The 67139-nt window shown below is 45.2% G+C and overlaps 2 protein-coding genes across 2 annotated transcripts in view; both read right to left on the bottom strand.

The window, feature by feature from the left end:
- The window catches only part of LOC146207085 (protein BTG2-like), a 3223-nt gene extending 707 nt beyond the window's left edge, over nucleotides 1-2516 (bottom strand). The window contains exon 1 of the mRNA XM_084597819.1: nucleotides 1-2516. This exon is cut by the window's left edge and continues 707 nt beyond it. Within this exon, the coding sequence (XP_084453945.1) occupies nucleotides 1577-2125 (549 nt within the window). The 5' untranslated portion in view covers nucleotides 2126-2516 and the 3' untranslated portion in view covers nucleotides 1-1576.
- Nucleotides 2517-37364: 34848 nt separating this feature from the next.
- Nucleotides 37365-60421, bottom strand: LOC146207086 (zinc finger C4H2 domain-containing protein). The gene is made up of 5 exons (XM_084597720.1): nucleotides 60134-60421; nucleotides 59648-59819; nucleotides 59337-59509; nucleotides 58141-58309; nucleotides 37365-38804 (listed from the first exon to the last, which is right to left on the bottom strand). The coding sequence occupies exons 1-5, from the start codon at nucleotides 60184-60186 to the stop codon at nucleotides 38691-38693; spliced, it is 681 nt and encodes a 226-aa protein (XP_084453846.1). The 5' UTR covers nucleotides 60187-60421; the 3' UTR covers nucleotides 37365-38690.
- Nucleotides 60422-67139: the final 6718 nt, after the last annotated feature.

A 67139-nucleotide genomic window follows, 5' to 3' on the forward strand; every position in this document is an offset into this window, starting at 1 on the left:
CAGTAATACTTGAACGCCCCTTCTTTTTTTTCTCGAAAGACATTCTAACCCTTACAAATACTCTGTAGAACAGGGGAAGAATGCAAAAGAACAGAGCAATCTGTTCACAGACAGGATGCACTCCGTAGACAGAATGTAGCGGTGTGTATGTATGTGTGTCGTATTCTTGCGGTGAAAAGACGCAATGATGGCTGCAGCGGCAGCGATCACAGTTGGTGGTAACAGCAGTGGTGTGTTGGCGAACAGTTACTCGCGACAGAAAATTTACTCCAGGCCAAAAAAGAAAAAAAAAACGTACAAAAGCAATGCAGGAAACTCTCTAGCCCAAACCAAAAGCCTAGCGGCAGAATTAAACTGCTACCACTCCGCGAAACGGAAAAGGGTTTGACCATCGCAATAACATCGGAGGGTTGATACTGGTTCGTACATCTCGTCTCCCTTGCGGCCGCGAAAAAGTCGGTTACAAAAGAGACACTCGAAAGACCTTGACTGACCGGCTAGACATGTGTATGAAACCATCGGTTTTAATTGAAATTTACACCTTTCTCGACTTGTCTGCATAAACAATTTTGTTCTCACATCTCCGTTCCTGAAAAGCCAGTAATGCGTAACCTCTTTTTCAACTTTTTTTTTTTCTGCTTGTGCACTCTCATTAATGTCTCGAAAAAAGGTGGGCGTTTTGGGGTCAATGGTCCCTGAAAAAACTTGTACTCGCAGGTTGTGTACACACACGAACACACAAAAACGTGATTGCTCTTTGACTTTGAGAGAGATACACATCCAACAGCAGTCTGTCGTTGCCTTTCAAAGACGTCACTTTTGCCTCAGACTCTCGTGTCTTATCGTGGGTATAGTGGCATTTTCTTTGCTTTTTGTACAGTCCCTACACAGGTTTTGAAGCCGCTGTACAATTCCCTTTGTGTAGTGGCTCGTCTTACTATACACATATACATAATTATATAAAAATTGGGGAGCAGAGAAAGAGCACTTCGAGTGTCCATTAAATAATAATAAAAAAAAAAAATCAGGGGTTCCTCGCACCGCCGTAGTTGTTGCCTATTTCATCAGCCAGTGTTTTTCTCTTGCTTTTTTTTTTCTGCTGCTGAAGCATGCATCAACTACCACGATGGGGGGAGCAAGTCTCGATAAACAAAAAAAAGTCAAGGGGGGGTGGGGGGGTAAAGGGGCCTTTCTAAAAAAAATAAAAAAAAATGTCTGCTTCTTTTTAACGAGATCACATTGTACCTTACCTCCCGCCAAGCGAAGAGGCGCTAGGTTGGGAGGCGGGTTGACCACCACTGCGCAGGCGCCCGCCCAGAGCGGTATTGGGGGCGCACTCAGACCGATCCGACGACGATCGCGGCCGCTGTCCCCGGACCCAGCCGCCGCCGCCCAGCGCCCACACTCGCTGCCTGGCGAGAGCGACGCATCGTCCGGCGCCGACGGCAGGGTCCGGGAGGCCGCGTCATCAACCATCGGCGCGCAGAGCGGGTGGCTGTCACCGGCCCCAACCCTCAAACGCACTGAAGCGCGGACATTTTGGCAGTCTGTCTCTTGTCACATAGGAGAGGCGCTCTTAGCTCGACACGTACGTGGCCATGGGCTCGAAGGTGATGTTGCGCGGGTCGGCGTCCCACGAGCCCTTGCAGCCCGCGGGCCGAGCGGCGGCCGCGTAGTGGTTGTTCAGGTGACTGTTGTGCTGGTGGTGGTAGGACAGTGCGCCCTGCGGCGAGTTGGTCAGCACCGAGGAGAAGTGGCTGACCGACGCGTGGCCGCCGTCGTAGAGCACACAAATAGAGCCGTTCTCGCCGATCCGGTACGAGACCTCGCGCGGATCCACCCACAGCGTGAGCTCGTTCGGGAGGAGCTCCCGCAGACTAGCTTCTTGCAAGCCGCATGCGCGGCCGGCCTTGGCCAGAATGGGGTCCATCTTGTGGTTGATGCGGATACAGCGGTATCCAGAGCCCTTGGACGGCTTCTCGGGAAACCAGTGGTGCTGGTAATGGTGCCGCAATAAGTCCTCTAAGGTTCCTCGGAACACGTCGAGCAGTCGGGAATCTAAGTTCCGACCGAGCCGAAGAATATTCATGAGGAAGTCGGACGCACTTCGGATCTCCAGTCTCATGATGAGCTTCGAGTCCAGCAGCGGCGAAGCCAGCAGCGAGGCGGGGAGCACACTTTGACCGATAACCGAGCACGAGCCACTTTGGATTCCACCACGGACCTCTTCGGCCGTCGGGGAGACTCGCTTGGCGTAGTAGGCCTAGCGCTGACTATCCAATATGGCGATCGCTGCGGCGCAGGGACCAGCTGACGACGCTCACACTCGGAGATCACAGGGTGCGAAACAATCACACAACGACAACGACGAGGAGGTGCACACAGACACACTTGGACGGCTCCACTCAGATTTCTTTTTCACTATTTTTGGCAGGTGGGTTACAACGCGAAAGACGGCAGGGCCGCCACCTTTGGTGTCCTGTTCCAGGCGTACGACTGAGGGCGGCGTACAGCGTCGCGCGTATATATGCGACCGCCGCTGCCATGCATCCTTCTCTCATGGACGTCACCGATGACGCAGCGGTCGCACCAATGGCGAGCTCTGCGCTTAAAAAAAACAACCTGGCCATCCATGGGATTGGCTGCTCCTTCCGGATGCTGACGTCAGGGCCGGTGGGGCGACGCGTCCCGCGGAGAGAAAGGCCTTTGTCGTCTGCTCCCTTCTGTAGCAGATGCGCGACCGCTGTGAGCTGTTTCTCTGTATCTCTACTACGTGCGGACTCTACCAAGTTGCTCGCCGAATGACCGCAGTAAGGAAAGCCGGTCCTGAACCGACGTTATTTTGTCCTGGATTGCTCCTATTTCAGTGCTCTCGAGTGATAATAAATACCTAACGCGTGCTTACTGTCTTTCTTTTTAATCGGCTCTAGCATCCGGCAGCGCGCGTGAAAGCCGGTTCTCAAGCTGTTTACGTGCACGGTATTGTTAAGTTTTAAGGCGCCGTGATGTGTAGTGACTTTTCTTGCTGACAAAAAAAAAAAGACATCTGCTTCGTTTAGCTCGACATTAATCTCACTTCTAGATGTGTTTCTCCCGAAAGAGGCTTCATGACCACAATACCGCCTTGTTGCTATGCTGGGCCGCCATCTTGGACGCTTGATAAGTTTGCCTCCATCTGGAACTCTGTTAGCCTTATATCAGCGAACCAATTTCGTTGTGTCGTTCGAAAACAGTACCCGGTTGCCATCTTCAGTGCGTCATAGCGAGTTCTGATTATGGAAACACACCCTGCAGTCAAAAATATAGGTATTTTAGGCCTAGAACGTCTGGGCGTCGGTTCTTTGTTTACATCGTCAATCGCCAGGTCTGATAACCTGCATTTCAGTGGTAACGCGACCAACATTTGCACTTTGTGTCGTAACACCTGGCTATTTAATTATTCACTTTCGACTCTGCGCGCCCCTTGTGTTGGTGACTTCACGAGATTCACGAATGACCTTGATGTGTTGACTTCCACGCTCAGCTGTGTACGTGACGTCGCTCGTGTTCTTTGTTAGGATAGTGCGGTCGGAGTGAAAAATGTCCTGAAGTGCTGCAAGCGTAGCTGGTAACTTATTTTTCCCACCATACTATTTTTTGTCTTTCCTCGGGAACACTGTTCGAGGTTACGGCCACTTTGATAACAAGCAGTGATGAGCCCTGATTTTATGACTTGTTTACAAACAAAGCATGCATTTTTCTGAGCGGTCGCGAGATTACGATAGCTTCCTCGCTTTAACTGATGTACATCCTGAGCATTTTTGAAGATTTGTTTAGCTCTCTGATTGTTGTTTCTTTTTATTTTTTATTACTTTTTTGCTTTTCCCTTTGCCTAAACTAGGAGTAGGTAAAGGAAGCTCGGCAGGAATACCTCCGCCTTATTTTTAAAACTTTTTTGTCGTCAGCGGACCACACATTTTTCTTATCCTACATGTAGGATATCTGGCACATATCTTTCGGTGAATAAACCGTGTTTAATTTTCTGCTTTATTTGTTGATGTTGCGATCGGGCAGTCTAGAAATGGCTAAACTATTGAGAGCCTTGCTAACTATCTTTGTTTTTTCAACGGCGGTTTTAAGGAAATAGAACAGTACGAACGTATCCTCCTCGAAGACGTGCTTGTTTTCAAAGCTCGTGGCAAGAAAAGGTGGCTTGATCGAATGTGAACAATTAATTATTTCATTTGTCATCTGTGATCAAACACAAAAGATTTAATAATCGACATAATCAACAGCCAGGCTTTGGGTATGGCATAATAGGCAAAACATGTCCTCCTCCGGGGTGTCTTCAAGCTTCCCCTCAGGGTAAACAATAAAAGACGCAATTTAAGCTGTTTGCCAAATTCGATTCCTACGGCCGAGGCCATGTGGGTGCCTTGGGAGACTGACATTTTTTATATATAGGCTTTATCACATGACTTTAGATGGCTTATCCGACATTAAAACGAAGTAAATTAAACCACTGCTTGCTTATGTGCTGGTTTCACTGTTGCGTTGTGTAGAAAGTGACTTGTGCGCATGTATGAGAGAGAGAACGTTAATGGCCCCCCTTGTGGTTACACGTTCTTTCTAACCAGCTGTCTGCATTATTACTTCACATTGATGAAAAGAATCCCCTGTGCTTTCCTTTTTGTCAATGGCTTCTTGTGTATTTCGTAACGAAGCCGTTCGTTTTCCCTGCTTTATTTGCTGGCACATTCTTGTTAGTCATTTGCGACATGGCTTTAACCAAGCCTTACGAAAGTGCCTGCGTGGAGTAAGCCATATGCCTGACCCGGCGTCCAAAAGCCCTGGAACGATGATTCCTATACCACCCTAAATGTTTAGTTGGCCGCTATTCCCAACTTTGTGACAGCGTATGTTAGCGTTACCTCACACAACCCATATCGACGAATCGATGCTTGGCCATGTCCTGATTTTCTGCTCACTACGGCGACAGTTCTCTGCAGAACGGGGCTTGTTGTCGCGTTAATATTTGCATTGGAGTGCGCAGTTATAACGCGAGATTTTTCTTGAAGTGGTGCTTAGAACTAGCTGATTTCTCCGTGATGATCGATCTTCTCGTTATTCCGGGGTAGAAGCCAACGTTCTTAACGCCGATGTTTTTTCCCTTTTTTGTTCCAGTAGACAACAGAACGTAATTTTCTGATCGCTGCATCCAAACTAGTGATATTGTGCGTGCGTGAGAATAAATGTTCTCTAAGAATCAAACCATCGGCCTTATCTGTACTTTTATGCAGATATTGCACTGAACGAAACAGCTAACCCTTTGACTTGAAAAACTGAAAAAGCTATCAATTCTTACTTTTTTGTTTACCGGCACTGTATAACACTTTCCAAAAATTATTTCTTGCTACGCCACTTACTGTTAGCAGTATAATACTGCTGCTTATTCTGCCGTATTTATCTGCTGTTGATTTCAGCTTCATAATGAAATATATTTCGTTGCTATGGCTTCATGACAGTCTGTAGTAGACGTTACACCGCTTCGGTCTAGACTGAGCGGCGACACGGCTGATAGTTTTCTTTTGGTGTGGAACGAGGACAGTGCAGTGCTTGTTTGTTTTTTAATTCCCGCTTCTTTCGTTGCAATTGAACACAGTTCTTTCATTTCGAAGTACAGTGCCTGTGTTCTGTTGTTTGGGCATATCTATTTTTACGGCTCGTTTCATAATTTGGAGCTTTCGGTGCAGTTATGCAACATCCACTGCTCCGCTCTCTGGAGTTGGAGCAGCTTCAAGAAGAGACGGCAGCGCATACCTTTGTGTTCGTCGTCAGAAAATCCCTGCCGGGGTTATTTGTTCTTTGGCTTCCAAGTGGAGAAAAACCACTTGTGTCGACTGTTTTTTCTCGGAACCGCATTGAAATGTCAACAAATGCGAACCTCGGCAGCTGGCCGTATTCCAAGCCAATAACAATGCGTCCAGTCCGTCGGAGCGAAAATGCATCGCCAAATTTTATGCTCATTGTTCGGAGATGCCTCAAATGACACTGCCATCTGCCGGCGGCCATGCTGTACTGGCATAAAAACACTGACAGTAGGCGCTTATGCTAAGCTTAGATGCATGACGGAGGCCATGAAATGGCGGTCTTCGTTGCGTAGCCCAAGCTCTGCCATACAGAAGTGTGCTGAGAATGACTTTCGTAGTTTCGTATTGCACGCGATCACTTCAACTGGGCCCCACCGGGGTGGCGCAGTGGTTACGGCGCTCGACTACTGTTCCCAAGGACGCGGGATCGAATCCCGGCCTCGGCGGCCGCTTTTCGATGGAGGCGAAAAGCAAGGTGCCCGTGTGCTGTGCGATGTCAGTGCACGTTAAAGAACCCCAGGTGGTCGAAATTTCCGGAGTCCTCCACTACGGCGTCTCTCATAGCCTGAGTCGCTTTGGGACGTTAAACCCCCCCAAACCACTTCAACTGGCCATCCACACACGTGCTGAGTCCACCTTACCTCAAGAAATGCGGAATTCTATTAGGCGCATTGTATTACCTCAGGCAGACTTCCAACAACAGCGGCACCGAGTGCGGTGAACCAATAAGAGCCGTGAACGCAATCACGCTCTTGGCATTCGACAGAAACTCCGGTGCGAGGACTCATGCACGCTGCGCGAGAGTGTGGCCTAGTTGTTACACAGAAGGAGCCGCTGAGCGAGGGCTACACTTCTTCTTCTACCTCTGATATCACAATTCTCCTTTAGCATCATTCTGCTAAAATGACCTCTGGTTCAACGTTTTCGGCCTATGCAGTCCAGTCATGACACACGGTTCTTGATTTTGTAACTTGTAACACGGATCTTGTAACTCAAGATACAACCCTCTGGAGCCAGATAGGTATTAACTGGTACCGTCACCTTTTTTTCCCGCCCGTTTAGTTATGTTTCCTAGTGGAATGCAGTCTATATATCTGAGTGTTTGTGAATAATTCTGCCAGGTGTAAAAACTGACTGACGGTCACGATGCTCAATAATGTCAAGGGTGAGAGCAGCTTTCCTCGTCGCTAAGCTGAGGCAAACAATTTGTCATGTATGTATATTTGTATATACAAATATGTATATATTTGTCATGTATTTGTCATAGGTACGTCTGTAAACGTACGTACCTATGTACGTACGTTTACAGAGCAGATGCTCGTTCCGCAATTGTTACACTCCTTTCCCGGTCATTCAGTGGCTTATTATTAATCAAAAGAGTGTTGCCGGCCGCGGCAACTGCTATCTAAAATCTGAAGCACCTGAGCGGCAACCGGCGAGAAAGAAAGGGGGAGAGGATAGCGAGGGGAAGAAAGGACAGGGGAAAGAGGTCTATTGGTCGGAAAAATGGGGGAGATGGGTTGTATACCAATGGTTAGCTCAGAGAGACGATACGTGCAAGCATTTCGCCAGCTTTTCACACCAGTGGGAGTTTTTGCCATTAGTGCTATAATGATATATTTTGTTTGTCTAGACTCAAGTCCTCCATTGCTTGTTGTGAATCTATGTGCGGCACAGATGTGTACTATATGTCTTTGCTGCGCGCGGTAGGCGAGAAGGAGGAGGTGAAGCACGTGCAGCGGGGATCACGGCACTCTGAATACTCCAGTCCTTGAACATAAATATTTACAATCTACAATGCACCCTGGCCAATCCCCCGCCGTGGGTATGTGCCATTTTGTGTCAGGTCATCATCATCATCATCAACTCTTCAGTTTAAAAGGGCAGTATAGTTAGGGTCTCATATGAAAGATTAAAAAAGAATAGCGAACATTCACTGTTTACGGCCAAGAGAAGCTGCAATTTGGCACAAGCAGTAGATAAGATCTTGTGCTCGCTGCGGGATAGAGGAAAGACTTAACTATTGCGAAAGCAAAGCAGAAGAAAAAAAATCCCTTTTGTTGCTAACAAACGGGGTGTCATCCATGCCGCTTTAGGGGTTTCTGTATGTTATCATCCAGGCCGTTTCTTAAAAAGCGTGTCTGTAGCGCGGTGGGTAACGCTCGGGAAGCACACAACAGGCAAGCCGAAACGCTTAATCCCTTTCTCATTATTGCTCACAACCTGACTCCCTTAAACGGTGCAGTCTGGGCGCTATTGACAACGCACTGAAAAACCCAGACAGTCTCAAGCGTGCACTGGACAAAATACAACCCGCAGGCACGGGCGTAGCCGGAATTCTTTTGTGCTGTCCTAATGCATTCCTAAATTTGCTGAGTAAATATCCTTTTAGTCTGACATGGTTTTGAATAATTGTGAAAAGAATCGACAGGCATAAAAAAGCACCAACTTATTTCACGTCAGCAGGTGTTGAATGAGCAGGACGCCAGAGATAGACATTTACGCGGCGCGCAAGGAACACATGGTCGTAGATAGCTCCACTCATTTACATTTCTCTGAAGAAGCTTCGCCCGGGAGGGGCATCTTATCACAAAGTGGTGGTCGTGTTCGGGCTTTATGTACGGGGCTGTAACAGCAGGCAGTCTGGGCCACGCGGTGGGTGTTTCTTGAGCTAATTAACTATTATGTGGTCAGTCATTCCTGCTGGTAACACGCTGTACGACTCATTCCACTCGACATTGACTGAAACAGTGGCTGCGATTTGGTATCTCTATAATTGGCTTATAAAGTCTGCCATAAACAGTACGCGAAAAAAAAAAAAAAAAAACGATAGGCTAATGCTTAGCAGCAGAGCACAATGCGCGCGTAACAGCTCAACTTGTTGTTCAGCCCTTAGACAAGGGTGATTGTCATGTATCCACAGAAGTAAGCGTTATGCTGTAGATGAAATTAAAACATGACCAGACAAAGCGCCAACTGCAGCCTCTTCTTTGCTTGAGAATCGAGACAGAGCTTTCAGAGCGAGATGAACTCCTGCAGGTGCAGGCAAATGATGTTTTTTTTTTTTTTTTTCGAAGTCGACATGAGTTGCTCTGCGTCGAGCAGATATTTCACTGGATTCTTTCTGTTTGTCTATTTGTTTTATATTCGGGTGTGATTTGTTTGTTTTTTATTTCTATCTTCTTTATGTATTTTTGGTTTTGTGAAGTTCCTTCCTTCTTAGACTAAAGAAGTTGTTGCCAGCGCTTGTGTCTTTTCTTTTTCTGGTCCTTCGCTCAAATTGCGCTTTTACGTCCGTTCGTAATACTCTCCATTTATGCATTGAAACCAAAGAAGTTATATATAACCTCCTTGATTGAAACTGAATAAAGGCACTGGGGCATCGCTGAGGCACAGAAAACATGGCGTCGGCGTTCTGTGGCAGCTGACACGGCCGCTTGGTCGACGTCGCTGCCAACCTCAACAAGTGAGACCTTCAGGCGCTCCAGGCGCGAAGCGCTTCGATTCTGGATAAAGCGCCCCGGAATTTTTTTCTCCCCACATCCGCGTGTGGTCTCGCAGCTGCATCTGTGTGCAAGAGCAACGCATCGGGCGTGATGGGGCAGGCGCTTCGTGCCGAAACAGGCCCGACTCGCCACCCCCTTTTGGCCCCCGGCGTGCCTGTCTCCTCCTCTCTCCCTGGAAGTCCTCCGCGCCGCTTCCGCTCGGTGTCTCCTGGGGCGAGACAGCATTGTGACAGCAAAAAAGGAGGTCTACCGCTTGCCGTGTAAAAAAGAAAAAAAAGGAAGAAGAACAATATTACTCCATTCCCTGCTGATCCCAACGCAAGACTGCGACTTGAGAGGGAAACCAGGAAATAGAGGAGAGAAGAAGCCGCCGGCTGGCTGTTACCAGCTCTGGACAGTACCCCCTAGCAAGGGGAACCGAATTCGAGAGAAGAAATGCCCAGCCTAGACGGCGTGTGATGCGAGCCGCTGGATGTGCGACGCGCGACCGTGCTATCGCCGTGCCTCGAGACTTCCCTGACTTCCCCACAGACCGCATCTTGCCCCGAATCAATTAAATGTGCTTTATTTGTGCGTGTATTCAATCGCTGGCGCACGGCCGCGCCACGAAGCCCGTCGTGGCTCCCGGACGCAGGTTTGCGTTACATAACACCTACATGCAAATCGGCTCCGGGATGCCATCTTTACCAGTTATGAGGGGACGCACGCCTTGTATTTGAGTGTGATCCCCACCAAGGAACGATTATATTACTTAAGCCTTCTGGAGAAGAAAAGGCCCGTTTAAAAAAAAAAAAAAAAAAAGATGCAAACCGTTCACGGGTGTACTTCAACCTTAAAAGCTCATACATTACTTTTCTGAGTGCATCTTCAGATGCCTTCCGCCGTGTATACAGTCGAGAATGCTTTGTGTTGTGGCTGTAGGAAGCAGGAAAAGAGGCTGAGGCTGATAAAACTTTATTCACAATTAGTGGGAGGAATAGGGGAAGTCAGCTAGCGTGCCGCAGGCCGTGGAGACTTTTGGCAACGCCGGCCCATTCGACGGCCTTGAACTGAATGCCAGGGTCATCGCTGGACCTTAGCTTATCCCAATTGCTTCTTTAGAGGGATCAGGCAAGAGAAAAGAAAATGCACGGGCCTGCTACTGGCTCTGTAGCTGAGCCACATCCGCTGCCTCGTGCGGACAGAAGAGAGGAAGTAGGGAAGAAAGAAAAAGAAGAGGGAAAGACGCGCGCCGCAACAGCCGTCGTCCACCACCTAAGCTATGACGGGTGCAATGACGGCCTACAACAGACAAAAATTCGATGACTGGCTAGCCCTCGCCGCAAGCGGCGTTGACCTACCGTCCCAGCCCTTAAGGCCAGGAACAGCCGAGAATGCTTTGTGCATGTCGCAAGGCGACAATGAAATGAGAGGAAACTTTAATTGGGTAACGGAATAGTGTGGGGGGTTTCCTCAGTCCAGGATACAATTGGCTTGGGCTGCCTCCTGGGCCCTGCCTCCCCCTCCGCTTGGCTGAGTGCTCGAGCTTTATATTTCTCTAATTGCTCTTTGCAGTTCCATATCATGTGAAGGATGTCCGAGATTTCACCGCATGCAGTGCATGTGTTATTTTTGAATTTTTCGGATTTTATGGTACTTTGCTAGGTTTGGGAATATGTCCTAGCCTGTATGCTCCTCCATGTTACTGCCTCCTGTCTGCTGATCTTTATGTGGTTCTGCGTATCGTTTTCTTTCTAATTTGAAGTATTGTATTAGTTCCCTTTACGTGAGAGGAGTTGAAGGCTCTGGGGCAGCTGGTCCAGGCGCCCGGAAGGTATGCCCTCGGGCTATCCTGTCGGCAGCCTCGTTGCCGTCGATTCCCTCGTGTGCCGGTATCCACAGGATTGTGTGCTTCATGTTGCCCATCTTTTTTTCCTGCTCCATTATTCGGTGTGCCTGTTTACACACGCGTCCCAGGAGGAAGGCACGACAAGCCTTTTGGGAATCGCTGAGTATTATGTGTTTTCTACCTTGGCTGGTGACGTGTTTAACTATAAGGGCAATTGCAACTTCCTCTGCATCTTCTATGTAATGAAAGCGCGGAGTTTAAAACTCTCGGCTGCTTTCGGGATGACAGGTTTTGATCTATGAGGAATTTGGACAGTAATGTTATGCGGCTTCCGCAAGTTTTCAATCGAGTTCGGACCACTTGTTGGAATTCTAAATGAAGCATCTGTGATTGACGTTTGAATATATGCAAAACAAGAAGTTCGTCCACTTTCGTGAGTGACATGCACGCCTTCTTTATTTGATCTTGGCAACCAATCCAAAGCTTGGAGATTAATGTCCACAGAATGCGGGCCAAATCATCAAACCTCTTGAAGTGACCTGTGGCTTTAACAGATGTTGCGGCTATTTCAAGACTAATACAGTGTGAAAAATTGCTGTTTGGGTATGCTTGCTGGATACTTTTCCAGCAAATTACACCAATGTGGCACTTTTAAAAGCAACCTTGTTTGCGTCTTTTCTTAGCTTTCACTTCACTTCACTTCACTTTAATAATTAAAGACCCTCATTAGAGGGTATTATATAAGGGGTGGGGCACACAGAAATTAAAAACAGAGTAGGTAACATATATGTGTAAGTAAGTTATACAAATACAAGATTTTCACTGAGCAAGTACACGCACAATTCTTTCAAGAAATAAAGATGAGCATGTGATAGCAGCAAGTTCTCGGAGAAGGCCGTTCCAGTCGGTGGCAGTCCGGGGGAAGAATGATGAAGAAAATGTAGTGGTACTGGTGCGGGCGCGAGGTCGTGACACTTGCTGCTGATGACCGGTGCAGTGGGAGATACGTGGTGAGAGTGCGCAGATGTAAGGTTCCTGTCGTAGCTCGGAGTAAAAACACTTGTGAAACAAACATAAACTAGCAATGTAGCAACAATGAGCAAGGGTAGGTAGGTTGGATTGTGATTTTAAGGTATGCTGATATCAAAGGAATACGATGAATTAATTAATCTAGTCGCTCGGTTTTGAACTGCTTCAATTGGATTAGAGATATGCTTGTTCCGGAGACAAGATGGGAGATGCATATTCTAATTTTGATCTAACTAGTGATTTGTATGCGAGGAGCTTGACATGCTGAGGTGCAGAGCGAAGGTGACGCTTTAAAAATCCTAGTGTTCTGTTAGAGGATGATATGTTTGCAGAGTAGCAGATAGCAGTGAAAGGGTGGGCGCAATGTCTTGACAATATCAAGACTGTGGCAGTGAGGTACCATATTCTTCTGATAAGGAACAAGTGATTAGAACGACGGGGGAGACGAAGCTACCAAAAATTCAACCTTCAGCATGTCATACACCCAAAAATGGCAATATAGCATCAACAAAACTTGCAGATGTTGCACAATTATCTCGTCACTTAATCAACCATTTTTTTTCTAGAGGTTTACTTTCAGATTAAATCAAGCATTTATTGAATGTCCATGCCCAGGCAGAGGTTGCCATCATCATCTCCTGCCTCTGACCACTTTCTTCAATTCCTTCTGTTTCGTCAGTTTGGTCAGGAAACAGAGTTTTGTTGTTCTTCTGAAAGCAACATACTATATAGTGTCTATATGAGATGTCATAGCGGAAAGCTCTGGATTAATGCCATTTGAGGTTTTTTAGATGCATACATATGAGTGTCTTGCATTTCACTTTTATATGTATATGCGACAACCACTGTGGCTGGAACTGAACCCAGGTCCTTGGCCTAGCTTCTCTCTTAATAAGAATGCTATCATTTTCTTTTGCAGGTGCAATCCTTAGAAATGTAGTTTGTTGATTGCAGATGGCAGCAGAAATAAGGCCCAGCACACAGATTGGAAATCATTCTTTTCACTGGTACACTGACTATGTTACCTTATCCGTGTCAATGTGATATAGGCATCAACAAAAGCAGCCTTCCAGGTTACACACATTTACAAACATGTTTTTTTTCTTTGCAAACTAAGCAAGTAGTAATCGTTTAAAAATAATTTATTGCTGTAATATATTAATACATTTATCTGGTCAAATATTTAGGAGAATCCTCCAAGGTAGAGTAGATTTGTAATAAGGGAGTAATTACTCATTAACATCCACCCATGTGCAGCCATACGGCTACAAACGAAAGCTATGCAGCATTCTCAGAAACTAAGGTAGTTGAAGAAAATTCGTTCTGGTCCGAGGATTTATTCATCTGCACCACCAGCCCGAAGTGCAGTCTGGTAAAGGTATGTACCCACTAGCTAATACTGATACTGATCTGACCAGTTAAGCTAAGCAAAATACATGAAACAAAGTCAAAGACTTTTTATATAGAGAATCTGTCACTTAGAGAAGCCACACCTTAGAGAAACAAGCGAAACACAGTTTGGAAGAAGGTCCCAGATGTCTTGATGGATGAACAAGTATATGTGACAGGTTGAGTTTACTTAAATTGTAATTGCTGTAATATATTAATACACTCATCTGCAACACCAGCCCAAAGTGCAATGTCTGATGAAGGTATGTACCCACCAGCCTATACTGGTACTGATCTAAACTAATAATCAGTTAAGCTAGGCAAAATGCATGAAACAAAGTCAATAAATGTTTTTACACAGATAATCTGTTACTAAGAGAAGCTACACCTTAGAAAAAGAAGCAAAACACCTCGTGGAAGAAGGTCTCAGACGTTGTCTTGATGAATGAACAAGTATGTGACAGGTTGAGTTTACTTCACCAAAATGTGCAGTTACCACTGCATCTTTTTTAAAATTGCTGGCTGCTGAATTAGTCTGAAGTAATTAATTTGTAGCCAGTGTGCATGAAGCAAGAAAGGTACTAACTTTCGCATGTTTTAACTTTGATAATGTATCCCCTTGCGGCATACTTGCGCTCTTGCTGCCCATGAAACCATAAGGTAGATGCACTAGTTGCTACTGTTACCATGTGGACAAACTGTCCTGATGAACTAGGATGCTGGCAGTTGTTGTTGCATGTGCCATGGTTCCACAATCACTATAACATTTGGCTGCTGCTCTTCCTTGCGGGTGTACTGCAAGGAAGCTTCCTCAGGCATTTGCTCTTCTTAATTTATATTAACGACTAACTGAATAACATTTAATCTAAAATGCGAATATTTGCTGATGACTGCATTATGTACCAAGTAATAAAAAGTACTGGCGACACTTCAATGCGACTTCGATATTATTAACAATTGGTGTAACTCACGGCTAGTGACCTTGAATGTCTCCAAGTGTAACATAATCCCTTTTACTCGAAAGCCAGCTACTTCTCACTTTCCTTACACCATTAGTAACAACATATTAGCATGGAAAAATGAATATAAATACTTAGGCGTTCACCTAACACCAAATCTATCGTGGGTGGATCCCATAACAACCATTTCAGCTAATGCTCCCCGGTCATATAGGCTTCCTGTGCCGCAACTTGCATAGTGCTGCTTCTAATGTGCATAAACAAGCCTATTTATTATTTGTTAGATCTCAACTAGAATACGCTTCTTCTATTTGGCCTCCCCATTAGAAATACTTAGTCCATATGCTAGAATTAATCCAAAATAGGGCCAGTCGTTTCATTACACGAAATTATAGTTATCATTCATGCGTAACACAAATAAAGCTGGAACTTTCGCTCCCTCCGTTAAGGCTGTGTCGAGATATTGCCCTTCTATTTCGATTTCACAAATTAATCCATGCTACCCACTCACCGTTATCACGCCTGCAACAACCCTCTTATTCGTCAACCAGATCCCACACTAACTTCAGTTTTATACGCATTTATGGCAGTACTTATGCCTTTAACTTTTCTGTGCTCCCACGAGCTATACGCCTGTGGAATGATCTTCCAAACCACATCGCCTCTCAGCGCAATCATGAAATTTTTCATGATCACCTTGTCAAACATTTTATCAGGGTGTTCCCATGTGTATCAGGAAGTCATGACTCTTGTTTCACTTTATTTTTCCCTGTCGTATCACATGCAGCTGCTATTTGTTACTATTTCCATATCTGTAAGATATGCTACTTTTTATGCATGCTTTCTTATTGTAATTACTTTGTTTCCTGTTGTGTTGTTTCTTTGTTATATGTTTACAATGATTGCTTGACATATTTTTGTATTTAACACAGTTCGTTGCTACGGATTTTGTTGCTTTTCCAGGCACTGTTATGTGTGTGTATATCTGTTCTGCACCCCCTTACACAATGCCTCCCTGGAGGCCTGTAAGGTATTGTAAATAAAATAAAAGCAGCTCTTGATAATTGCACCTTCTGAATGCAGTTTCAGTGATTTCACAGAAATTTGCAAATTCTCTGCAGTATACCTTTAATAATGGCTTTGCCTAGAGCCCTTTGGTGCTCCCAGAGGAGCAAGAAAAAGGTTCTCGTATAGGTGCTGCTCTCACCACTAATTCGCATTCCAAGTGGCACTTGTGGTATTAGACCTATTGCCGCTTTGGTTGGGGGTGATGCTTGTGAGCAATTTCAATGTTCGGCTATGCACAACAACAATAAGAAAGTATCTCCATATGCTTTGATTTCAATCACTTCTGGCTTTTTTTCATATGCATGTTGTCATGAGCCACTCTTTTTCCTACCCTTGTCTGTGCACAAAAGGAGTGAAGTTGTTACAAAACTGCTGCATGGAAAACACAACAAAGAATTGGAACAAATAGATTAGGGCAAAGCTGCATGCATATTTGTGATAATGAGCCAACTAGTTCAGCTATCTCACTCGATTAAAATAACCATGAAAAGGTATTTACTGAGACTAGAAAAAGTGCATCAATGATTAGTATTTCATCGCTCATTTCCACAAAAATTTTTAATCTGATTTCATTAACATAGATGGAGATAGAAAATAACGCCCCTACTCTCCCTCAAACTCAACATGCGCCGACAAGAAAAATAAAGAAAATGCTGCGACTGCTCCCCACTGTAGCCTATTCCACTTGCGTCATTTAGTTCCAGATGGCCCATTTTGGCAGTGGGAAGGGGGCAGCTAAGCGCAGGCAGTGAGGTGTTGTCTAAATAGGTTGCGAAAAGCAATTTTGAAAAATTTGTAAATTATAAGGTGTATGCAGACAGACGTTTCAAATTTAACTTTAATACCAACAAAGAAACCCCTAGAAATGTACCACATTACAATATGACCATAATTACCTTAACAGGATCCCTTTAACATATTTCATAAAAAAAAAATAATAAAAAAAAAAAAACGTGCCAGAAATGAGAAAAGTCCTTAATGGTACAATGCGATAGTTTCAGTGGCTTCCTCTGCTCATTACTTTACAACTTGCTGAATCACAGATTCCTGAATTTGTGCCTCTATTATCTCACCTAATGCTACCACACTATGTGAAACACTAACAGGCATAGCAACAGGCCCAACTTTTCCTTCTGTTACAGCTACAAAGGCCTGCTTTAACCAAGAATGTGCCTACATGGCATAGGAGTAATGTGCTTGACTCGGTATCTGTTTCATGCCTGTTTAGTATGGCTGAATGACCCAAGGACTTCTTTTGAGTGGGATAACATAGTTTGCTAGATAGGCGTGGTTACTAGGAATACAGATATTGGTCTGCTGTGTTGCAGCTAGAGAGGAGACGCCATGTAGAGTTGTCTGCTCCGTGTGAGGAGGAAAGCTGCCGTCCAGTCCGCTTAGTGCACTACTCTCGAGGCTCCTGGCTGGCTGCTGATGAGGATACGATGCATCGCTGTTGTAGCTAGCCCCATCAATGGGATCTTTTTGTAACAATATCCAAGGGTTCCAGTGGGTCCAATTCCCATCTCGCTCTCCATCTCAAAGGAGCTACTAGTGTCAGCAGCTCCTCCCATGTTGGCCGTGTCACATGGCTTCGTGGCGACAGACAACTTGCCGACCAGTCAGTGCGCGGCCTTCTCACCTGCTAAGTACTACCTGCCAGTGGGATACCCATGATTTTTTGCTCACAGCATCAATAATGCTGCTGACGCCGGATTTTCTGGGAAGTGAAGTCTTTAATGCTATCGGAATAAAACAGTGCCTCAGAAGCTAAATGCTACTTAAGCTTGAGGCATGGCTGGCATTATGCAAAAAGGAACAAGGGCCAAATTCATTGTAGACCGAAAACCTCAGGAGCGAAGGAAGAGGTAGCTGACACGGATCTAGGCCAGAATAAAACAGCCAGTCGTGGCTTCCCGTGCCACCGCCAGCCGCTGTCTGTTTTTCTTTGTCCAGCAGCAGTGCGTTGGCCACGCTTTTAGCGCAGTCAGAGGAAGGTGCTAAACCATGAAACAGTTTTCTTCAGTTTTCTTTGGCTCACTTTGCAGCAATGTCATGTTGACATTCGCATGGGTAAGAAAACATTTTGGTAGGACGAGAAGGCAACAGCAGCCCATCGGCCATCAAGTGAGCTTTACGCACTAATGAGAAAGTTCCACTCAATTGAATCAGTGCGGGAAGCCCATAGTTTGCGATGTTTTGCAGAAAATCTGGCTTAGCGTTACAGAAGTGTGTTGGCATTGTGAGCAAAACATCACAGGCAATGTATGTCAGAAAGCAGATGGCGCTTACTGGGCATCAGGCTGTCATTATGTCAGCAGACTACATGGCATGGCCACTCAAGTGCTGCAAACTCAGGCTTTGCCTTTGAGATGAAAGGATGAGATTGGAATGCAGCACTCCGGTATCCTTGGATCTTGAGTCATACATGCTGCCTTTAGGCCCACTGCAGGACAAATGTATTCCTCCAATTAACCAGGTCCTGTGCTAGCTGCATTCACGTGACCCCTGAAAATGTAGCCTCATCTGCCCACCTTAGGTCTATGCTTTTAATCCCTTAGAAAAAAACAATTGTTATCCTTGCAAGTGGAAAGAACTATTCCAGTTTGTGCAAGAAGAAAATGGCCCCGAAATAAACTTTGTCTCTGCCATGTCAGGCCCACAATAATGTTAATACTGTGTGGAAGTGGTGCTGTTGAACACAAACAACTGACTGTGACGAGAATGGTGCCCTAGGAAACCTAGCACATCATTGAAAAAGGGGTGCATGTGCATCAATGCTTGAGAAAATTGGTCTTGACGTGTGGCAAATGCACCAACGATCAGAAAAATTTATGAAGTCTTCTACACAGCCTATGAAGCATTTTCGAAGGGCCTTTATGGCTATAATTCAGTGCAAAAGAATGTTCAGTGCATGTTCATTGCAGGCACAGTCCAGCAAAAGAATGAAGAATCGTACCCCTTACAAAGCTTCAAGAATTGCGTGACTAAGCTAGTGCAGTCACAGTCCGTAAAGATGCTGAGCTGGTGAGTAATTCGGGTCTCTGAAACGGTACCTGCGGTAAAATTGTAACGCAAGAAGTCCACAAAATTTGACTCTATGAGTATTCAAGTCAAATAAAGCTTTAAGTGGAGCCTATAATTTACACATAACGTTTAAAACGTACTCCTAGAGACCGCTCACAACAAATTAAAGCGACACCTCACCATGAGCTCACTCTTTGATATGTTATTGGGGCTTGCTGGGTGCACCCAATCATTTGACTCTTCCAGGTAATGCAGGCAGGCAGGCAGGCAGGCGGGACGACACAGTGGTGTGCACTAAGTTGATGGGGAGAGGAGTCATTTTTTGTTACTGATACGATATCGGTGCTATTGAAGGTAGCTTAAGAATTTTTGCATTGTGGAGAGAACTGATGGGATACAGATTGCTCGTGCACATTTTCTAGTTTTAGTAAATAGCTCTTTGGGGGCTCTTTCAGTAACGATTCAACAGCAACTATGTTTGAGATGATACAGTTATTTAACACAGTTCCACAGTAAAGATATCAAAATGTGGCCTACACCATGTTCTGTCATAACTCACTAGGCATTTTAAAGTGTTGAAATTTTCTGCATGAAACGTCAACCACGATATTGCACATGAAAGCGCTGAACAATTCACTACTACAAACTCGGCTTGAAACTGCATTAAATCTAAGTTTTGTTTTGTCATATTTCTCGTTTTTCATCAAAATTTATAACAGGAAACGTTTTATGGAGCAGCTTGAGTCTAGAACTAATGTGTACATGGTGAGGTATGACTAATTGCACTGGTGCTAAAAAAATGTTTTGTAAACAATAATGGCCACACAGTGTACACTCATAACTGAGAGATGAAAGAAGGGCACTTGTGAGGACTTTGTATGTGAAACCTGTGCAAAACAGGAGCGCTCGTTGCATTTGTGTAGCTGTGGAAGATACGGACTAATTTCTTTCTTGTTCCTACATTTCATGCAATTACCTTTGAATCAATGTTTAACCAAGTTGGAATTATATACTCTCAGAATATTTTTTTCTAGTAGCCATATCATAGTGAAACAAGAGCTATATGTAATAGGGTCAGAAAGTGCATATGGTAGCCAAAATTATGCCACCCTGCATTTTGGTTTCGTATACAATGCTACAGCACTGAGAATCAGTACTGCATAAAACTGCACACATTACAAAATTGTCTTTAACATATGCAGACTCTTCTTTTGCCTTCTTTTTTGTGAAAAACTCGAGAGTTGGAAAAAGAGAACCTGAAGACATGTGAGAAAAAAAAAACATTCTTATTTTATTCTGTTTTTAAGTTGCTGCATGGTCAAAATGCACCAAAGATTTGCAGGCAGGCGTTATCTGGCAAGGCCCAAGAAACTGTTCAGAAAAAAAAAAAAAAGAAGAAATCGACAAGTGTTCAACAGCGCGCAGAGAATGCTGAACACCTGTGGGAAATATTAGGTGACTGAAACTGTCAGATAACGGAAACATTAAAAACGTTGGGTGGATGGGATAGGTTTAGGCTCACAGTGGCCCTTTGCTAAATTCCCAATTCGCCGACTAGTGTTTTAAATATATGCTGAAGTATTAATCGTTCTCTCAATGCTAGATGTTACTTTCAACATTTACGAAGCTCAGGTGGGGGAGATTACAGAATAATTGAGTTATAATTCAATTTGCAGCATAAAACTCATACTTACCTAGAGAGCATGGTATGACAGTTGCACTTCCAGTTCTCTTACGTCATGCGTTTTGAAACACAGTTTTTGAAGGTTCGCTCAAAGCCATGGCAGCACTCGCGCGTCACCATCGCCAAAATATCACTAACGAAACAGCTGCAGGCATCTGAAAAATGCAGCAGTACCCTCCCACCACAAAGATTAGGTTGTTTACAGCCTTGCCACAGATGTCTGCTTTGGAATAAGCACTGAGCTGGGCTTATTCCCATTGCATTCATGCTATTGCATTCATCAGTCCCATTTCATTCATGCTAAAGCGGTATTTCCACAAGATGTCAACATAAAATCTGATAGATGACAAAAAATATTGTTTACATCGATGATAAAAAAAAGGCTGTGGCTAAAGGTACGTCGGACGGACCCGATCGATGGTCTTAAAGGCAAGTCCGACGGACCCGGTGCGTTTTTCTTCGGGATACGACGGACGGATCCGGGAAATATTTTTCAGAGGTACGGCGGACGGACCCGATCAGTAGGGTTCTTCCGACGGACCCAACGCATTTTTCTCTGATATGGGCCTTGGGATCCGTCGGGAAAGCCGGACGGACCCGAGATCCCCAGATGTGGTTGTAGCAACTAGTAACGTTGGTAGCAACAACATGGTAGCCATATGTAGCCAAATCGAAGTTGGTATGAGGTGTACGTGCGAGGTACTAACTGCAAGTCTACAACTAATTTTATTTTTCATCTAAGCCAATGTCAATAAATGCTGCTATCACCATCATCATCATGATGGTTATGCATTTATCAACTATCGAAAAGTTTGGAATTTAGGCGCAGTTTCCTTTAAAGGGACACTGCAGCACTTTTTGCAAACATTGGACATTCAGCAGAAACCCACAGGTGTTCATGCTGCAAACTCGAATATCAGATTGAAATTAGACAGAAGAAAGCTGAAATAGCCATTTTCTGCAGAAATACGCAGCCCGCGCGATGTAATCGCGGTGTTGACGGCCAGCCCGCGGCCCGCACGCCCGCTCATTTGGTCCTCGTTATCATGTGATCTGTGATGAGATGCGTAACGTAACGCATCGCTTTCTGCTCGCATTGAGGTTTGGTGCTGCAAGTTCTACGTAATACATATACAAGCGGCGCTGAAAAAGCTGGGTGCCGCCGGCGTGTCTCTAGCCCAAGCATCGCGTGATTCTTGTTTGTTGGAGGTGTGGTTTGTGCTTACCGTGAGATGCTGTGATGTACGGATTACGTCCTACTAGAGTGCTGTGTGAGACTACGAAGAGTGCTGCGATGAGTGCGCCGATGTCCGGACGGACATCAGTGTGCCCGTTTATGATCGGCGATGTTGCACGTGCATGTCAGTGTTTATTAGGTGCAGTGGTAATTTATTTACACGCACTGTGCAACAATCAGACGAAAATAAGTCATCGACAATTTGTTAGTCTGCACTACAGAGCTCAAAACTCGGAAAATGGGAATGCACATGATGCAGTTTTCGCATGTTGGAGTGGACCGAAAAATAAGTGCCCAGCCCACACCGCCGGGATGCGCATTACTACAGGTGGAATGGTTCAGGTTTCTGTAAAATAGCTGCCTGGCACAGCACCTTTCTAAATGTTCAGACTTTGTACTATTGTTGAAGGCCACTTTATCATTAATAATGGAACGAATATGCTTTGTTTTAATGACTAGTGCTTTTTCAACATATTATGTTCATTTTTTTTTTCGTTTTTCCTTAGTTTCCTTTGTTTTTCATGCTAGACAAACACAAATAGTACACTTTTAAACTTGTCAGTCCAAAGCTGAACATGAATATCTGCCATGCATGTGACAGCTTTAATGCTAGAAAGGTTGACGTGTGTAGCATGTACGTACACGCTGCTGCATCTTAGTGGCACGTTCGGCTACTTGCCCCAAGGTCGTGATGTTTAATGCCAGTGATGGCAGTCGCACTTTGGTGCAGGTGAAATGCAAATGCTTCTGTTTCCTGCAAGATGTCAATGCAAAGTACAAAGCCTGGGCAGTCAAATTAGTCTGGAGCTATCCACTACGGTATTCTTTATAGCTACATATGCCACTTTAGGATATGAAACCCTACATGCCACAGGTAGGCTGCATTGTTTTTTAGATTTTGTAACCTCTCATCTATGTTTTGCAACATTTGGCTAATTTTAGTTCTCAAACAGTTGTTAAAGATGAAACCGAAGCAGTTCTTGGCATGGTTTCCTGCTTGGATTAATTTGCTAATTGCAGTTCTTTGAGACTTGCATCAATACTGGACAGTTCAAATAGCAGGCAGTTGAATTACAGAAATGATGTGGATCATGCATTTCAGTTCTGACAAGTGGAAAGTAACGGTCCCCTACTTGCATGCATAGGTGCCCTTAGACAAATACATACTCGGGTGTGTGATTGTGATGCATATCAAGGGTCAACAGAAGGCCATGTGGAGCCAGTGTGATATTCTTCATGAAGGCTAAAGTAAAATTGTACAACAGCTACTGTATCAATACACTATAGCGCAGCAAAAGACGAGGACACAAGAGCGAGAGACGAACACCACGAGCGCTAACTTCCAACAAATTTTTTTTCTCCTGAAGCATCATATATAAACGCCAGAAAAACATGAATCACATGTGCCAACAGTATCAATTCCTTAGAAAGACAAGCTCTTTATCTGAGAGGAGAATCTTTATCTGTTGGCACATGTGATTCATGTTTTTCTGGCGTTTGTATATGATGCTTCAGGAGAAAAAATATTTGTTGGAAGTTAGCGCTCGTGGTGTTCGTCTCTCGCTCTTGTGTCCTCGTCTTTTGCTGCGCTATAGTGTATTGGAATCATGTACCAACAAGCCCAAAAAACCACGCTACTGAGCTACTGTACCATGCAGAAAAAAAATTGATCATTTAGTGTACGATTAACTGACCATGAATAGGATCTTACTCATATATCTGGTTTAGCATCCCAAAATAACTACGGCTATGAGGAACACAATAGTTGAGGGCTCCGGTATAATTTCGACCCCCTGGGGTTCTTTTACATGCACTGACACCGCACAGTGCATGACGGCCTCGCCTCTATTGAAATGCCCCTGCTGTGGCTGGAACCAAATCTGCATCTTTGGGTTCAGCAGCCAAGCACTCTAACTACTGAGCCAGCACAACGGGGCCAAGTATCAAAATGCATGCCATTACATTTCCTCCTGGCCTGTGGTTTTCTTCACAGAACTAATGTATACAAGGAAAAGTAAAAAGCAAGAAAACACTTGTTTTATTGCACATTATATTCACATTTCAGCAAACATTCTCTAGGAAAAAATTTCTCATAATGTTTGCATGGAAACCATGAACATCTTACAAAAACAAAACAATGCACTTACTCCACTCCAATTATTAATGGGCAAGGTTGCATCTATGCTAATACACTGCAAAGCCCCATCTGCTTTGGCCAACCACTTGATGAAACTAACGGAGACAGATGTCGCGCACCACAGACTGGTCGTCTCGCAACATACCTCTGCAAATGTTGCATTTCAATTTCATGCCTTTCCACTTAGCTTCAGCTGTTGCCAGCATTACTAGTCACCCATCTTTTCTGAAATTCCTTTTTACGTTGTTGGGATCAGCATCCTTGTTAACGACGGTCTCTGGCATTTTCGAAGCTATCATTTTCACATCTTCCTCATCTGGAACAACGAAGGAAATGACAAGCTTTGAGCAGACAAAAAATTAGGGAGACTCCTAATCTCCACCTGTAAGGGTATGGTGTGCCAGCGTTAATGGTTCTTGTCTGCAGATCCCACTGTGGATTCCTGTTTATTTACATGCCCTTTGCTACAAACATAATCACTAATTCCTTACTTCATGTCTCTGTTATCTCAGATATACTCATTAGCATACGGTCGTAGGCTGCGCTGTTAGGTGATAGACAACCTGGCATAGACCTCTGTAAGCCTCAACCTTTCTTAATTGGAGCTGAAACGTCCCAGAACATATTTCAAATATAACTTTGTAAGCTTGACTTAACAGCTCCTGCCATGTCGCGTGGCCTCGTGACATTTGGCTCGTGGCACTTTTGGCTTGTGCACAGGGGTCATCTGTAAAATACTGGCTAACATGCATGAAAAATACATTTTCACACAAACTAGTGGCAAATGGTCAAGTGGTGCATTGCAGATTCTGAAATGTATACCTATATGCATGCAAGGATCGCATCATCACATAACATGATCAAGAGTTCTATCAGTACCTGTAGTTACATAGCATTTCAATGCCCATTAAAGGACCACCTCAGACAATGGTTGTTGTTACCACAAGACCTGTTCCAACAGCATACTGACACCATTCCACTGAGCGATGGACATGTATATGCATACCCTAGATAGCTCATGATTGTGGATCTCATTTATTTCTATGACTTCCAAGGAGTTCCTGTCGTCAGAAACCCTACACTTTATGAAATCGGGACAGTTGTCTTCAAAGGTGATGAAAAGAAATAACCAGGTTACCTTGACGCAATGCTAAACTACAGAGGGTGAATATGCTGCATGAAGATACCAAGAAGCTTGTACAAAGAAAAGTGAGAGTGAAAAGGCAGGATTTTTGAAACATTGAAATAAACTACAAACTATACTTGTCAAACCTGTCATTAAGGAATGGAAATCATGCACATACCCACACCTCACATACCCACACCTCACACACAGCTTCATACTTATGAAAGAGGACAAACCAATATGCAAGGAGTGTGGAGATGAACTAACAATAAACCATATCTTACACGTGCGCCAGAGTCAAGAAAATAAGAGGAAACATTTTGTACAATTTTGCAACAGATCCCTTTCCATCCCAGCATGATCCTAGGAGAGACGTGCAATTACCTGCATTTTTGGTTTCCTAAAATGTTCCTAAACAAGCTACATCCTAAAGAACATTTTAGTCATTACACACAAAATAAATACATTAAACCTTGTTCTCGGTGCATGGCAGCATTAGTCGCTTATGCACCATAAAAATCAACACAATGCTGTAAGGTATACCTTGGTTAGCTATGTTATATGAGACAAGCTTTCGGTCTGGTGTGGTCCTTATTCACGTGACAGCGCTGTCATGAGGGTCTATGTCCCAGCGATCGGAAAGTGACCTATTCCAATAATTTTACAAACTGAAGGCGATTCTACAGATTTCTAAAGACTGGAGTGCTCGAATGTTTTATCAACGTCCGCCTGCTTTGACAGCCTGGAGTGAAACTGTTGAAGAGAATACATTTTTGAACTTTAACGCGTTTCTGAAGGCGTTGCTTTTAATTAAGGGGCCCACAAAAAGCAGCTGAATGTCAAACGCCGCCTAGGCAGCCTTTCTAACAAGACAGCGGTGTATCGTGGAAAATCGCTCTGCTGGTCCATCGCTGGCGCCGCTGACTTGAAAGGCGAACTGTTCAAACTTATAGCTACTGACCATACCTGAAACACTAAATTGCGCATGATCAAGGCAGAATTTCTCTAACACTGAGCACTGGTAGCTATCGATTTCACGCCCAGTATTGTGAAAATCTGTCATCTCTTCGATCATTGATACGTCCACGGTTGAACATTTATGCGCCTCGGGGTAGGCCAGCCGTTGGAACATGGATGCGTGGTTGTAGCAACGATCACTTGCATGGCACACTCTGCAAAATTCCAAGAGTCAGCTTCTGCAACGAAATGTGCAGCGCACATTTTCTACCGCGTACCTAAGTCCGGCGATGCATGCATATCGATCCCGATTGTTTCAAAGCTGCGCGGCCGTTCATTCGTGTCACGCTAACCTCGAGCATGCAGGGGTTTAAACTACATGTACGCAAAATTCAACGACGAGAAAAAGATGAAGGCTAAGCACTTTAGTCTAGTCTTCCCCTAAATACCAAAGAACATTGCTGTTCACGGGGAATTCGGATCATTCGCGCTTCCGGCTTTCCGGTTGTGCACTCTTGCGGTGCGGTACTTCGCCTCGACGAGTCGATGTGCAGGCCTCTAGTAGATTCGGCATGTCTTCTGCCACGGCTCTGAGGTAGACTTTAAACGAAGAATTTAGCTAGAAATATCCTGTTTCCTCGGTCTGCATGTGAGGAACGAGCATAATGCCATTTCACATACATACTTTGGACTGCCGAATGTTCTGTACGGCGAGGTGTGTGTGTGTTGTGCCGGCGCTAGATCTTCGGAGGTCGATGCAGGACCTAAGACAGCGTAAATGCTAGGAATAGCTCGCTCGCATTACGGGCAGACCGAGGTGATAGTTTAGTGCGAAGCGAAAGCTGCTCGTGAATGTGCGTATCTCGATGCCAGCTGGTGGAGCTGGTGCAGTACGTATCATCGCCTGCAGCTATGTGCGTGACAACGATGCTTGCCGTACACAACCCTAAGTGAAGACCATGATCTATGTTAGAACGAATGCACTCTTCGTAGCACCACATCGAGAGTCGCGGCTAGCTGATATCATAGAGGATAAGATTCATTCACGCGTAGCAAGCGGAATGTGGCCGCGTTCGACGTGCATATAGCCATGAGCCTGTATATCGACGTCCGCCGTATCTTTACGAGAATCGAATGGATACGTCGGACGTACCTTACACTTCGAATGAAATAACGTCCCCAACAAGAATTACGAATTCATCTACATCGTTGATAGGCATGTTTGGAATTACTTGGTTGGCATGAGAATTTGTGACAAAGCCCTAGACTGACCTGAGTGATCATATATGCCTATTGTTTTGATGGTGGACAGAATGCAACTAACAGAGAAATGAGAAACTGCAAAAATAAATTATCATGATATATTGTTACGTGGAAACTCGATGTATTTACAGTATATTTACAGCACAGTTAGAACTGGCACAGCAGCGAGCAGCAACACGGAACCAGTCCCACGTTAGGCACCCTACCCACGTACTTCTTCTTCTTCACCTTGTTCCTTCCGCGAGGCAAGAGGACACACTTCGTCGTCGTCATCGCATAGCATCTTCAATTTCATTGCAAGATTTCAGAAAGAATAATGCGCGTTGATTGGAGCGAAGTACTGATTACAGGTGTTAATGCTGATACGATCGGAAGACCGGGTCTATAGAGCTTCGCCGCAAGGCGTTGAGGAAGGCAGAAGACGGCAGGAGTTGATTAGGAGAAGAGTAAACTGAAGATTTATTTTACATATTTACAATGCAAACATGCAAGCACGTGAAAGGGAGCGAGGTAGCTCTTAATCAACTGAGAGCACAGACGAGTCACACTGAAGCAGCTCTCGTAGGCTGCTTAACACTTTTCAGTCCAAGTGCGGAACCCGCAGCTTCCCAAACGTCCAATAGGCGCTGAGCCGCTTCTTTTGGCTCCGCCCATGGTTTCCTTGGCTCCGCCCAACCAGAGGAGGCTATGGCCCAACTGTTCTACGAGCACCTCACGCACAAACGCGCACACATACACATACCTCCTCGCACTTGAACAGGGAATACCACTGCACAACAGCCAGGCCGTCCCCGTTGATCTCTTTGAAGCGGCGATGTCCCATCTGGTTTAAGCCATCTTCAATGGCGCCGGTCAGGCGATGGTGCACTCCTCCTCAGCAGCACAATGCCATGGTCTTAATGGCCATCGAGCAGCTCCTCACCACAGCCTCCCTGAGAGCAATTAAGGAAGCAAGCTTCCGCAGTGAAGTCACATTACGACGAGTGCAGCTGCTCCATTTCACCCCGCTGACCCGGTCCATTGTCCAGGAGTTTCCAGTCACAAAATGTAGTCTTGCTACAACGGCGCCGGCCAGGCGATAGGGCACCCATATCCCCGCCGCCAAACTGGAGCCTGAGAGAACTACACCCAGGTCCAAGCCAGATGCCTTAATGATCACGTGTTGACACAAGCAGCATCTTTGAGTCAACAGTCGCTTCCTTAAGAACGGATAAGGAAGCCATCTCCCGTTGCTGGGTCACAGCACGACGGCGTGCCGCGGCTCCTGGTTCGCCCCGCCGCCGTGGTCCATTGTTCAGAGGATCCTCTGAACAATGAACCACAGCGGTGGAGCGAACCAGATCAAAGGACGCCCGTTTAGGTTGCCGACAAAAGCGCTTGACTTCAATTAGCTTGTACAAGACGCGCCTCTCCATGTCGGGAAGATAAGGATCCGTGCTCCTTTGTCCTGATGTCCCCGGTCAACACACCTCGGTCCGCTGTCGCATTCTCAAAAAACCACATCCGGTTCTCCAGCGGCACTCTCCGAATGCATGGACTCTCCGGGACGATTTATGGCCGATTGCTCGGGCATAACAATGCTTCCTATGATAAATTTTTCGAAGTGTCTAAAGGTATGTCCGACGTATCCATTCGATTCTCGTAAAGATACGGCGGACGTCGATATACAGGCTCATGGCTATATGCACGTCGAACACGGCCACATTCCGCTTGCTACGCGTGAATGAATCTTATCCTCTATGATATCAGCTAGCCGCAACTCTCGATGTGGTGCTACGAAGAGTGCATCCGTTCTAACATAGATCACGGTCTTCACTTAGGGTTGTGTACGGCAAGCATCGCTGTCACGCACATAGCTGCAGGCGATGATACGTACTGCACCAGCTCCATCAGCTGGCATCGAGATACGCACATTCACGAGCAGCTTTCGCTTCGCACTAAACTATCACCTCGATCTGCCCGTAATGCGAACGATCTATTCCTAGCATTTACGCTGTCTTAGGTCCTGCATCGATCTCCGAAGATCTAGTGCCGGCACAACACACACAAGGTCTATGTACAATGACACACACACACACCTCGCCGTGCAGAACATTCGGCAGTCCAAAGTATGTATGTGAAATGGCATTATGCTCGTTCCTCACATGCAGACCGAGGAAACATGATGTTTCTAGCTAAATTCTTCTTTTAAATTCCACCTCAGAGCCGTGGCAGAAGACATGCCGAATCTACTAGAGGCCTGCGCTGCTACTGCGGCGAGCTGCACATCGACTCGCCGAGGCGAAGACCTACTGCACCGCACCGCAAGAGTGCACAACCGGAAAGCCGGAAGCGCGAATGATCCGAATTCCCTGTGAACAGCAACATTCTTTGGTATTTAGGGGAAGACTAGACTAAAGTGCTTAGCCTGTATCTTTTTCTCGTCGTTGAATTTTGCGTACATGTAGTTTAAACCCCTGCATGCTCGAGGTTAGCGTGACACGAATGAACGGCTGCGCAGCTTTGAAACGATCGGGATCAATATGCATGCATCGCCGGACTTAGGTACGCGGTAGAAAATGTGCGCTGCACATTTTGTTGCAGAAGCTGACTCTTGGAATTTTGCAGAGTGTGCCATGCAAGTGATCGTTGCTACAACCACACATCCATGTTCCAACGACTGGCCTACCCCGAGGCGCATAAATGTTCAACCGTGGACGTATCAATGATCGAAGAGAGGTCAGATTTTCACAATAATAAGCGCGAAATCGATAGCTACCAGACCTCAGTGTTAGAGAAATTCTGCCTTGATCATGTGCAATTCAGTGTTTCAGGTGTGGTCAGTAGCTATAAGTTTGAACAGTTCGCCTGTCAAGTCAGCGGCGCCAGCGATGGACCAGCAGAGCGATTTTCCACGCTACACCGCTGTCTTGCTAGAAAGCCTACCTAGGCGGCGTTTGACATTCAGCTGCTTTTTGTGGGCCCCGTAATTAAAAGCAACGCCTTCAGAAACGCGTTAAATGTTCAAAAATGTATTCTCTTCAACAGTTTCACTCCAGGCTGTCAAAGCAGGCGGACGTTGATAAAACATTTGAGCACTCCAGTCTTTAGAAATCTGTAGAATCGCCTTCAGTTTGTAAAATTATTGGAATAGGTCACTTTCCGATCGCTGGGACATAGACCCTCATGACAGCGCTGTCACGTGAATAAGGACCACACCAGACCGAAAGCTTGTCTCATATAACATAGCTAACCAAGGTATACCTTACAGCATTGTGTTGATTTTTATGGTGCATAAGCGACTAATGCTGCCATGCACCGAGAACAAGGTTTAATGTATTTATTTTGTGTGTAATGACTAAAATGTTCTTTAGGATGTAGCTTGTTTAGGAACATTTTAGGAAACCAAAAATGCAGGTAATTGCACGTCTCTCCTAGGATCATGCTGGGATGGAAAGGGATCTGTTGCAAAATTGTACAAAATGTTTCCTCTTATTTTCTTGACTCTGGCGCACGTGTAAGATATGGTTTATTGTTAGTTCATCTCCACACTCCTTGCATATTGGTTTGTCCTCTTTCATAAGTATGAAGCTGTGTGTGAGGTGTGGGTATGTGAGGTGTGGGTATGTGCATGATTTCCATTCCTTAATGACAGGTTTGACAAGTATAGTTTGTAGTTTATTTCAATGTTTCAAAAATCCTGCCTTTTCACTCTCACTTTTCTTTGTACAAGCTTCTTGGAATCTTCATGCAGCATATTCACCCTCTGTAGTTTAGCATTGCGTCAAGATAACCTGGTTATTTCTTTTCATCACCTTTCAAGACAACTGTCCCGATTTCATAAAGTGTAGGGTTTCTGACAACAGGAACTCCTTGGAAGTCATAGAAATAAATGAGATCCACAATCATGAGCTATCTAGGGTATGCATATACATGTCCATCGCTCAGTGGAATGGTGTCAGTACGCTGTCGGAACAGGTCTTGTGGTAACAACAACCATTGTCTGAGGTGGTCCTTTAATGGGCATTGAAATGCTATGTAACTACAGGTACTGATAGAACTCTTGATCATGTTATGTGATGATGCGATCCTTGCATGCATATAGGTATACATTTCAGAATCTGCAATGCACCACTTGACCATTTGCCACCAGTTTGTGTGAAAATGTATTTTTCATGCATGTTAGCCAGTATTTTACAGATGACCCCTGCGCACAAGCCAAAAGTGCCACGAGCCAAATGTCACGAGGCCACGCGACATGGCAGGAGCTGTTAAGTCAAGCTTACAAAGTTATATTTGAAATATGTTCTGGGACGTTTCAGCTCCAATTAAGAAAGGTTAGGGCTTACAGAGGTCTATGCCAGGTTGTCTATCACCTAACAGGGCAGCCTACGACCGTATGCTAATGAGTATATCTGAGATAACAGAGACATGAAGTAAGGAATTAGTGATTATGTTTGTAGCAAAGGGCATGTAAATAAACAGGAATCCACAGTGGGATCTGCAGACAAGAACCATTAACGCTGGCACACCATACCCTTACAGGTGGAGATTAGGAGTCTCCCTAATTTTTTGTCTCCTCAAAGCTTGTCATTTCCTTCGTTGTTCCAGATGAGGAAGATGTGAAAATGATAGCATCGAAAATGCTGGCAACAGCTGAAGCTAAGTGGAAAGGCATGAAATTGAAATGCAACATTTGCAGAGGTATGTTGCGAGACGACCAGTCTGTGGTGAGCGACATCTGTCTCCGTTAGTTTCATCAAGTGGTTGGCCAAAGCAGATGGGGCTTTGCAGTGTATTAGCATAGATGCAACCTTGCCCATTAATAATTGGAATGAAGGTTTCCATGCAAACATTATGAGAACTTTTTACCTAGAGAATGTTTGCTGAAATGTGAATATAATGTGCAATAAAACAAGTGTTTTCTTGCTTTTTACTTTTCCTTGTATACATTAGTTCTGTGAAGAAAACCACAGGCCAGAAGGAAATGTAATGGCATGCATTTTGATACTTGGCCCCGTTGTGCTGGCTCAGTAGTTAGAGTGCTTGGCTGCTGAACCCAAAGATGCAGATTTGGTTCCAGCCACAGCAAGGGCATTTCAATAGAGGCGAGGCCGTCATGCACCGTGCGGTGTCAGTGCATGTAAAAGAACCCCAGGTGGTTGAAATTATACCGGAGCCCTCAACTATTTTCCTCATAGCCGTAGTTATTTTGGGATGCTAAACCAGATATATATCACATCATACTCTGAGTAAGATGCTATTCATGGTCAGTTAATCATACACTAAATGATCAATTTTTTTTCTGCATGGTACAGTAGCTGTTGTACAATTTTACTTTAGCCTTCATGAAGAATATCACACTGGCTCCACATGGCCTTCTGTTGACCCTTGATATGCGTCACAGTCACACACCCGAGTATGTATTTGTCTAAGGGCACCTATGCATGCAAGGAGGGGCCGTTACTTTCCATTTGTCAGAACTGAAATGCACGATCCACATCATTTCTGTAATTCAACTGCCTGCTATTTGAACTGTCCAGCATTGATGCAAGTTTCAAAGAACTGCAATTAGCAAATTAATCCAAGCAGGAAACCATGCCAAGAACTGCTTCGGTTTCGTCTTTAACAACTGTTTGAGAACTAAAATTAGCCAAATGTTGCAAAACATAGATCAGAGGTTACAAAATCTAAAAAACAATGCAGCCTACCTGTGGCATGTAGGATTTCACATCCTATAGTGACATATGTAGCTATGAAAAATACCGTAGTGGAGAGCTCCAGACTAATTTGACTGCCCGGGCTTTGTACTTTGCATTGACATCTTGCAGGAAACAGAAGCATTTGCATTTCACCTGCACCAAAGTGCGACTGCCATCACTGGCATTAAACATCACGACCTTGCGGCAAGTAGCCGAACGTGCCACTAAGATGTCGCAGCGTCTACGTACATGCTATACACGTCAACCTTTCTAGCATTAAAGCTGTCACATGCATGGCAGATATTCATGTTCAGCTTTGGACTGACAAGTTTAAAAGTGTACTATTTGTGTTTGTCTAGCATGAAAAACAAAGGAAACTAAGAAAAAACGAAAAAAAAAAGAACATAATATGTTGAAAAAGCACTAGTCATTAACACATAAAGCATATTCGTTCCTTTATTAATGATAAAGTGGCCTTTAACAATAGTACAAAGCCTGAACATTTAGAAAGGTGCTGTGCCAGGCAGCTGTTTTACAGAAACCTGAACCATTTCACCTGTAGTAATGCACATCCCGGCGGTGTGGGCTGGGCACTTATTTTTCGGTCACTCCAACATGCGAGAACTGCATCATGTGCATTCCCATTTTCCGAGTTTTGAGCTCTGTAGTGCAGGCTAACAAATTGTCGATGACTTATTTTCGTCTGATTGTTGCACAGTGCGTGTAAATAAATTACCACTGCACCTAATAAACACTGACATGCACGTGCAACATCGCCGATCATAAACGGACACACTGATGTCCGTCCGGACATCGGCGCACTCATCACAGCACTCTTCGTAGTCTCACACAGCACTCTAGTAGGACGTAATCCGTACATCACAGCATCTCACGGTAAGCACAAACCACACCTCCAACAAACACGAATCACGCGATGCTTGGGCTAGAGACACGCCGGCGGCACCCAGCTTTTTCAGCGCCGCTTGTATATGTACTACGTAGAACTTGCAGCACCAAACCTCAGTGCGAGCAGAAAGCGATGCGTTACGTGACGCATCTCATCACAGATGGAAGTGACGAAACTTTGAAGAATCAAAACTACATAACTACATAACGACCGTCGTAGACGTTAATCCACATGATAACGAGGACCAAATGAGCAGGCGTGCGGGCCGCGGGCTGGCCGTCAACACCACGATTACATGCGCTTGCGCTCTGGTCGTGCTTGCCACCCTGCCGCGGTCCAACTCACGTAAACCTATCATCATGCCATCACGTAGTATATCACCCATTCTAGGCACTATCCTTGCCACTGTACTATTCTTTGTAATTTCACATTGCACGCATGCAGTATGTAGTACATACTTCTTGCACCTCGCACGTACACCTCATACCAACTTCGATTTGGCTACATATGGCTACCATGTTGTTGCTACCAACGTTACTAGTTGCTACATCTGGGGATCTCGGATCCGTCCGGCTTTCCCGACGGATCCCAAGGCCCATATCGGAGAAAAATGCGTTGGGTCCGTCGGAAGAACCCTACTGATCAGATCCGTCTGCCGTAGCTCTGAAAATTATTTCCCGGATCCGTCCGTCGTATCCCGAAGAAAAACGCACCGGGTCCGTCGGACGTACCTTTAAGACCATCGATCGGGTCCGTCCGACGTACCTTTAGCCACAGCCTAAATTTTTAGAGCTTTTCAAGCAGTGCTATTATTCTTCCTTTCCAGTGAAAACATTTTGTAATAGCCTTGGGTTTCTTGTAACCTAATTAATATGATTAAAGTTAAATACAAAATGTTTCAGGCTTCTCTTAAGCCTCGGTGAATTCGTCATTTAGAAACAAGTTAAACAATGCAATCAGAATTTCAAGGAAAAATACTACAGACGTATTCTTGATAATGACTGCCTACATAAAAGTGAGGTTATTTGGAAGAAAATAAACTCATTATTAAACCGGAAGCCTATATCAAACTTCGATAACCTTGTCGTTAATAATACTATATTAAAGGATAAAGAACTTGCAAACTGCTTTAATGACTTCTTTGCATATATAGGTAACACAATGAACAATCTACAGCTGCTACGTGTATCCCGATATTTCTGCAGTCTCTCTTTTTTGTTCAACCTATTTCTTCTACAGAAGTAATAAGGATGTTTCAAGGTCTCAAAAACAGCAATAGTCACGATGCTGATGACCTCCAAATTAAGCCCGTTAAGTATGTGCTAGATTAATCGCGGCTGTCATTTTCACGTATTTTTAACGTAGCGATCTCTACTGGCATTTTTTCAAAGAGCATGAAGGTAGCAAAGGTTACAGCAATCCTTAAAGGTGGGGATAAGAACATTTTTTCCAACTATCATCATGTCTCAATTTTACCTATTTTCTCGAAAGGATTTAAAAAGGTGATTAATGCACGAATAAAGGTTCTTTAGCAAACATAATCGCATAACAGGCAATTATTTCAATTTTAGGAAACACCATTCCACACAAAGTGCACTCGTGACCCAGAAAGAAATTATATTAATTAATGAAATTAATGACACTAGCATTATTTTTGGGTTTCAGCAAAGCCTTTGACCGGGTAAATCACTGTATATTGCTGGATAAAATGGAGCGCTATGGATTCAGAAGTGCAGCACAGGAATAAATTCGCTCGTATCTTACGGGTCGAATTCACAATATACTGCGCTGGAGAAATATGGTGTGAGGGGTGCTACAGGGAAGTATTTTGGGACCTATTCTTTTCCTATTTTACATAAACGACATAGTGAAAATAAATAAAAATTGCAAATTCATATCTATGCCAATGATCGCTCAGTCTTTTTTGCAGGAAAATACCTTCCGTACACTACTATTGAGGCAGATTCGTTTTGCTGTAGCTTAGATGAATGGTGCAAATCAAACTGCCTCGTACTGAACGAATAAAAAACAAAGTGCATATTGTTTCGTACACTGGAAACGTTAGCTGAGGTGCCTGAATCCATTACCCTTAGCCCTTACAAGGTTTCGATAAAAAAATTTGTGAAAACTCTTGGCATTATATTCAATGAATATATGTCATGGAACCAGCACGTTCAGTCTTTATTGGGTAAATTAAGTAAAACTATGGGCAAAATAACTCGGGCACCAGCATACTCTCCCAACAACGATTAAGAGAATGCTGTATAATGCGCTTTTTAGCTCTTATTTGTTATTGTGTGCTGGTATGGGGTAATACCACAGATGAAAACTTGCGCAAACTCACATTAGTGCAAAAAAAGGCGGTCCGAGTGTTATCAAATGCCTCTTATTTAGAACATACAACACCTCTTTTTGAAAAATACCGAATCAGAGTTCAGGACTTGTACACTCACACGATCTTGTCTTCTTATAATAAAGCTGTTTAGGGCAGATTAGATGTTTCTCGATCTTGCACATTTTGAACATACCACAACATATCCTTTTCGTCACCAACCTCCTTGGCATGTTCGCTTTTCCTGTACAAAATACGGCAAAGCGAGAATTCAGTACACATTGCCAACAGCTTTAAATTACTACTACTCATTAAATATTGACATTACTATGTTAACAAAAAAGAGGCTTGACAAGTCTGTTCGTATGAAAGTTAGGGAAAATTCTGTTTACAAGCATGTAGGTTTTTTTTTTTCTCTCACGCGCTACCATGCTTGTTCTTTTCAATCATTTTAACTTGTATTTTTGAGGCTTATTTTTACTTTTACTATGCATATTGTTTTATTTTATTAATTTCAGCATGTCACTACTATTGCACCTTATGTAGAGTGCAGTGTATAAAAATACTTGTCACCTTACAATAACATTGTATGAGAGAACTTTTTATTCTTTTTCTTAATTTTTGACAAGTGTGTTATGAGCATTTTTAATTGTTCATTCCAGTATCACTGTGATATTTCATTTCTGCATGTCCATATGCTCTTGTACCAGTACGTGATGTGTAATATATTTGTTTTGTTTCTAATTTATTAATGTAATACGTTTCCACTGCTGATGGGTGGCTGGAGCGCAGTCAAGCTGCAGTGACGCAGCTTTTTCTCCGGCCACCTTTTTCAGCTTGTAAAGTTGCGAAATAAAGATACTTTGATTGATTTAATAGCATTGTTGTACCTATGCATGGGATTTTTAAGGGGTTATGCTGACAGTATAAGCAATTATCCAATGTATCTGGACATATTTTCCTTCTTTCCTATGAAAATGACTCATTTTACCCATGAATCATTAATTTAAGGATGCGAGTGAGCCTGCTACCATTACTATTTTACAGATGAATACAAGACAGATTGCAAACGAATATGTTCCTTTGCTCTAGAGTTGACAGATTGCAAATGGAAATGTTCCTTTGCTCTAGAGTTGACTAGGAACGAAACCTTTTCCCTAAACAGAACCGAATGGTGCATAGCATTTGCAACAAAAGCAAATTATTTAAAAAGATCCTTGCCAGATGACATCACAATAGAAACACCATCATAAGTTCAGAATGGAACTCTTCCCTGCACCACACAGTATAATCCAATTCCAGTATGCTGGGTTATATCAGCGAGAGCAGCACAGGCTTCCTAGGATGATTGTACTTGGCAGCGGTAGGAGATCAGAATGGGGCACAAAACCGTCTTTGGCACATTTATTACTTGCAGACCACAATTAACATATGTATTTTCCACATCGACAATACCCTAACATTTACATACCAAACACTGAACAAGGGATGCATACTTCAGCAACACTATATGTGTTTTTTTTTTTTTTCTTCATTACATCCATTCTATATATTGAGAACCAAGCTAAATATGAGCCGACACACTTATACATTATCGCAGCATATAACTGGAGCAGATGTCGTATTCCTCAGTGAAAGCAGCATTGAGTACATATTTTGTGGGTATCCATGCAAAATGAGACAAACTTAATTAAGGAATCATCCCAAAAATAACATCATTGAAACTAACAAATTGTCACAGAAACAGCTGGTCTCCAGTGATCGGAAAATATGCAAATAGATGCTAGTCAATTACATTGCCAAATATCAATACTGTTCTCATAAATCAACGGCTTCAGTGCTGCGAGACTGTGGAATGCCACCCCCTTGTAGCATCCTGCTCATATCATGAACATTACCTACGCAAAATGCTAAACTCTAAATTCCTGTCAAATATGCATACCGTATAGTGGAAATTGTAGTATGTATTATCCACCTACTGGGGAGAACCAAATTACATAACTGAGTCTAATGGATCGCGCACTTATACTGCATCTCCATTACTTTGTGTTGTGGGTCCCCATCCCTTTCTCTCTCCACATACTTCACAGCCAAGCTTATACTAAGCACATCAGTTGTCAACATAAACTGAATGAAAAACTGCTGCAGTAATGAAAATCTTGCAACAGGCATGAGCACAAAAACACACAAAGTCAAGGGCGAAATGTTTAAAGGAAAAAATACTGCCATGACAATGATGAATGCAATGTACTGTGAAAAAGCAATCAAAGGCACAGGTTATATAGAAAGTAACAACACCATAGCTAACGCCCACAGCAGATGCTTTGCTCTCTTCTTTTGGCTTAAACAAAGGTTTCACAAGTCGAAGCATTTGAGATACAAGCCGTTCTGAACACCACAATTAATGAAAAGACAGTCGTTCTACGAGATGAGAGCAGGTTGAATAGGTCCTGTAGTGGTTAGGCATTATGATCAGGATGTGTGCAGGACTCTGTACTTGTATCATGTAACATGCCCCACAAACAAAAATATGATGTGATTACTCGTGAGAAGTAAGACTGGGCAAAAAAATAGAATTTCACGTGGACTTTGTGCATTGGCAATGCGAAAGGGTGAGAGCTTTGTGTCATTCTGTCTCTACTTTTTTAGCAGACCACCATCGTGGTTGTCTGTATTCCCTTTCAACAGGGATGCATAGCTGTCATTTCCCTTGACTAGTCTTCGAGCTTGCGCTTGGGCTTTTTGGGGTTCCTGGAACGGCTCTTGGCCTTGCACAGGGGGCAGATAGGAGCATTGCGATGGATCTGCTGATGACAGGACAGGCAGGCCTGCAATTGAGCGTAATAAGGTGACAAGGTTATACCTTGTGTTTAATAGAGTACAGCTTGCTTTGAAAAAACATCTGCTTCCTTTAGAAACCTAAAAACAAAAAATCAGTGCTGGATGGATATGAATGTGTTCAGTGTAAAACTGTGTAGATATTTTTTCTTTGCGTTTCATGCATGAGAATAAGACATGGCTTATGGTGAGCACCTGCTAGCATTTTTCACATAGGGGTTTGTCTTTTGTCTTCGGCTATACAGCTAGTGACGGCAGCAGACCTGTAACTGCTGGGGGTGTTGGTGTTTTTCTAGGTTTTATGAATGGTACAATTAAAGTTTTCTTTTAAACCTCCAGGAGTTTTCCAACAGTACAAATTTTGTTAATTAGTTTCAAAATTGCTTCTACTGAAGATTCAGTCATATCAGCATGCATTTCATAATGTATTCTGTCAGGAATGGGTGCAGTCTGTTTCCCTTGGTAATTAAACTATCATACTCTCTTTTTGCACTGCAATTTGGTGCAGGTTTTTGTCTCTCAGCTGTTTTTCTATATTAAATAAAAAGAGTGTGTGTAGTGTAGAGTGAACAACTTGAAACTGTGCAGAATTGTTCATCTAATATATCTGCCTGCTCGTCTACACTTGTTTACATAATTGGAATATCAAATATGGTGAGGCAACCAAAAGGAAAGTAGAATAATAGAAGAGGAAGTGTGAAGGCAGAATTTAGTTTGTGAACCTTCTTCCACATTTTCTTGCAGGTTACTGAGCTAATTATAAATGGCACATAGTTTTGCCACAAAGTGTACGCAAGGATACAGGCAGTGAACAGTTCTGCAACACTAAGAATGTCCCAAAAATACTTCATCAACTGGCTTTTCCTCGAAGCATTACCCAGACAGCCAGGTGCAACGTCCAGTGGCAAGTTTTACTTGCAACGATTGACGGCACAGATGATAAGCTGATTAATACAATCGCTCCCATATTGATTACCCAGCACATACCTTTTAAAATTGTTAAAAACAGATTGTGAACTAAAGGACAAACTCATTTTACAAGTGTTTGGGGAACAGTAAGATGGTTTACCTGCATTCAGTAAACAAATATTAGACAGAAAAAAAATCTTCTATAATCTGGATTCTTGTGTCTGTCCATTCAAGCTCACAAAATAGTGCAGGCATTAAAGTCTCTAACAACCAGATATGGTTCTGGCAAAAAATAAGAAAAGGAATTCTAGTTCGTGGAGGGTAATTTTCAAGTCTTGTGCATTTCTGGGAGTGTGGACCATGTGGAAGCATGAAAAGTTGATATCATATTTTCTCAAAATGTGTCATTGGTACATACTCTTTTTCAAGACAGATCATTCAAAAGTAATAGGGTAGCCATAAAAACAAAAGCTCTGTTTTGGCCATCGTGGCAGCCTCCCATCACTCCTCAACAGGATCCCCTCTTCCCTGGACATGGCTATGCCACTTACGAATTTCGTGACTACGGACTTCACTCCCTAAAAAGACATTTGCCCCAGTTGAACTCCTTTCTCTGACAAAGCATTTTATACCTGTTTACCTGGTTAAACACAAGACCAAAAAAAGTTTCCAGCAAGTCGTCAAGTCTATAACGGTAAACAATATACCATCTTTTCTTGTATATAACCCGCAGCAAAAATTGAATAAGCATGTTATAAAAGTTGGGGTGCGGGTTGTCTGCGTTTTTCTCGGGGGGGAGTGAGGTGGGGGTCAGCTACAAAGCAATGCGCGAGTTTCCTGTATGCGCCATGCCCATTGTCATCGATGGGTACCGAGCCATTGAGGAGCAAACGAAGGGCACAGCCGACTCCACATCCATAGCCTATTCAAAGGTCACTTCATCTGCACGAAAGTGGTCTAGAACCAAGTGCCAGCAACATTGATAAACATTGGAACTGAATGAAGCGAGTGGACAATTACAAAAATAGCTAGAAAATAGCGTCGCTCATTATTTGTGGTTCATAACCCCCCGCGCTTCACCACAATGCTAGACTGCATGGACTGTGCACCGAGGCATACACGATGGAACCATTTTGTGAAGGCCTTCCCAACAGGAGCAATTTTTTTTTATAATGAAGTAGAAGAGAGCACTTAACGTCTTACTTTGATTTCATCTCAAATGCAGACAAAATTACTGTCTTAGCAGTTTTCTCAGGCTCATTCCAGCTTTTGGTTAATCCGGATCTTAAAATGAGAGTTTACTGTATTCAACAGCAATATAACAGCTCTGCCAGATTTCATGCAGGCCCTTCTTGTAGTACCCAAAATTTGTATACAGAATCCTGTATAAAATTTATACTGAAGTTTTCAGTAGGCATACACTTCTGTGCAATTCTAGTTTAATTTTATTTGTGCTATGTGTAACTTTTTTTTTTTTTTTTACTTAGTAGATATTCGAAGGTGTTTTCCCCCCATATTTGTATTCAATGAGTATTTGAAATTTCATTTTTGCACACCCCTAGTAAAGATATTTATAATTGCGTTCTCTCGCACCAGAGGATGTTGCTATTACTGTGGCCCTTCTGCTTCCTTTGTTGTATTCCATGAGCATTTCTTTCTTTTAACAGTTGTAATGGGCTTGACACCTGCCATTTCTGTTTGAATGACTGCATTCTTGGGTATGTTAGTGCAATGTGACCCATTTCCTAGTGGCTATGAGGCACTCCCAGATATTTTTGTGTTCTTGACGGCAGAAAAAACAGCACTCTACTAGGTTTGCACTAAGTGCGCAAGCTGGTGCACTGTTTCAAACAAGTTCAGGTGTATAAAATGCTCAAAAGCAAGGTACTGTGCGATGTCAGCGCATGTTAAAGAACCACAGGTGGTCGAAATTATACAGAGCCCTTCACTACGGCGTACCTTACAGCCAGACTTGCTTTGGAACGTTAACTCCTATAAACCAAAACCAAAAGTGGTTATTTTTAATTATGATTAACTCCCTAACCAATGCCACAGCGAGGCAGTTTCATTGCCTTCACAGCCTGCGGTAGTAGTGGCTTGCCCCTCCGTTGTCAGCAGTAAATGTTGAAAATTTATTTTCAGTAATATACAGGAACATCACTTGGTAAGCAAAACAGTGACATTACCTTTGGAAGTATGAAATATGTGGTCCATTCGTTTTGGCAGGTCACAGTGGTTTCTTCTGTTTTCAAATTAAAAACTTCCCATTGTTACGACTACTTCTTTGTGCGGTGGATATTCCTGTTAACTGGGAGAGGCCAGACCAATGATTAGCGGGGCATTATTGTTGCCTGTCCCCAGTAGAGCCTCCGCTGCCGGTGGTGAACGCAGGTAATGTTACAGAGTAAGCATAGCAATGAAATGTAAATACCTTTGGAAGTATGAAACAGGTAAACCATTTGTGTTGGTTTTCATGTTTTAAAGTCCTTTGCACAGGTAATCACCACATCCATCTGCTGTTTGAATGTGACGAGTCACAACTATGGGAATGCATGAAATATTTAAAGCCTGCGTAGTGGAGGCTTGCCTCTCCACTGTTCATTGTGGTGAACTGCTACTGAATTAGGGAACTTTCAATTTAGTTTCCAGAGAGCATTGCCTGATCAAAGGATGCTTGCAACACAATTTCAAAAGTTGGTTTTCAAAAGTAAAATAATATTTACAGTATTTAATTTAAATAAGCTTTAAATAAATGCAGAGATAGAACTTGGGTAATCCAACCTAAATATACTTTTTAAACGTGAATTTTATGCCTGTATGTGCAAATATGTATTTTCTTTGATATGCATGCCAGCCATTCTGAGGACAACATACAAGTGCCAAGAGGCAAGGTGCGACACAAAGTTCTGAGAGACGAGCTCCTTCGCCTTGGGTACCTCGTCTTTTGGTCAGTTTGTGTGCAGTTTAGACTTTCTGCCGAGCAGACCGCCTGAATTGTACGCACTAATCACCACGAGCGTGTAGCTATACAAGGTGAGCAGAACATTCCTCTCCTCTTTACGTGGTTCCTTTCACCCCCATGCATGAGTTGGGCATTCGACCGCCACGGCGGTAGTTTTTGAGTTCTGTGCTGCCATATATAATCACTTGGGCAGAATAATCCCTGCTTCGAGTATGCTTCCTACTCCCTTCGCATGAACCCACTGTGGTTCATCACTAAATCATGATATTCTAAATTTCTTTTATTTATTTTATAGTATGCACCTTATCCTAATGCACCATAGCCTAATTACTGCTTGGGAAAAAAAAATAAATGTCAGCCTAAATGGTAAATCTGAAACTATCTGAACACAAAACCAGATTTCAGGAATAACAACAAAACAAATGCGACATTTAAATCCATGCACTCTTCAGTGCTGTGCTGTGCTTTCCATGAGTGAGATGATAAGCTTAAAACAAACTTTTGAGAAAACATGTCCGAAAGTTCTAAACTAGCACACCGTGCCTATGTATACTATATTGTTCTATATTTGTTTGAAGCACTTAGAATTTGTTTCTGGGTGAAATATTTCAGTACAACTTCTAATGAATGTTGTAGGTGCCAAGAAGATTAGTTTTCTAAAATAAACATTTCTTTTTGCGATTTTCGGTATCTGATCCCCACTTCCCCCCTTGAATACAGCAAAAGCTCGTTAATTAGAGCTTTGGCAGATCTGACAAGAAGTTTGAATTATTCCAAGTTAAAATTATCAAATGGCCTAGAAAAAAAAAAAAAAAAAACTGACAAGAACCTCTTACATCACTGCAAACTTGTTTGGGCCATCTGCTGTTTTAATAAGAACAATACGAGAAACACTTTCTTTTTGCACTCGCACCAATGCTTTAGTGCGTGCACACTACAAAGCAAAACTGCTAGAAAATGGTAAGGACCTCCTCAGCACCCTTCACCTTGTCTCAAGCAGCCTGAATCACTTGTGAAGCCTCACTGCACTACATACTGCGACACTTGACGGGTGCACATTTTTGAACCGGTGGTAGAACCACATGGACGGAAGCCAGGAAAAATTCTCAGTACTGTTAGTGATCTTCCGAAACACCGCGCAACTGTAATTGGTTAGCTGGCACCCGATAGCAGCCACTGAGGGTGGGCTCATAAAAGCGATATCGAAACTTGGTAGTCAGCCTATTATCAGAGACGTCCGTGTTTTGCCACACTAGTACATGTGAGCGGTTAACTCTGCACATGCAGTTTAGGTTTGAGGAGTGCTATTTTGGCAATCATTTACAGTGGCTGTCATACCTGGATGTAGCGTAACCAGTGTGAGAACCGTAGTATCCGTCCGACACCACAGGCTTACATGAGTGTTGGCTCTGCACTGACAGTAAGAATTATCCATGTTTCCAAATTACCAGGATTCGAATTAAAGAGCATTTGGTTTCAAGTTTCGGAAGTCACACTGAAATGAGAGAAGGCGACCGTTGCCAATGCCGCCAAATCCTACTTCGGCGCTGCCGGCTGCCCTGCCGGTCATGGCGTTATTTTGGCTTTGTCCCTTCTATCATGGTTTCACTTCACTCCCGTTTTGGAAACGCACCACATTGTAAGTGTGCCACCTTATCATAAGGCGTTTATTTGGCCACGTGCTGGATTCCAGGCTTTCCAGGTGTAACAGTGCATAGTTGAAGTTATTATCCGTGGTGGAATCAACTTGCGTTCCAATTAACGGCTTTTTATACACAGACTTCAATGGGGCTTGGTTGGACAAGTTAAGCAGTTGGAATTATCGAGGTCTGCATTAACAAGCTTTCACTGTAGAATATCCCTCAAACCTTTCAACAGAAGCATTAAGCAGAAAAAAAGTGACTTACCATTGGCATCTATGAATGTTAACAAGCGTTGAGGTGCCGGCTAGTTGGTAATACATTTTGGAATAACAGCGCGAAGGACGAGGACGAAGATAGAAGGACAGCGCTGTGTTTGTGTCCTTCTATTATTCCAAAATCTATGAATGGTTTCCCGGGGCTTACAAGGATCGAGAAAATGGGAATGTTTTGGCTCCGTCAATCATGAACAGAGTAACTGGCTCAAGGCCAGCTTCTAATAATAAGAAGTAGCACTGGAAAATCGCACTTGCAGGTGTAGCCCGATGAGCATGAAAATAACTAGGTGGCTGCTCCCCATGAATGCCAATCCATTTTGTTTGTGAAATTCCCTTCAGTGTCAATGTCTCTCCACTATGGTACCTGGGGTGCAGCATCAAGCACCGTATATGACTGTCATTATTTTGACTTTCCTGCAATGCAACTATATGCGTGATTTACAACGGCTGTTTTCTTTGCAGTGATATTAATTTGTGTAATGCGAAATTTGTGATGAATATGGCACTGTTTGAGCGGCCTTGCAGCCTTTTTGTAGTGGTGTGGCAATTCAACCATGTCAGATGGTTTCTTATCTTGATACGAAAAATATTTGTTTCGTATCCTCTACCCCTCTTCATGAATGTTTTCATTCTTACAGCAACTGTCAGATGGCTTCTAGCAGTACTCTACCGTTCTGCTTTGTTACATACTCATCATGCTGTGACCGTATTACTCACTTTTGTCACACAGGAGCCAGAGTAGTGGGAAGTGTCAGATGTGGTTTGTACAGAAGCGCACATTACGTGTTGAACTCTGATAACCTCCTAGCACCTCTAATAGGGTTGAATGATTGTGTTGATTGCACCGAGTTAAATAATGCACAAAGATTATTTGTGTTTCTGGTGCAGAAGCGCTATAATCAATGTGCATGTTGAATATTCTGGGTGCTGTCTTCGCGGTCTTCACGGCACGACATCTGGGCCATCCCACTGACTCCGAGGGAGGGACGTATACGGACTGGAATCGGCCATTCTTCCCCGAAGTACGGCTGTGTGCGTGTGTGTTGTGTTGTGTGGTCGGTGGGTGGCGCGCGAGAGGGACGCTCGTGCACATGCTCCCTTCAAGTGGAAGAAAGACTCAGCGTTTACGGAGCAGTGCGGTGCATGGTTCATTGAGACGCTCTCTGACCAGTGTCTTTGTGAGTGCAGATTGGACAATTAAAAGTCATGTTGTTGTTGTTTTAAAAGTTCTCCCCGTCTTTGAATAACGAACAGTGCACTTGGTAGTGGCTTCAAGTAAAAATGTGCTTTATACTCTCAAAATGTTGGGGAAAGCTTTATTAACAGGGAAGGCTCTTGCAAACACCGAGAAAATCCTGCTTTGAATGTTTACAATGCTTACGTGTTATTAAGCACTGAAAAGGATTTTGTACAAATTGACTTTAGCATACATTATGTCAGCATGATCCTACCTTATCATCACAGATCAGAGAATAAGTGTGTTGTATGTCCCATGATACGGTCTGATCCTAATGCAAAACCTCCAATTTTCAGATGTTATTTCTATTTGAACGTTAAGGCTGGCATGCATAGAGTGATTTTTGGCTACAAAAACACGTCGCTTGTGAAATGCGCTAAAGCATGTCACCAAAAATGCACCACCTATAAATGCCCATCACAGTGGGTACATTCAATTATCAGTCCCGGACTGTCCGAGACTGTCCGGCTGACAGCTGTCCGGTGTTCGATTTTTCTCGGGCAGCCCAGAAGCTCCATTCACTAGTAAAGGTCCTGGGCCAGCGAACATTTTGAGTTAGATTCTGAGCGCATTCTGGATACTTTTCGTGTTCGTGTATATGATATCGCGCTGTCCAGAAGTTCACCAGTTTCATGATCTTTTCAGTGCGCAGGTCTGAAAGTGTCGCAAGCGAACCACTGTGTGCTGGAGCAGCTAACGCTTGTTGTAAACACTTTTGCAAACTCTTTCGCCTGCTTTCGAGGCAAGTGAGCTGGGCCCTTGGAACAACCTCGTGAGCAGCAACGGCAAGAAAACCCTGCCAAACTGAGGTCTGTAAAACGCTTCACATTGTCACATTGTGCTCACGAACAGCACTGACTGATTCTGTATCTACCTTTAGTATTACACGTACGCCAAAAGATAAACATGTGCACGGTGTCATTTCGAAAAACTTATGGTTGGCATCGTCTGCTAAGAGCGGCTGAAAGCAAACGATGGAGAGAGCTTGCAAGGTCATGTGACTGTCACGCTACTTCCTGTCAAGCAGAAGCCGAGACCTGTCAGCAAGTAGTCCGAGACTGGAAAATCGAATGTACCCAGTTCTATACTCCGTTTCATACATCAAGTGCAACACTACCAAAGCTACAGCTCTTGTTTGCGCTCTCCGCATCCGCGATAAAAAATAGTGCCTGCTCTTGACGAGAGAAAATAATAGTTGCTTTGTCTGCAAGCTTAATATATTTTACATTTGCCATCAACTTCATAAAAAGCACCTTTTTTAGGGAGAAAAGGTCGGATTCAGCTAATTTGTATGTTTTTTTATGTCGTTTTTGTTCGTGCCGCGTTTTGCTGCCCCACAACCTTGCCAGTTGTGCCACCAGATGGCGCTGGCTGTGCCCTCCGTGCTGCGCATCTCTTTTCGAGAAAATGGTTCTTTGGTGCGCATTTTTTCTATAAGATCCGCTCTGTGAAGATGTCTAAGCATGCGAAGCATGTTATTGCAAACGTGTATGCTCAGAATAGAGCCCGTTTCGGCAGGAACCACTCGCCAACAGAACGAGCGCGTAGTGATACGCCTCCTGTTTTTTTTCTTGCGGACTACTTGCGTAGCTTTCGCTGCGTTGCACCTGATGTATGAAACGGAGTATAGTTAGTGGCATGGCCATGTGCATTTACACATGGTACAGGCAAGAAAAGCTCCGTGTGGGACAAGGTTTCACTGAGGTCAGTTGCTTTATATATTGAAATCACCCCGAGTAATATCCAGGAGCAAGTGATTACCAGATTCTCCATTGCATTTTGTTCTATTTGGATTGTATCGATTAATACGTATATTCTAAAACGGAGTCCTAACTCCACTAGAAAAGTGCAGTGCTGTTTACACTACTGCTATGGCATTTATGCACAGCAGGCATAAATGTTTCGTCACTAATCAGATTCTTGTGGTTTTAAACTCATTAAATAAAAGTTTATAATACTGTCTTTTTCTATGAGAGCAAAACTCCTGCCAAAGCCCATTGCTTGCAAATTTGGGTGCTCAAAAACAGGATCTACACAAGGAGCTGTAACTATACCTAAATCTGCACCTCTTGGCAAGTTAACAAACTGACTGAAATTTAGTGCGACACCTGAACTAAGAATGAAGGAAAAAGGCGCCATGAGAAGTGACTGACTAAAAATATAGTTGGCAGTCGGCACTCGCCGTGTTTTCTAAGTCCTTATCTTAGGTGTCATGCTGAAGCGTCGCAGCATTGTTTGTAGCTCAGTATCCAGATGTCACATTTTTTTTGTTTCTATTACGATGTCACTGCTTAGTTGTCCCCCTACTAGAAAGACAGCGCATCGTAAGCCACCATTTTTTGAACCTATCTACGCATTCTTTGCTAAACACACTACGTTTACCCTGGGCTGCACCTTATATGTCATGCTGGCCATGCTTGCAGCACACTTTGTTTAAGCACTGCTGCAGAGTCGGCAACAACTACAATTTTGTGCAGATCCATAGAGTGGTTCAATTTGTGAGCTTTATGGGAGTGTCGGAAACAGCACTGCTCCACAAGGGTCGTACATGAGGTTGCAGCGCACAAACAGCATATGGCAGGGATGTCATGTGGATGGAAACGAGGGAGGCGATCGCAGTGGCATGTTTTTAAGAACACAGCTAGGAAGGAGCAAAGCAAGACTGTCCAGTGCACGGCAGTGAGGAAGCAACATAATAGTATTCAGTTGAGGCCCAACAATGAACATTTGGCAATCGTTAGTTGAGCAGGTCATACCTCTACACAGTGCCACTTGGGAGCTTAGCCGGATTAACTGATGCCAGCCACGGGGCAGCAGTCAAAATTATTGAATTAGTGGAAACTGAATTAACAAAGTTTCACTGTACACCTTTAAGGGCGGCAAAGCCTTGGGCAACAACTATAGCAGCATTGTGGTCATGTTTTTGCTGCAGATTTGTTTTGAAAACAAACTAATACTGTCTGCACTGTCGCAAATGCCTAGTCATATTTCTTCCATGTAAGTGTGCAGGCTATCCACGAGGGTATCTTTTTTTATTCTGGCAGTTTCCAAGCTCAAGGTGCAGGTTATAGATAGAGATGTAAAATTTCAGAAAATTTTGAATGGCTTGCAAAAAACTATTACATTTCAGTTTTTTTTCATGAAAAATTCGAAATTTTGCGAAATGTGACAAAAACAGATTTATTTGCAACAGCACAACATCCAGTATTAATACTCCAAAGTTCAGTCGAATATGCAGTTTTAAATGTCATGCTGTAGCCAAAGAATAGAAAGTGTGAGCGTTCTGCGAAGAAGACGCTGGCGCGTTCTGTGTTCTTCTGTGTTTCTGTGTTCTGAGGGATTGCCGCCGTCGCACTGGTTCCTGCTGCTGCCCTGCTGACCTGCGGTCGCTGTTATCGTCTTGTCCTTTGGCTAAGATGTGACATTTGGTGGACGTGCTGGGTACAAATCCCATGCAGCGTAACCTTACACATAATTCGAGCCCGGTCTTAAGTCCAGGCCGCCGAATTTTCGTAGAGTCTACTGCAGCACCTGAAAGCCGCGCTAGTCGACGTCAACAAGGCCAAGGCCAAGCTTTGAAATTGGGGCTCTTGCCCAATGGGAAGATCGCCAGGGATAACATCAACATGGCCTTACAGCTGCAGCAAACCAACAGTGCAGCTGCTGCGCGGATCATCTAGGTGCCGGTAATCCTGGAGTCTTTCACCTTGTTTCGTGGCGAAGGCCTGGATGATGTTGACGACTGGGTTCAGCATTACGGGTTGCACACCGCAACGGGTAGATGCCCGATCGATCAGTGCCTTCAGAATATCTATTTCTCTCTGGAGGCAATGGCACGATACTGGTTCGAGAACCACGAGGCCTCTTTGACCTCTTGGAAGCTCTTGGTGCACACGTTTGCGGACCAGCACCGGCAACAGAATGCCGAAGATCTCCTCCAAGCTCAAATTCAGGGCCCTGACAAAGGTGTGAGAAGTTTTGTAGCGGACGTGCTGCGCTGAAGTGCTTGCGCGGACCCACAGACTACCGAGGAAAAAAAAGTATGCGCCTTGATGCGGAGCGTCCGAAACAAGACTTTTGGCGGTCTTATATGTGATCCGCCGATTACAGTAGCCAGTTTTGTGGCCGAAGCGACTAACATTGAGCGCGCATCGGCCACGAGAACAAACCACTATAAGCGACTGGGCACCTACCCAACGCCTCGAGCCTTGCCTCGTCTGGCCCTAGTGGTGCTGGCCTCACCGACGTCCATGAAATCATTTGCGAAGTCATACATGAAGAGCTCAGGAGGTTTTTCCCAGCTCCTGAGCAGCCTTCACCAGTATACATCACTACAGCCATTCGTGAGGAACTGCGACAGGCACTCACACCGGAAGCCATCTCTCTTGGGCCAATGGTTGCTGCTTCAGAACAACCGGCTCAGAGTTATGCTGCCATTCTCCGTCGGCCGTCGCCTGTACTTCACCAGTACCAACGGGCTACGGATTCTGGACCTCAACTCAGAGCTGCGGAGACAGCAAAAAGCCGCCATCTGGAGGACTGTGGACAGCTGACCGTTTTGTTTCTACTGTGGTGAACCTGACTACATGTACCGCCGCTGCCCATACCGAGAGCTTGGCCTGCAAGGATTCAGCCGGAGCGATTGGCTACCTTGTTACGGTGAACAACCCCAAGATATCCAGGAGCCTCTTCGACACACTTCATCCCCGATGCAAATCGATGACCGTGAATATCCTCGATGCTCTTCATCGCCGATGCAAATTGAAGACCGTGTATCCCGCTCACACTCACCACGGCGCCTTCCCACGCCTCCTCACGGGTCTCGCCCTGAGAGCTTGTCTCCTCTTCCTCTTTCGGCCGAAAGAAAGAGCCTCCACGCACGTTAACCTCTAACACCACGAATAACGGCACACTCGGAAACGGTCTTGAGGCCTTTAGTAATGTAGGCGTTATAATCGATGGTCACGCGGTCACTGCACTCGTTGACACTGGCGCCGATTACTCGGTATTCAGCAGAAAGTTATGTCGCCACCTTCGCAAGATGACCACCCAGTGAGATGGGCCTCTGATACGAACCGCAGGAGGTCACCTCGTAATTCCCGTTGAAAAATGTACCGCCCATGTCGAAATTCACGATGAGACGTGTCCCGCCAAATTTGTGATCGTAGAGAATTGCTCCAAGGATGTTATTCTCGGAATCAACTTTTTTCATGAATATGGTGCAGTCATCGATGTCATCATCATCATCATCAGCCTGATTATACCCACTGCAGGGCGAAGGCCTCTCCCATATTTCTCCACTTAACCCGGTTCTGTGCTAGCTGCATCCACTTGACCCCTGCGAACTTCTTAATCTCATCCGCCCACCTAACTTTCTGCCGCCCCCTGCTACGCTTTCCTTCCCTTGGAATCCAGTTTGTTGCCCTCAGCGACCATCGGTTATCCTCTCTTCGCACTGCATGTCCTGCCCATGTCCATTTCTTCTTCTTAATTTCCACTAGAATGTCGGTAACTTGAGTTATTTCTCTGACCCACTCTGCACGCTTTCTATCTCTTAATGTTACCCCTACCATTTTTCGTTCCATAGCCCTCTGGGTTGTCCTCAATTTAAGTAGAACTCTCTTGGTTAGCCTTCACGTTTCAGCCCCATAGGTGAGTACAGGCAAGATGCAACTGTTGTATACTTTCCTCTTGAGCGATACCGGTAAGCTGCTAGTCATAATCTGCGAGTGCTTGCCAAATGCGCTCCATCGATGTAGAGCAGAATAAGTTGACCCTTCGAGCACGTTCTTCATCGCCAAGGTTTTGTAGAGCCACCCCAGTTGCGCTTAAAGTTGATTCCGAGCATGTGAACTTGCCACTGCTCTCGACAGTATTTCTACCTGTTCGAGCCAACACATCCGCATGTGGCGAAGGCCTCCTGGAAGGAAATGTACAAATGTTGCTTTCGAAGGGAATTGGTGTTGCGAGGGGAATAACCGATGTTCAGGAAGGACGTGCCAACATCTTCGTGACGAACTCTAGGAACGAGCCGCAGCACGTGACAAAAGGGGCAGTTATAGCCCATATAGAAGAGATAAGCGACGCTCGTGAGGCTGTTGTCTTGCGCGAGAGGGATATTCCACCTGTACAGCGCGAGGAAAAACCCTTGCAACTGAACATCGAGAAAAAACTTGAGTCGTCTCAGACATGCGAATTACTCGAACTTTTGTATCGCTACTGCAGTTGTTTTTCAACGACATCCGGAGCTCGCCAGACGACCGTCACGAAACATAAAATTATTGTCGATGGCGCGGCCCACCCAATTCGCCAACTGCCGTACCGAAGTTTCTCTGAAGGAAAGAGAAGCAATAGGAGGTATTCACTGAGGTCGTACTACCAGATGGCGCGAGCATCGTCCTGCCTCGTTCGCCATGCCCGAGGTCGCCGGTGGCACCGGCGCATGCCCGCCGTATATTGGAAGTGATCTGTAAAATTTTATCAGGTTGTTAAATACTTCCACATCCACTTTTCTTCGTGTAGCCCTTTATGCGCATGGAATCTGCAGTGGTATTTTCGTTCTCCGGAACATAACACTGCCTGTTCAGTGCTGCAACCAGGCATTCACCCGTGCAACAGCTCGACAGCGAAAGTGGCCAACTGCCCATTGCGCGCAATACGATTTGCAGCTCATTAAATTCGTTGTTAGCAGCCACTGAGGCAGAACACATTTTGAGGAGACAGCAAGCACTTTAATTGCCCCAGTTCCAAAGATGGCATGGCCGCGAAACGTATAGTGGCGGTAGTTGGTAAACTGCCGATGGAAGCTTGCACAAGCGCTGTTCCAGCACTAAAGCGAATCAGTGCAGTTGCTTAATTTTGGGGGAAAGAAGGTCGAGCAAAAAACTAATACTGCCACGTGCTCGCAGCATAAACGGCACACCCAGAGAGCACATTTTGCAAATTTAGTGTCGGCAACGTAGCTCTGCTTGAAATGCACATAACCCGTAGAACCTGGGATTCCAACAACGCGATGTGCAGTGATAATGCTTCATACATTTGTAATGCATCACTTGTAAGTCGCAGGAAGTGACAGAGCGCTAGCTGAGCGAACAGACACAACGCAATTCGCTCACCTCTAAAAACGGCGCGCCGGTCATCGACACCTTCATGCACGTGTGGCTCTTGGTCTCGCTCGCTTGTCAAAACATTAAGACACTTTAATGTATTTATATGTTTTAATTTCTTCACCTGTCGCAAAACTTAAGACCGCACTTCACGAGGCAGGCACCGATATCGGAGAATTTAACGTGAAGCAGTGGTCTTGTAGTACGCGGCACACCTCGACGAAGTTACCGCGGTCGTACGAGCCGATGTTTTCACAAGTCGAACATTTTATCAAGACCGCCTTTTTTGTTTTTCTTGTTCCACGAAGTCCACGGGTGTATCCACTCACTCGCATGGTTTTCGCTGGCGCACGCAGAAATTCCTTCAAGACGAGAAAGGCCCACCCCGCGGATCACAAAGAGTTGAACACTGCTATAACACTGCGGTTGGGTGCGGAGCCCGCACACACGACCACGCATATGGCGAATGCCATGCCGGCCACTAGCACCCCTAGCGGATGACGTCAAGTGAATACCTCCTATACAGGAACAAGTACGGGAAATGCTACATGACGATGTCATCCAGCCTTCAAACAGTCCGTGTGCCACAACTCAACAAGGCGACAAAGGATGTATATCCACTGCCCCGAATCGCCGACACCATCGATCAGCTCCATCACACCCGCTATTTTTCGTCTATTGATTTGAAAACTGGATACTAGCAGATCGAAATGGATGAGCGAGACCGAGAGAAGACTGCGTTTATAACACCGAATGGCCTTTATGAGCTCAAAGTGAAGCCGTTTGGCTTATGCACAGCGCATGCGACATTTTAACGCGCCATGGACACTGTACTTGCCGGACTGAAGTGGCAGACGTGTCTAGTTTATCTGGATGACGTGCCACAGAGGTGTGAAACCAGATACCGAGAAAACAGCGACCATGGCGTCTTTCCCACCATCGTCACACAAGAAAACTGTCAGAAGCTTTCTTACTTCAGATGTTTCGTTCGCAACTTTGCCTAGATCGCAGCGCTCCTTATCTACCTTACGAAAGACAGCGTCAACTTTGTGTGGAATGAAGAGCGAGAGTTAGCATTCAGGCAACTAAAGCATGTTAGAAGCGATGCTTGGGCGAGTTGGTATGCCATTTTCTGAAGAACAGCGCGACTTGGACAAGGACGGAAGGAAGATAACATGGACAGGCGCTGACTTGCAACTGATGTTTATTGCTCGGAACGTGGTACCACGTTCCGAGCAATAAACATCAGTTGCAAGTCAGCGCCTGTCCATGTTATCTTCCTTCCGTCCTTGTCCAAGTCGCGCTGTTCTTCAGAAAATAGAAAACAACTAAAGCAAGCCCTTTTATCACCACCTATATTAGACCATTTCAATCAAAATGCCGACACTGCACTCCACACGGATGCCAGCAACAAATGACTAGGGGCAGTGCTTGTATAATTCCAGGAAGGTGGCGAGCGGGTTATTGCGTACGCAAGCCGAACTCTTTCCAAGGCTTCAGAAAAAGATTGCTTCGCCGTCATCTGGGCCATAACCAAGTTTCAGCCCTATCAGCACAGCTGCCCATTTCGGGTGGTCACCGACCGCCATTCGCTGTGCTGGCTGGTCAATCTTAAGGATCCCGTGGGCCGGCTTGAAAGGTGGAGCCTTCGGCTACAGTACGAAGTCACGATCGTGCATAAATCTGGAAAAAAGACATCATGACGCTGGCTGCTTGTCTTGAGCACCTGTGGGACCGTCGCCAGGAGGCACATATGATGAGAAAGACAGCTGCCTTGGGGCCTTGAATCCTAACGATATGGCAGATCGGCAACGACATGATCCACAGCTTCGTCAACTGATGGCGCATCTCGCAGGAAACGAAGATTTCCTGCATATTCTCCCTGCATTTAAGATTTGGAATGGTGTCCTGTACAAGAAGAATTTCGACAGCAGCCAGAGATTGTGGCTTCTTGTCGTGCCGGAAGACCTGCGCAGTGAGGTCACTGAAGCATGCCACGACGATCCTACCGTTGGTCATCTAGGATACAGCCGAAGGCTTACGCATATTCGAGAAAAATATTACTGGCCGAAAATCTCAAATTACGTGCGTTAGTATACAAGAACCTGTTGCGAGTGCCAAAGGCGAAAAACACCTCCTATGCGACCGACGGGTCTTCTCCAGCCAATCGAGCCAGTGTGCTCCGTTTCATACCATTAGAAGGAATTTTTTGGGCCCATTTCCGATGTCGCAATCAGGCAACAAGTACATTATCATAGCGACGGACTGTCTAACACGCTATGCAAGTCCCGCGCACTTCCGTAACGGCTGCTGAGGTAGCCAAGTTTTTCACTGAGAGCATTGTCCTCCAGCACGATGCTCCAGCAGTGCTGATTACTGACCTCGGCGCTGCGTTTGTGAAGCAACTCACTCAGGAGATTTTGCGTCTAAGCTGTACCAGCCAACGCTGAACTACAGCGTATCATCCGCAAATTAATGGACTAATGGAAATTCTCAGCAGAACTATAGCCGATATGATATAGTGTACGTGGACATCGACCATCGGAACTGGGACGAGGTACTACCTAATGTCATGTTCGCTTATATTACCGCAGTCCAGGAGACGGGACGAGGTACTACCTAATGTAATGTTCGCTTATATTACCGCAGTCCAGGAGACCACCGGTATGTCTCCCTTCTAGCTAGTGCATGGAAGGCAAGTCATCACCAAGCTTGACGCCATGCTGCTTCACGCACCGCCAGACGATGTAGCTGATGATGCCCGGCTAGTATGCAAAAGTGCGGAGGAGGTTCAGCAACTGGCCAGACTCCACATACGACAGCAACAGCGTACCGATGCTCGTCACTACTACCTCCGGAGACGTGATGTCAATTTCCGGCCTGAAGACAAGGTCTGGGTGTGGACACCAGTTCTTTAAAGCATAGCCACTTATTTTATGTTTTTTTCCGACTCCTTTTGTTTCAGGTTTTCGCAGCTAGGCCGGCAAGCTTTGTCAACCTCTTCGTTCGTTCTCTTCACAAACTATGGTAGCTCACGTCGTATTCTCAAGATAACAATATCAACTACAGCAGCAAATGCACTAATATACTACACCACTTGTTACGTCCGATGGCCCATAAACCAAGCACATCAGCAATGAATGTCGCGTAGTCTCCAGACGAGGCCGCTCCAAATAATCGACGCTGCACTGAATTCTGTAATCCCACAATTAATGATTCATTGTGTGCAGCATGCAAAAAAAGTCACTGAATGCTGAAAAACAGCATTCCTCAACGCGTCCGTTATCAACACACTGCACTGCATTTTTCCTTCGGAAAAAGTGCACAGTGGTCTCTTTTTCAAACTAGTCGTTTCAGTTGGATGAAAATCGGGCAGTTATATATAGCTCCCATTCCAGCTTTGTACCTAGTAATTATTTAAAAGGGGGAAAGGGGGGGGGGGGACAAATTTTTGAAGAAAAAAAAACAGACCTACGCTGAGGGTTGAACATCGGCCGCTCATAAAACGAGCAAAGTGTGCGCTTCGTACCACTCAACCAGATGCGAGAGAGGTGGTGCGACACATATTTTAATTTTTTTTGCAGCGGACTACTTCCGTACCTTTGGCTGCATTGACAGTTATGTATGAAACAGAGTATAAGCGCGGAAGACATTTAGTCGTAGAGGGCAATGACAAGACGGAATCGTTTCCTTGCTTGCTTCGCCCCCTTACATCAGTGACATGTGGAGAAGCCATCGCGATGGCTCGAACTCTGTGTTTTGGCAATGCGGCGCGCACCCCAGACCCAGCCGTTCGCATGCAAACAGAGAGTTGTAGCTCTCAAACGGGTCACCCCTCTGCCCCTAAAGCACCCCATTTCTCCTCATTAAGTCATGTTTCCGTGTCATGCTCTCATATGTTGGCTTTCTTTGATGCTTTGAAGCCCCCTTTGCACAAAGGCAAGAAAGCTACTGTGGTGGGTGAGCTCCGTTCTTCAGTTTTTCATGTCACGAGCGCTCGTTAGCACAGGTTCGGTTAGTTGCAAAACAAATTGTACGACCACAATTTGTTCAAGTTTCTAATGTTATAACCGGGAAATCGTGCTATCCAAGAATCTACTAACCGGTAGAAAAATTGTGTAACTTAAAGGTCTATTTACATTTGCAAGTCGCGAAGGGCGCGAGACCGGCTGGCTGTCTCATGCAACCAGAGAGCCACGCAGCATGACTAATGTTTGCATGCGACCTGCAGATTGCTTTCCAATCTTGTCTATCTTGACTGTTCATCGCATAGAGTAAAGCTAACTTACGTTCAATTCAGCTGAGCCGCTGATTGGTTACCGGTTTGCGAACAGCAGTCGCAAAGCTGGAAAATCAAGCAGTGGTCGAACGGCCTGCGACTGTTGCTTTTTGACCAAAACGGTCGAACGACCTCCACGAGTCGCAAGTGTGAACGGGCCTTAACTCTGTGGAAAATTATTTACTGCCCGCGACTTTTAGCACATGAAACAGGAAATCGTATGAACCAGGAACGTATCAAAGAGGTTCTACTGTATTTGCCCGCATCTCAGAAGGAAACTAGGCATACTTCAGCCGCTAACTGCTTTCACCAGCTTCACTAGTAGTAGGATGGCCATTAAATTCTTTGTACGAGATGCTTTCAGTTGCTCAATTATTTTGCAGAGAAGTCTTGCAGAAAATACTTGCGAAATTCCAGCTATAACTTTTTATGAATAGCTCGTGCTGAGGTAACGTGTGGGAGGCCCTCCAATGCCAGCACAGCTGGATCTGGCCACAAGAGCACTGGGAGTTGATGAGGAATGCCATTCCTGAAATTCTGCAGCACTCTTTCAATGCAAGGCAGCAAAACATTTAGCTTTGTGCAGCAGCAGGAAGCATTTCATCGATGCTGGAATCAACAAACAGTCTCTTCCTTTCAGAAAAGCAGGGGTATAGAGCAGAGGTATGAAAAGCAGGGGCATGAACAGTCAAGTGCAGCGTCAGCACCATGCACTTCCTTAACACTTTGCCTGACATGTTTGCCAGGGCAGTCCACTACCTGTGGCCCCAATGCATCTTTAGGGGCAGGATGCCAAACTCCTTGGCTGACATTTCAGAGCTTTTACTGCTGCAAGTAGATCAGCTCCAAATGACCACCATCCGACGAGAAATGGAAGGTCGCAGATAGCTGCACCTTCGCTTGAATGGCACTTGCCTTCATGGGTGGCGGCTGCTGGCGAAAGGCCGAGGGCTGCGGGCGTTCGGCTAGAGCCTTGCTCCTCCCCGGCTGCTGCATCTGCTGCACCGCTGCGGCCAGGGACGGGGGTAGGGCTGCTTCGGTCATGTCGCTCTGATGCCACTCGGTTTTCTGCTTCTCAAAGAACCTGCACGCACCACCATCACTGATTGGCCGTAACATGCTGCACTGACTGCCGACTAAGGCTAAATATATGTGAAATTTTATTGTTTACGTGACCGGAAGCTGCCAGGTGCACTTTTTGCCAGCTGGGAATTCACTGCCACTCCTCAGAGGGGTTGGCACGAGGGTGAAGATCTTTGGTGCATGCACAGCAATGCTGCCAATGCTAGACCACTGTGTGCAGCAACACGCTACTCTCCAATGTCACGGGCACGACAGAGATTTACCGGATGCCCCTGAAACGTTTACAGTGAGTCCTCCGCAGACTCCAATTTAATGTGACAGTGTTAAGACTTCCATTCAGCAGAGAACCCAGTGGTGCCGGCATGTAGAGAAAACTTACATTAGTCGAAAAGGTTTGACATCACATGCAGAATTAAAAAGCAAAATAAAATTTAGACAGAGATCAAACTGAAACCTCGAACACTGATACACACACACTTCCTCTGGGCCAAGCAGGCACATTCATACATCATGTTGTCTTTCACATAGTATGCTAATGAGTAATTATGTGTATGGCATTAATTTAGAGCGTAGCCATGTTTGCAAGGGAAGGATCTGCGAGGGAACCCTTAAATACTTTGCACCCCTAAATGTTTCACAGCCAGGTGGCATTTCGTTGCAGTCCAAATAAATTTCCAAATTTCCCACTTTGTGATCTCAGTGATATTATGGGCACTTGCAGGCAATCACTCTGTGTTCCTAAAGGTCTTAACTGTAAGTTTGCTTTTTGCCATTTCAGACAAGTAATGATCCAAGCCACCGCTTACAGTGCCGCTTTGAAGCAGCATCTGTGATGTCATCATTGAAAGTTCAGTTTTCTTGTACTGCGGCAAGTATTTAAACACACGCACGCATATATACTATATACTATATTTTATGGAGAGAGAGAAGATGTGAAAATCAACTTAGGCAATAAAGCCCCACAGGATTCTCAAGAAAGGGTCACACAAGGCTCCAGGACCACTACGGCATGCGACTTGTGTACTGACTCTGGCTTGAAGGTCTGGTCTTCCTCATGCAGCTCGGGCAGCTTCGTCAGGCCAATCTCCAGACGAAGCCTGTCAACCAGGTCCTTGAGTGGCTTGTACTCGTGGTGCATTTGCTTGGCCCCATCCAAGTGCTTGTTCCTGTCTTCCTCGGATTGCTTGATCACAGTCTCCATCTGGAACAGCCAGAGACAAGTGAAACAATCTTACCACACTGACAAACTGCGCAATAGCCGAGGTGCTCGCAGAGAAAAAGGCTCATTAGTAAGATAGAACTGCATATTCAAACCTAAATTACGGTTTCTGATACTTACCACATTGATGTCAGCATGAATTTGCCTCAGTTCTTCCACATGGGCCATCTTCTCCTGCAGCAACAACTCCATTTCATGCCTGTACTCTTGGAGACATCGTTCTTCATTCTCTGTAGCCTCTATTTCATTCCGAAGTCTTGATTTCAGCTTTTCCATCTGAACTGTGCGTGCCCTGTAGGAGAGCGTTTACACACGTTTATGACTAAATATTCACTGCGGCACGGTCTCCTGACGCATCACTTACTGGAAACGACGCACTCAAACAACGAACAACCACTATGATAACATGGAAGCTTATTTGTGTCCAGTATGGGCACTAATATCGTATTCATGCATTTCGACATAAGGCAAAAACAGAAGAAATCGATCGCATGAAAAGAAGCGCGCAGTGACGACCCGGTTAGGCTGCTTTCTCCCATCCGTTATTATGAGAAAACTGTCGCTGTAAACATGGAAACGAAAGGGAAAAGTGAAAATGCAGCTTACCTGATTTCCTTGAGACACTCTAATTTCCCCATAATTGTTGCTTCATCCGTCATGGCCTTGAATATACAGCGATTGTGATCTATTAGTCAAACGTAATGACTGACTTGAGAATGGGCTTTCCAATGCGATCACCATAAACTCCGAATAAGCAACACACCCAAACAACGCGCAGTAGCAGTCGCACAAAGTAAGTTAAGTAAGCGTCTGGGTGCGTTCCAATACCCCCTCGTAGACGTCTACTTAGACGGCTACGCGAGCAGCCGCCATCTTGGGACGCGTTCCAATTCTCGCGAAGCAGTCTCGCTATGTCTCGCGAAGACGGCTTCGCCGAAGTCAACATCCATGCAGACTACTTTGCTGTCTAAACATGGCGGACAGAGCGCGTTTCGCTAGTTTCGCTATAGTGCCTAGAATATACTGGCTAGTGTGCCGTGCGGAGGGCTCTCTCAATGGGAGGAGGCATGGAAAAATGGGAGGAGGCATGGAACATGGAAACCAGCGAAATGTGCAGTTTACAGAATAAAAAGGTAGCAATTTTAAATGGTGTTATTATTGATCACTTCTTTTCAGAGCAGGAACAATGACTAGAAATTTGCCTGTTAAACCACTCAAAATGCAGGTTTCTGCCGCCAATGCGTACCTGTGTAATACTGCAATGCTCTGGCTGTGCTTTATGTTCATATACAGCATCCTTTATGCTTAGTTTCTCTGCATGTGCACTCCATGTCTTGAGCATTGCTGAGGGCGCAAAGCAGCAAGCATAACATGCCATGTTTGGTCAGAGTGGCATGTTCAAAGAGGCGACATAAAAACATTAAAATACTGAATGCCAGGTTCTGGTCAAACTACGTTTGTATCTTTTGTTATTCTGCATGGGTTTTGCTGCAGTTATATGACGTTTCTATATAGTATGTGACAGTACTGAATGGAGATGCATGCGTACAGTGCCATCTGGAAAAAGCAATTGAGGGAAACTGGCAGTTGCCCTTGGAGATGTGTAATCAAAGTTCAACACAGATAACTTGAATTTCATTTTCCCTTCTATTGCAGGAGGAGCCCAACCTGCTCTTTCCATCTTAGGCCTGAAAGACAAGCAACAGCTGATCGAGCGAATGTACGGGATAGTAGCAGCTCCTAGAATCCCGGCCTGCGGAGGCCGCCCACAGAGGACTCAATCATCTCCTCGCTAATTCTGAAATATTAGGTTTCAATAAATACCTTTTCCTCCACCACCTCCCCAAGGGGAGAGCTGTCACGGCCAAGGATAATTTAAAAAATTATTCAAGTAGATTCTTAATACTCCAGTTGCCTGCAAATTGTACCATTCCATTCCGTCTATGTTTGCACGCAGCTTTAACATGGATATTTTTTTTAGTGTAGACTATTTATGCATGCAGTTTTTGCAATAAAGCAAAAAAAAATGCTGCTTTTACCTCGCATGCTGGTATGCCTATGCACTTCGCATGTTTTCAGGAATGGTGCATTTGTGTAAAGCTCAGCTAGCATATGTGCCTCTTTGATGGAAGTTTTAATTGCACACTGCTGTTCAGTGCTTTGTGTGTAAAAGTAAAGCAGACAACAGGAAACGAACCTGTTGCATATTCTGTTGTCTGCTTTACTCATGACAAAGGCATTGAGCACTAGTATGTGACTGAAATTTCCATGGCACATGCTTGCTGAGCTTTACACGAATATTATTGGCAAGTTTTTACACCAATAGCGGGCTCTGCAAGTAAGTTCCGGGAAACGTCCGAATGCCCGCCTCCGGCTGTCCGTCGGACGTCCGTGGGACGCGATCCGGATCCACGAACGATAGTCCGACGGACGTCCGCTGTACGTATATCGATCATAACCGGACTTCCGTCGGATGTCCGAAAACGGACGTCCGTCGGACTTCTATGGCCGTCTGGGCTCCTATTCGAGGCAAGAGCGGGGGCTTTGCGGACTCTGGTGTACAGAAGCCGGTTCGACACAACTATGCACGACACGGCTTGCAGAGTGTGGTGCGGCGGACGAAAGCACAGAGCACTTGGTTATTCACTGCCAGGGCCTCCAGCCGCCACAACGAGAGGGAGCCACGTTCCTGAAAGCGCTTGGCTTCTCGACCCATGGAGGAAGAAAAAAACTAGGAGGGAGCGCGCGCAGCCTCCGCAAGCCAACCTCCTCTGACGCCGCTCCCTTCTCTCTCTTGCGCGCAATGATTCTTGGTAATTTAGCCAACATAGTTGCCAAATTCAAAAGCAGCAGGGTACATGGTATTTTTTAGTGACTTTGGATGTCCCCGCGGAAACCCTACCGGAGTGGTCTGCCGAAAGTTGTGCGTGTCGTCGTAACACATAAGTTACTTTGTTTACAATTAATTGTTGCATTGTACTCCGTGTTTATAGGCACATTAGTGAGAACTGCAGGTGGCCTTTTCATCTTTGGTTTCGCGACGAATTCGACATAACATTGCATGCCTGGAGAATTGACCTCAGCGTAACAATGTGTATTTCAGGTCTGCATTTCCTAAATGAATCAAATGATTTTCGTCTCGAACAATATAATGCACCTGCCCTGACAAACAAACGTTTCGTTTCTCGATGAGTGCGCATAACAGGATACTCACCGTTAGAGCGACAGCCCCGAGAGGTATATCCGTGTAGTTCTTGCATCCCGGCACGCAGCATTTCATATGGCAGTACTTTTTGTTGGGCTAGTTGGTTTGATTCCATGCTTGCGGGACCCAGCGCACAAAGACAGCACACGAACACAGCGGACGACAGGACGAATCGATGATCAGCGCTTCGTCCCCTCGTCCTTCTTGTTCTCGCGTGCTTCGTCAGATCGCCGAGCCCCGCTAGCATTTCATATGGCGCAGCTGAGAGAACCCAGCCATACTTCGCGAAATACATGGGTGCACTGCGCGGCGGCGGCAGCCCCCACGGGATCAGCCCGTCTAAAAGTCCAAAGTTCCATCTACCGCCTGCTCGCAGCGCGCACCTCAAGTTTCTAGTGCATGCGTCGCGTAGCGAAGGCCACGCGAACGCATTCCTTGAGAGCGAAGCGTGCGAAACCGCAACCGAAACCAGCTACCGCTTGCCGTATATCACGTGACGGCTAATTTCCCATGATTCTTTCCATTATATTTTTTATGACTAGGCTTAAGTTTTCCGCCGCGGCGCTCCCTCCTAGTTTTTTTTCTTCATGTCTCGACCCCACCTACCAAGCAGCCGCAGGAAGAGGACGCGGGCTGCAGCGTACTGTGGAGACCACCAAGAAGCGCCTAGCCGAGTGGTGGAAGACTGTGCGCCGCCGATAGGGGGTGTTTGGTGGCAGCTACTGCTTGTGTGTGTGCTTGTGTGGGTGACCGATGTGACTTATGTGCGTGTGTGTGTGTGTAACTGCGCAACTCAGTGTCTGTGTAACTCTTTGCACTCTGGCCGGACACTGTGTGCGTGCGCTCGAGGGGCGCCGCTGAATGGGTCAATGGTCATTGAATGGCGGGGCTTGTTGTGCTGCCTTTTAAAGCGTTCTTTTAAATCTCCTTTGCACAGGTAAATATATAATCAATTGGAAAATGTTATGTTTGGTTTTAGCGGCACATATTGCACGCAACAACAAAGGAGGAAGGAGAAGACACCCTCAAAACGGCAAGAAATGTTTACACTCAGCATCGCGCTCGGGTACTCTGAAGCATCAAGAACGGGAAATAAACTAAGCAGGATATGGTGTCATCTGTGTTCGGCGACAGATAGATGACTCTGGATGAGGGCCAATGCCCCCTTCAGAAATCTTCTGCATCTTTGCGCGTGAGCGGCAAACCGGCGAATTCTGTCATCGATCACTTCTGGCTAACCTATTAGCAAAAGCGTCGATTGTTTTATGCTTTCATATTCAAATCGCATCTGTAAGAAAACGATTAAGCAATATTCCTACGGATGCTAATCAGAGGCAGTGTAGGTGCAAAAAATGGCTTTTATTTCTTCGCAAAATCAATTGATCAGTAAAGTGACTCAGGCGTCTTATTTTATTGGCACAACACTGGTTTGCTTTAAAGGTCGTAAGATGTGGCGCATACAAAATACGCAGTTCCAAATACAGAAGAAATGTAGCGATAAACACTGTTGCACATTGGAACCAAGTAGCATCTTTGATTTTACTGACACAGCCTTGGTCGCTTTGAAAAGGGTCGTAAGACATGGCGCAGGCACATTAATTCAAAGCACACATCTCCAAATAAAAATAAATGCACAGAAAAACACTGTTACACAAATGGAAGATGCTGAGAACCCTTAACGAAATGAAAAGATATGAAAACTAAGCGCAAGCAAATAATTTTCGTACAAACATTTTTCACACACTCTGCAATCTAACTTTAATTTCGATGATAATAAGCTTCTGATATGCACGAGAATATCTTCTAAAGATGCAAGCAGTTACCAGAAAGTTTGAAGTATTTAGAGATGCATTCAGGCGCCAGGCAAAATAATAATTGTAACAGATTTTCAAACCACAACTTTCACAAATGTTTCAAATTAATAAAACATGAAATTACGAAAGCATACTGTCACCGAATCTGAGCTGCAGCGACCCGCACGCCTACGCTTTTGCTACCGCATTTACTGCTGTCACTGGAGATAATTTGAAGGCTTTATCTCGGACAAGGATATGGATCCGTACTTTCGCGAAAACACTCACAATCTCTCTTACAGCATCGTGACAGGCTGGGAAGCAAGATACCAATGAAATGCTTTTTTTTTTTTTTTGCGGGCCTGCAGTTGTGCAGTGCTGATTGAATTTTTGAGGAGAGCCTCTCTGTAACTGCGGAAAAAGTTCTCAGCAATTTTTACAGTTTCGATGACGGCCGATGATGGGTTCGTCAGTGACATGTGAGACTGTGAAAACTTCCACTCAATTAACCTTACCGGTTCTACTTTTGTTCTACTTGAACACTGAAACGCGCAGCAGCACGGCATCGCGCGCACGAATTTGCACGCGCGCAAGCCACAGGAACGGCAGGACGAGGCAGTTTAATGGCGGCAGTGTGAAAATAAAAAAACAAGCAAAACAAGATTTTGCGTGCGCTGATGACGTTTCTTGACGTGTTGGCAACGTGAGGGGGCCCGGCAGCCAACGACAAACCAGAAAAACCGCCCTCACTCTCTCTTTGGAGAGGGGAGGGTACAGGAGTGAGGAGAAAAGCGTCGGGAGAGGGAACCGGCGGCAAAGATCTTACAAGCAGCTGTGTTTTTCGGTGGGCTTGCCTCACGGCCCTGCATTGCCGCCTAGGTAATGATGCCGTAATCTGTGGCGATTTTAACTCTCACCACAGGGCCTGGGGCAGCCAGACATCCTCAGCCAGGGGCAAGAAGCTGCTGGATTCCATTTCAGCGGCTGGCATGCGGTTCCTGAGGCCCACGGCCCCAACCTTCATCAGGCCTCGATGCTCGTCCGTCCTCGACCTGGCCCTGCTGACGGAGTCCTGCTTCTACATCTGGGAGCGAGCGGCAGACTCCCTGGGCTCCGACCACTTCCCCATCTACCTGACACCTACCAAGCAGCGTCGACAACGAGACAGGGTGTATCGGGTAACGAGGTGGTCTCAGTTCAGGGAGCTGACCAAGGGTATCCCGCACGCAGGTGACTTCCTAACCCTTTTAGGAGAATGTGCCCAGAGTGCCACCGTGACTGGCCATGTTCCCAGACTCACACCGGTGCCTGACCTCCGGCTACTGGGTCTTCGAGCAGCTAGGCGAAGGGCGGAACGCACAGCCAAGCGGACGGAGCTTCCCAAGGACTGGTCCAAATGGAGGAAGGTCGACGCCTGCTGCCGCCGACAAGCCAACCGACGGGGTCGAGAAGGCTGGGCCAGCCTCTGCCACAAGCTTCAAACCGCCCGACAGTCAGCGACAGCATGGCGTCTCTTCCGATCTCTCCTGCAGGTGACCGTCAACCGCCATCCTGTCCTGGGCGCCGCCATTGCCAGAGGGGTGTCATACCAGGCGTTAGCCGAGGAGCTGGCCGACCACCTGTCCAAGGCTGCCCGCCCTGCAGTTGGCCCTCTTCCAAGCCCTCCACTACGTGAGCCTCTGACTTGCCACCCCCTTCCTCCCGCAGCAGCCTCCATGGTCGCTGCTCAGTGCTCGGATCCCATCACCACCCACGAGCTTCTTCGGGCCCTCAACCGGTCCAAGAAAAAGACGGCTCCAGGTGCAGATGGGATCACCCTCCAAATGCTGCGCAACCTAGACTCCCCAGAAAAGGCCCGCCTCCTGCAGGTTATCTTGACTCTCTAGCGGCGTCAGCGGCATCCAGCGGTATCAGTCGGTCGCTGCTAGCGCTGGGGGGATGAAAGGGGGGCGGAGCTGGTTACGAGGCCGACGACGACGCCGACGCGAAACTCAGGAACGGACGCCAAAGAGCTGCGCTCTAAAAGACGGCTCCAGGTGCAGATGGGATCACCCTCCAAATGCTGCGCAACCTAGACACCCCAGAAAAGGCCCGCCTCCTGCAGGTGTTCAACGGGATCTGGGAAAGCGGCATCCTTCCCGAGAGTTGGACTACGGCCATCGTGGTCCCCATCCTCAAGGGGAAGAAGCCCCCCCAGCAGCTCTCGTCCTACTGCCCCGTGTCCCTGACATCTGCAGCCTGCAAGGCCATGGAGTCCGTGGTCCTGGAGCGCCTCTCTTGGATCGCACGGGTGAAGAACTTTCTCCCTGAATGCCAGTCCGGGTTCCGGAGACACAGGTGCACAGCGGACTCCATCGCGGATGTAGTGTCCACCCTGGAAGAGGCACAGTAGATGGGCGACGTCGCCTTTCTCGCCCTTCTGGACGTCGAGTCTGCCTTCGACCACCTACCACACCAGGCCATTCAACAGGCTCTGGATGACCTGGGAGTCACAGGTAACCTGCGGCGTTTCATCACAGCCTTTCTTTCCAATCGTACCCTGCAGGTCCGGGTTGGAAAGACCCTGAGCTCGCCTCGCCCCATCAACATCGGAGTGCCCCAGGGGTCTGTTCTC

The sequence above is a fragment of the Amblyomma maculatum genome, chromosome 1 (genome assembly GCF_055883805.1).
Source record: "Amblyomma maculatum isolate TAMU_Amacu chromosome 1, ASM5588380v1, whole genome shotgun sequence".
Taxonomy (NCBI): Eukaryota; Metazoa; Arthropoda; class Arachnida; order Ixodida; family Ixodidae; genus Amblyomma; species Amblyomma maculatum.

Excerpts from the sequence above, each read along its gene's own strand:
- LOC146207086 (XM_084597720.1), bottom strand. The coding sequence starts at position 60,186 with ATGACGGATGAAGCAACAATTATGGGGAAATTAGAGTGTCTCAAGGAA. Across the intron at positions 59,820-60,133 it reads GAGTGTCTCAAGGAAATCAG|GGCACGCACAGTTCAGATGG; the intron begins GTAAGCTGCATT and ends GCTCTCCTACAG. Across the intron at positions 59,510-59,647 it reads TTCATGCTGACATCAATGTG|ATGGAGACTGTGATCAAGCA; the intron begins GTAAGTATCAGA and ends TGGCTGTTCCAG.